We start from the raw sequence: 61,085 nt of genomic DNA on the forward strand, positions 1-61,085 counted from the left end.
CACTAAGTCAAGGTAAGACCGAGCAGATGCGCTGTCAGTTTCGTGCCTAACTTAGCAGCGCGTTCGAGGTACTCTCGCATCAGATAAACTATTTCACGGGATCGCGTGCGTCCATACCAAAATCATCAAGGCATTGGCCACTACGGAAGCAAGCCTGCGGTGAGTCACGAACTGGGCCATTTCGTGGCTATCGCATTTCGCCTTATGCTTTATTTTAATTATTTTTGTTAGCGCAAATATCTACACCTAATTAAAATATCAATTGCGCTGAACAAAACGTAAGTCAGACCGCGGTTTGTACCGGTAGAAAATAAAACTCGTATTGCTAGTATTTTATACGCTAAATTTGATTGCACAATGAAAGAACGCGAAGATCAAAATGCCAATGATTTAATTAAAAAAATAATAGTTTAATGAGCTAACCTCAAAAACAAATTGGGTGCGTAAGTCGTATTTTTTCTAAAAAAATTAATTTGCTTTAGCGTTGACATCAATGGCGGAAAAAAGATTCCCTATCACTGCCTGCTTGGGCATTTACAATTTCACAACGTCAGCTTCGAATATCCAGAAAGAACTAACCACCAGGTTTTGCAAGATGTCAACATTGACATACAACCGTGCCAAAAAGTTGCGTTATGTGGATTGTCTGGAGCAGGTAAATTAGATAGATAAACCATATACAAGTTGCCTTCGTTTCTTGACCAGCTCCCACTAAGCCTGTGCAGCTCATTCGGTAAGTCCCGGTATGTCTGCGTTAATATCAGATCTAGGTGTAAGACTGGGGTCGGCAACCTAGTGTAATTCATCGGGCCCGCCGCCTCTTTGACAAACTATACACGAGTTCATTTCAAATACCTAATGACTATTTTAATTACGTAAGTTCGAAAAATGTTCGCGCTTCGTGCGAATGATCTTACTACGTCCGGTTTGTTAACGTTTTGATGCTGAATTTTGAACTAGATCAGCGCTTCTTTACCGTTGCGCCGTGGAAAGCTGCCAAGTGCGTCGCGGACAAACCGAAAACGTATTCAAAAATATTTAACATATATTTTTTAACATTTTCAGCAATGTAATAAAAAAGAAATTTGAATGGAAATGCCGTTATACCAAAAAAAAATCGCGCTCGCTTCGCTCGCCCGGTGCGCCCAAACTTATAACGGTTATCAAACGCTGAACTAGATTAACTAACTATTAAAGTTGTACCGTGTCTTCGAAGTAGTTTTAGATGTCGCGCTAATCGAAAAACACCCGGGAAAAACGATCTCCATTTAGTATTTGCAGGTGGCGACAGACGTGCTTGTAATTTAGCTTAGTCCCGTACATGGATCTACCAAATCAAATCACACATATTTCACGGTCTTGGTTTAGTTTTTCGCCGGAAGTTAACGATTGCACACTAAGCGGTTTCGCAGCTGGCGCCTGGCAGGATTGTCGATAACGCACGTGTTCGCTTTGCGTCTAAATGTTCGCTTTTGATGGACGTTAATTGGCTGTTTCGGATGATTTTTTTCTTGTTTATGACGTCATTACCATCGCTATTTTATGACGTCATATCCGTCAATATTTTATGAAGTCATTAACATCAGACGAAAAAACAACGGGGAATTCCCTAAGTTGAAAATTCGGAACCCCCCCTTTTTGAATTTCTGGATACGCCCCTGTTACCGGTAATAGTTCGATATTAGGGTAGTATAGTTGTTGTTCGTTACAAAACTAATATAGGTATTTCAGCCATGATTTGCGATCCACTAAAACAATTTTACTGAAAAACAAAATATTTTTATAAATAGTAGCTTAACAAGTGGTAACTAAAATTTTAACGCTAAAGCAATTTTGGGCCTAATAACCTCAAAAAACACCTTAAAAAGGTTCAATTTTATCTATTTTGTCTCGTTAGGCACCGTTGGGCGACATTTACGACATTTTCTGTCCAAAATATTGTTTATCAGTACCATAATGAAATATACAGTATCGGACATCAGTAGTAGTTTAAACTATTACGCACGTGCTATGTTTGTTAAATGGCACAATGCCAAACACGCTTTCAATCGTTGCTGCATTCCATCCCTAGTACCCTGAACTATTTGTATGTTGCTACCTGTTTTCAGGCAAGTCGACATTGGCGAGCATTGTTGAGAGATTCTACGAACCTACGTCAGGTCACGTGACTCTTGATGGTGTCGACTTGAAAGAACTGGATCCATCTTGGCTAAGAGGAACTGTGATCGGATACATTAACCAGGTATCAACTCATGATCTTTTATTTGTCAATGCCGTATAAACAGAAACTTAAACTCGAATTCATCCAATGTTACCTGTTTGTTGGCGTTTTTAAACGTTTGATCATTGTTATCAATATGATTTGCAAATCTTTCTAGTTTCTCGTCATTTTGTTTGCAACTCTTCTATTGCTCAGTAATTAAAAACACGCACTTTGAACTTTAGAGAGCCTTTAACTTTGTCGAAACCGATTTCCAAATCTCTATATTTGTTTTGACCAATCGACAATGGTCCTACAGAAATCCATCATATATAATTGTATTGTGAGAATAACAACGGTAATCGCTCTTTCTTTCTTATAATGCCTTTTTGCCGCAGATAACCAACTGTATGCCGTCAACCCAAAATTGCTCTAATTAGATAGTGATATGTAAATCCATTGTAACGGCGACGGTTGCTGAAATTTCAATCTATAGCTCTATTGTGTCATACCACATTTTCTATTTTAGTATATTGCGTAATTCTGAACATCGTGGGAGTTAAAACCAATAACACAATAAACTATGCCAAAATACATTGTCGCAGGAACCTGTCCTCTTCTCGGGAACGATCGAAGAAAACATTCTCTACGGTTGTCCCAACGCATCCGCTGATGAAGTGAGGAAGGTGGCAAGGCTGGCCAACGCGCATTCCTTTATCGAGCAATTTCCGCGCGGTTACGACACTGTGGTGGGGGAGAGGGGTGCGGCGCTCTCTGGTGGCCAAAAACAAAGGATCGCAATTGCGCGCGCCCTACTTAAGAATCCAAGTAAGAATGTATTTTTATTCTTGCAGACATCCATTACGCAGGTTTTCCAAGTGAATTATAGGTAAAGCTTGCTTCTTATACTACTTATCGGTGTAGCCCATCGTCATGGACACTTAATACATATGTTTTTCGAACGCCTCAGTTGTTTTGCGTTTTAAAAAAGACTTATTATCGGTTAACTAACTAGGTGCTAGACATCCTGACCTAAATGTTATACCGAAAAACATGGAAAAATCATTAACGGAGATTGTTTTCAAGAATTGGGACGTTTATGGGTCTGTGATGAAATGTATTAGTTTTTTAATTTTGTGAAAATGTATGATTTAGTATGTTTATTGGGAAAGTGTTGTTCAAGTGCTACAATAAGCATAAATGTACGATAAAAATAAGAAATCTATGATATGAGTGGAAATCCGATCTAGTGACGTACAAATTCTCTAATACAGGTGTTTTAATCCTGGACGAGGCCACAAGTGCATTAGATGCTGAGTCTGAACGCTTGGTCCAGAATGCCTTGGACCGCGTGATGACCAACCGAACAGTTCTTATTATTGCGCATCGCCTCAGTACAATACGTAATGCCGACGTCATTGCTGTCATGAAGCATGGTTCGGTCGTGGAGGTAACTAGTTTGTGTTGTTACTTGTAATTTGATAAAGGGTAAAAAATAGTAAAGTATCTAAACGTCAAACAAGTGTTTAGAGTTAGAGAATCAGCGTTCGAGAATGTCTCTGTTGTTTTGGAATATAGTTCGCCGCCTTTACACTACCAGTAATTTTGTTTCCAAATACGATTGTTAAATAATAATATTATTGTTCGTTTGTTTGATTTTTATGATAATTTTGTTATTAATTAAATTTTAAAAGATTTCACCTACACTAGTTTTTATTATTAAGCTCTGATGTTTGGATTTAGTGTACATTACCGCAATTCTTACTTTTTGCTGGCTACGTAAACTCTTGCTGCAATGCATAGTAATTAATACGCCAAAACATCGAAGACCCAAAACTGGATCCTACGATTCTATTTGTAGGCCTAAATGTAAACTATATGTTGGAATATTCAGGTGGGAAAACACGAAGAACTTAAAAAGAGAAAAGGATTTTACGCCGACCTCATCAAGCTTCAAGAAAGTGACGCATTTTAAATGATCTCATTCTTATGCATGTTTTACAAATTAATTAGGCAACTTGTATTTTATTCACAACATGTTTTCACGATGCATATGTTATTCTACACTTTTAGCAAAGATATGCAGTTTTATTTATGTTGTTTTTAGTATCGAAAACACAGGGAAAGGTTGTTTTTTTATTGCAATATACTTGATTCCTGTTGTTCGTGTTTTTTTTTAAAAAAACAATGAACACATTTTAGTGGTTGTCACATGCCACAAAATTATTTTTTCCCAAGATATCCCGAATCCTGACAAACACGAAGCCATTAAAAAATAGTGTGAAAATGCTACTTCATGTGAGCTTTTTTTAGCGACTACTAAATAATGTGTTGTGCGATGTACAATTACATGCAACTTTTATGAAACACTTTGCAATTTTCTAAGTGTACAGTACACTTGGTTTCGCGCGCCGTTTTCGCATAATATTTAATAAAATACTAGTATGGTTCAAGGCAGTGTTTTCCAACGTAGGGGGGTGGGGGTTACCGCCCCTCTGTAGGCGTTGAGTATGTGCTTGATTTTATGAGCGGCTAACCAGCATTAGGGACATTGGTGGGATTCAGCCGGTTCGCACCGGTTCTATTGAAACGTCTCACAAAATTTTATAAGATCAGCGAACCAGTTAGCATTACTGGTTACTTTCAATTGATTTTTCGATTTTTTTAATGTGCAATGGTATAGTTCGCACGTAACATTTATACATTGTGGTAATTTTTATAATTCAAGAGACGAAGGCTGCTTTTCAGCGTGGCTGTTAGCAGTGATGGGATTCAGCCGATTCGCACCATTTTTACTATGTTGTACAGGCCAATTTTAATAGTGAAAACCTGATAGTTTCATCATTTATTTTTTGTTGTTCCTATCATTCCCTTGTATGATACAGTGTTAATCTATGCTCGCTGCCCAGTTTATTTGCCTAAAATATGACGTTTGTAACAGAACCGGCTAAAAAATATGATTTTTGTGATAGAACAGCTGACAAAAAATGAATCCCACCACTGATTAGGAGGCGTTTGTAATCTAAAACGCTCTATAAACTATAGTTCTGTTTATAAAGCACCTGTTAGCCTGCAAATATTATTTAAAAAGTACTGTTCAAGCTTGTATATCAGAGTAGTCAACTAGAGACTGAGTGTTTCTCGACACAAATCCGCTAAATGTATGAAAACTCGGCCCAAAACTAGTTTGTTTGTTAACTTTAAATAATTTATTTACGGAAATCTTTTTCATGTTATGTTTTGCCCTTTTAAATGGAATATGTTCAACTTCAATCGCCTTAGTAAAGTTTTAAAGTTTACATGTGTTCAAATGAATATATAGTAACTGTATTCATTTTTACTGTTTTCGCAAGCTGCTATTTAGGTTGGTTTGTATTTTAAGATGCTATACCGAAGTATTTTTTAACCTTTCATCACGACGACCCAAATATTAAGCTTAAATGTAACAGCGAAGCTCCGGCGTCCAATCTAAATCAATTGGCAACTTGTATTTTATGCGCGACATTTGATACATATGCTATTCTAAACTTTTAGCAAAGATAAGCAGTTTTATTTATGTTGTTTTTAGTATCGAAAACACCGAGAAATTTTTTTTATTGATTGTAATAGACGTGATTTCTGTTGTTCGTGTATTTTGCTTCACGCGGCAATGAACAATTTTAGTGCTTGAGGCCATTTTAAAGGGAATATTTTCAAATTAAAACGGCTTAGTAATGTTTTAATGTTTACGTGTGGTCCCACAGAAATGCGATTTCTGCCAAATGACTATGGGTAATGCATTTTTATTATTTTTGCAAATTTATGACGTCCTTGCAACAATACGAGCTGCTAGGTTCGTTTGTATTTTAGTATGCTATACCGCAGTGTTTCTCAACCTTATATCGACGATCCAAATATTAAGCGTAATATACCAGCGAAGCTTTGGCGCCCCAATTCTATGTTTTTGTAAGTAAACAAAACGTACACGCAGTTTTATTTATTAATTTTAAAGAAATCTTACTTTGGACCGATCTCTATAAATCTAACTATTTGAACTACTGCAGTCGGCTAAATTAAACGGCGAACTGTCGGTCGCGACCCATTGGTTAAAAAACACTGCTCTAACGGTAGGTACTAGAGCACTTTTTTAACAAATACACGTTAGCTATTAATATACTCAAAAATATACACAATCTTCTAAAATACAGAACCTTTATTGAAGTGCTTAATGGTAAAAAAAACTACATTAGGTTTAATGTTTATAAATTAGAACGGTAGAACTTATATAATCAAGGAAGGAATAGATACACTTACGAAGGGGCCATGGAGTATTCACACACAAGTGCCAATCGAAAAATTACACTAAAAACGTTGAAGTAATCTTGTCATAAAGCACAGTCGATTGCTCAAGAGTCATGGTATGATGCAAATTTATATACAAAAAATGAATAGTACGATAAAAAGGCACTAGCAACGAGAGTCTGCAAAATATGAAAGGTTGCCCTTTTTATGTGGAAGAAAAACAGTGAAAACAGTTCAGCACGCGTACAGAACACTACATTTGTTGAACAAAAATAAGACTTTCTACTATAACTATTTATTTAAACTTAGTCTTCATGGTCGGTTTGTCCGGGTAAAGACGTCTCAGAGGTGGCTTGCACAAACCCCTCGTTATCATTGCCACCAGGTTCGATGGCGCTAGAGGGTCGATCACCGCTATTTCTACTTCTCTTCGACTGGTCGTCCCTGATGCAAACAATTCAATAGAATATAAAAAAAATTACAATTCTGGTTGAAGGATGGCGTACGCCTAAACAAGGCGTGGTTACTTTTAAAGCAATGTTTTTGTCCGAAATTTGCATTGATATTAACATTACAAGTAACTAGGGAATTGGTGGTTGCCATACTTTTGTCGCACATCGAATAAATTAAAATATTTATTTCGTTCTAAACAATGTGGAGTGCAGTTAGGACAACAGTGCGTCTTTTTTAACATGCAAGCAGTACTAAGGTGTGTTTTATATGTTTATTTCAACTCATTCAAGTTGCTAGATTAGAATATTGTGAAACAATATGTTTATGCTTTTATCTAAAATCATCTTTACATGGCAGGTCATTACATACGCAGCCCATCTAGCTATACCCACCATACGCCGTGAGCTTGCAGTTTTTCGGTCAGCTTGTTGACACGGTTGAGTAGGAACTGCTTGTCTTTGCCTTCCTGCATTGTGCAACAAACATACCAAGGTTTACACAATGACGCTTTTCACGTATTACGCTTATAGAATCGCGAGCAGACGTCAAGCGGTATACTGCCAGTATTACCGCGTGATCGCTGCGCAGATCACTGTGGGCTTTCGACACATACGTGTATGCGCCATACTGGGTCACATTAAAGCTGAATAATAGGAATATTAAGGGACGCATTATGAGGTAATGACTGACTTAACTCGTATAGTACACATGCACATCAAATACCTCGATCTTAACAGATGGTATATCATTACCAAAAATTACACCGCCGTGAACCCAGTACGTAGAAATACAGATATCATCGGTTTAAACAAGGGCAAAAATCGATTTTTTGTTGTGACGTATTTTGGTATACATCCATTTAACGACCTGCAAAGTGAGATTTCCACAGCAATACATTAGCAAAATCAATGCAAAGGCAACTTACAAACAACTAAAAAATAGACATTTGACCTCTAAGACTTACGAGAGTTAGCTGTTCTTTTAGCATGTCAATCATGTTCTTGTGTGCGGTGCTCAGCGCAACGAAGTAGTAAAGAACGAGGCTAAAATACAAGTCAAGATAAATTAGACAATGTTCACCAATGTGCATTGAACCACAAAACGAAATTAAACAAAACCAGTTGCCATGTTGACAAGATACCAATTACAAGATATGCTATCATCAATTGACGAAAATAAATCAACTGAAAGCGCTAATAATAGCCTTGATTCTGAAATTTGTTGTTGGATATACAGCAGGTGCGACACGAGACGCCAAACGGAAGTAAATGATTGATTATTGGTTTGTTACCTTATGGTTGTCAGGCCAACTAATAGCGCTTACAGTAAACAGTTAAAGTACATTGAAGCTACAGCGTGCTCTTGTAAGCATAACACATTTGGAAACTACTATAACCCAACAACTATATAATAATAACATGTGCACGCCCGTATAGAGAATCGGACGAAAATAAAACGTTTTAAATCATAGGCTTTTACCAGAGTATCACTCCAACGATGATCGCAAACCCAGCCGATCCTATAAACCAGAAAATGTCCTGAAGCCACTGAGGGAGGGTCTGAATTGACGATGTCACGGAGTAAAACATCGTGGCCCATCCGCGGAATGGACCACAGTCCTTGCTCGGGGTAATTCTGTGTAAAAATGAACATTGTATGATGTGTGAATCATTTTGGGCAAAACAAGGAAATCGAAGATATGATAAAGGGCGAGTGGGTGAGTTTTTGCGACTTGCCCAACTATAACCCGTTACTGTTTTTGTTTTTTGATAAGTTTGATTCCGGGTTAACCTAATTTTCACGGAAATCAACCGGTTACAAAACCAAAATGTGTATCATAATATCCTGCAAAACTATATATTGTAAGTTAAGACGAACAGCAACAAGGCATATTACTACAACTAAATAAAATAAATGTTAGTTTCGAACGACATCCATAACAAGTGACCTACTGGGCCGGCAATTTTTTAACAAAGAAGAAGAAGGCAAACATTGTTGCTGCGCACCGATCAAGGCGTTTTGAAATTAGTTTGTCAAAAAGTCAGGTTTCATAAGCTAAGTTTAGTTTGTTCGTCGCTACGCTAACATTAAGAGCGCGTAAGGGACATACATTGCGAGGCTGACTCCGACTGGCAGAGCGGCCACGGCGAAACCGAACAGCAGGATAATGAAGAAGAACGCCCCGGACTTGGAGGCTCTGTAAGGCCTCGTGGCCGGCTGGCAGTTGTACATCAGCGTCAGCTTCTTTAGGTAGAAGAAAATGAAGAACTTCAGCACCACGATGACGGGAAGCAGCGGAGCGTAAAATGCTCCGATCCTGCGCGCGCATACGAAGGAAGTGTGTGAGTCAGCATGACAACGCACGAACAGGATATGGCTTATAGGCGGTTACAGTTTAGACAAAATTTATGTGGGACGAATAGTAAATATTAGGATTTGGAAACTGGGTTTAAAACAATATTGTCGTTTACATAAGCTATAACTGTGATAAACAGACTTTTCAGAAGTGATAACAGTGTTAAACGATCGACAATAATATGTAGTTTAAAGTATTAACATAAAAGAATTGCACATTAATAACTGTCCAAATAACCTGTAATAATAATTCGAATATATAAAAAAACATTGTTTGTTATTTTGTTATCTACTTTCATGCTGTTTTTAATCAACAAAGTTTGAAACACAACAAAGTAAGAACAGAAACGTTACAACCATCTATTCTATACAGTGTAGAAATTACAGGCAAAAACCAATTAGAGCACAGAAATCCGCATGCATTTTGTAAGAAATAGGTTATTTACTCCCAAGAGCTACGAATCCAGTATAATCCAAACGTTTAAGACACAGCGCACACTTATGGCTTATGAGGATCAACATACGTGTAGCTAGTTACAAGTAGACTTGGACAACTACAGTTTTCCTGCTTTTCAAAAATTACACCACTTTAAAATATAAGATGCTCAGTTGTCACAAATTGAATAGGAGTTAAATTAAAATGATTTAACTTGCTGAAGCCAAAACCTAAAAACGAAAATTTAATCAGACTTCAAACTTAGCATAACGTATTCTCAATTGTGTCAATTCAAAGTTTAAACGCATGAGTTCATCAATAGTAATGAGAAGAGAAATTGTTTATTTTTATTGATTTCGCTGTTGACGTTCTACAATCTTGATCATTAATGTTGCTTTTACTTTTATAGTAGAATTATCTAGTTGTCCAAGTCTGGTTACGCGGGTTGTTTAAAGTCACGTTGACTTACCAGCAAACAGTCTGCGAGTAAGTGATACTTAGCACGTTGGTCGGCAGATGAAACTCCTGCGGTCCAATCATTTTGAAGATTTTGAAGTTTGTGTGGTCCACTAGTAATCTACGCATGCAGTGGCAATTGTCACTTGCCATAGTGAAACACAAGTGCTTACCCAGCCACGGATTACGAGTGATTTGCTAAAATACTATCGTTCGCTTGTTAAGACTATATGTAAAGAGTTTCGCCAATGTTTGAAATGGTGATATTATGATTGAGCCACACTGGCATTTTTGCATGTTAGCGGTGAAGTTATTAATGCAATAATTGACTGGCAAATTTTGGAATCAGTTTCAGGGAACTGCTCGACATGCTTCATCTATATTAGTTGTAATGTGACCTAAGTTATTCTAAAATTGGTCGATTGATTTCGTGCTCAGATATTATGAAACATGCGGAAATGATATGAGATGAAAGTGAAGGTATATGATCACATTGAAATAAACTTAAAGCTATAAAAACAAGGAAGGAACTTAAATATCATAATAAAACCAAATGATTTGAACTATCTTATAGTGTGTTGCTTATTTAATAACTCTCAAGTTTATTTCAAACAATGACATTTTGTAATTTCAATAAAGAAACCCGTGTATTGTGTTCCAAAAAATGATATTTAGGAAATTGAAAAATGATAAGCAATCAGTGAAAGAAATGTTTGTAGAAGCGAAACTGAACTGCAAACGGCACCCAATAGTCACATGCATAAAAAGGGACACCCAAGCGTGCGGTGAAAATGTCGTGTGTCAAAAAAATTGTTGGATGCGACTTACCACCCTATGGTTTGGGCATAAACAATATCAAGCACGTTCTCTGGGATGGAGAACTCCTGGCGTCCCCACCATTTTGCCAGGCCACAATGGCAGTACTCCACAATCAATCTGAACCCGAGCGAAAAATAACGTACACCGAAAAGTTACGCCTGACACTTTTTCACTCAGAAACGTGGCCATTTAGGTATTACACTAAGGTTAGGCGAATAACGAGGTTAAGATACGCCGCCACGTTACAGTGTCCTTTCGAACATTGAAATATTTAGCAATCTTACTTTTAAAATAGCATGTATCCAGGATTTTAAAAACTATATACAAACACTAAATTGGCCTAAATATCAAATATTAAAAAATAAATCGTCGAACTTATTCAACGGCGTTCACATATATTTACCCGCCTCAGCTGAAATATTTACCAACTTACAATCCTGAAAAGGTTTTTTATTCAAATATTTACTAAGTTTAAATGGTTCAATCTACTTAGACATAGATAAAGACAGGCGTGTATTCTTTACCTTCTAGGAAACTCGATAAACAGAGTGACGGCGATCACAATGAAGAAGTCCAGAATAGTCAGTTTGTACATCTCCTGGCCGAGATAGGTTTCCCAGCACTGAAATGAAGTTCTTTTATCAAAAATCGACAAAACGTACTATTTTTCGATATGAGGTTTTACAATAGTTATATTAAATAGATGAATAATAAATGCTTGGCACACGGAATGCACCGAGAAATGATTGAACACAAGACAATACACAAAAATAGCAGTGCAATTCATTTCAGCAGGGAAAATAAGTAAGCAACAAATATACGTTGGATGGTGAAGCGACTTCTTACCTTCATGCCCACACAGTGATCGCACGTTGTGTCAAACGCATCATCCCTGTTAATGTCGGGGTAGTTTTGGCAGTTGACCTGTATGTACACGACCACGTAGAGAAACATAATTGAGGCCAGGCGGAGAATTACGGTCCTGAGTAAAATAAAAATGTCGACAATTAGTACAAAGGTGTACGGCGGGTAATATAATACTCACTGTTCAATTTAACAAATTTACTTAGCGAAGCGAATTTGTCCAATTCTTGTGTTAAAAAAATACGACTAATTTTTTGGCAAAAATAGTTTACTTTAAACTATTTTAAAATTAAACAGTACTAAGTATGTGCCCAAACAGAAATAGATAAGATTGTATGAAAATTCTGTACCAAAGTTTTGTATAAAGAGGTTTACTTAACTTTCAAATTAAAATTTTCGGTAAATAATCAAACCTATAACAAAGCAAACTAAAACCAAAGAAAAAGCTTGATAAACACTGAAGCCAGCAACTGTGTCTTTATAATATTGTGATGGTTAATAGACAAATCGTAAATGAAACTGATGCAAGCATGTAATAAAGTTGGACGAAATTCACATAAAAAAAACGTAACAATTTTTAAATTGTCGCTATGAGATTTCCTATAACCAGACGTGATTATTTTTAAATATCATTCGAGACAAACACATTTTGGCTATTAACTACCACAAAAATGAATTGTTATCGACGCCCGAGTTGCCAACGGAGGCCAATTGCCCACCAATGCAAATAGAAGCTTTCGGGCAGGGGAATTCAAAGGCCATTTCCTTTAGCTATTTTTAAGACTGCTAAACGTATAATGTTGCGTATAATCCAGCGCGCTTTCAGCATCCACTGTAAGATACAATACAGCAGCTGCTGAGGCCGCTCAAGCGCACCTGATCAGGGTGAACTTGATCGCAAAGCCAGGCGAGTAATCTTCAAGCTTGATGAGCAGCTCGAAAATGACCGGCGCCAGGAAGTTGGCGAATGTGATGACGATCGAAGTTAGGTAAGTGACGATCAGGTCGAGCACAAACTGGTCGTTGAAGGTGTCGACGTTTTGCAGCGCGTACTGGGCAGCGAAGAAGATTCCGGCCATGGACACGCCGAGGATGATCAGCACCAGGCAGTTGATGAAGAAGCGCTTGGTGTAGAGCTTGATTTTTTCGTTGCGAGAACGATTCTGCTGCTGCTGACGGAACAGCTCTTCTTCAAGATCGGTCTGAAAAAATAGCTGTACATTAAAGACCGGATTTATACGACAACAAATGCAAACCTAGCTAACATTTTGGGATGTACGGTACCTAACATTTTATTGTAGTAACGATACCCGATAATTTATTAGACAATAAATATCGCGATGCTATCCGATACCAAACGACGTCATTACTTTGTTCAAAGCCAAACAGATAGAATAAAACGTCCAACGCCAATTTCTTTAGCAGGTTACTAGGCTAAAATTTGCTTTAGCGTTAGAAGTTAAGTTATCTATTGGTTAACCAAATAGATTTTAATAAATTTACATTTTAAGTAGAATTCGCTGTGATAGATCGTAAATCGTGCCTGGAATTCCTATATTAATTTGGTATCGCATCAGTCTCGCCTAATCTAAGTACCGACATCACCACTTGGCATCGGGTATCGGCTACGCTGCAATATTATCGAACAACCTTCTGACATTTATGTTCTGTAGTTAAATACTGAGCTAGTTTATAGGCTGTACGTTTTCAAGGTGCCGTGGAAAAAGCACGGGTATGCAAAGTGTAAATTCTCGAGGTTGGTTTTATTTAATTGTAGCGCTGTAAGATATAGTTATAGATTCGCAGACAACACCAACCCTCCCGAGAGGGTATTGTGTAATTCGTGGGCTGGATTAAAGCACCTGTTCACTGTAGCGCAATAGTTACCAGCCTGGGGGTCGCAAGGAGTTATCAGAGGGGTCGAGTTCCACTATTTGTTAAAATAAATTTGTACAGAACATAAAACAATATTAGCAGACTCTATTCAAAAAAGTCACGTCTGTGAACAAATTGTCTTTTATGACGTCATTATTACGTAGCCGAAACACAAAATCACATTGTATTTTTCGAAGTTGCAGAGATATTAGTCGAGCCAAAACCTGTATTTCCTATGAATTATTCTGGAGTGTAATTGTTTATTATATAAACAAGGTATAGTTTTTAACAATTGGTTTATAGACGTAGTTACTTTATTGCTGTACAATATCGCCTTATTTAATCTATATTTAATCTATATTTCTGTCAATTTACTTAATTTCAGAACTAGCATTAGGAAACGGAGTAAATTAATCACTTATTTCCGGTTCAAGTCACTAAACGGGCACTTAATTTTACTTTGTTCCATAATTTTAGACAATGTTTTTTTCTTTATTGCAAACAAAACGCCGTAAATGACGCTAACGGAGACTTAAACCCGAACTATATTAAGTCCTATATAATCCTGAAATAAATCGTGCGTTTTTGACCAATACCGCAACAAACCATCCAGAAATGTCAAAACTTCTTTTGAATATAAAAAAATAATTATTGACTCTGGTTTATATGTAATACACTAAAAATCAACATAAGGGGTTGCAATAGTTTTTTTTTAACTGGAAAGGGGGTCACGATAACCAAAAAGATTGGGAACCACTGCTGTAGCGAAACGAGTATGTTACATAGACGGCATCATGACAGCGAATACAACCACAGAGGCAAGATAAGTTAGGAAATCCTTGGCTACAGGGTTGTGTCAAATAATGGAAATATTGTTTTGCTCTAATATAGGGTTGTTGCTTTTCGCAGTGTTGAAATTTCGCTGGCGGTGTACGTGCTTACATAAAGTTATATTCTCCACAAGGTTTATACCTGGTGGTGCAAAAATTGCTTTTCGTAGGCCGTGCTAATCGAGCAAAACATTTATCCAGTGGACAATAATTAAAAAATAAGCCGCGACGGCGTGACACATCAAGAAGTAAAAGTAACTACAGTCACTGTGGAGAGTAAGAAAAAACAACACGGAGTCCAGCAATAGCGCTTTGTTACTGTCAGATGTATGTATAAACATTTGGTGTGCGTTTTCTAATATAAAGGAAATAAATTGTTGTTTTTTTACTTGTTTATCTATGCGTCGGTCGTCGGTAAACCACTGATCGACAAGCAGAAACCGGCTGCCAAAGGTTTCGGATTCATAAAGATACAGCCTTTTATATTTTTTATACTACATGCGTTACAGTGATGCTATTTATTGTTTGATAACGCACACTTAAAAGAATAAGTTTTGAGAGTGCCATTTCATCCGGGTAAGTCAAAATTTTGTGGCGTGCTCGCAAACTGGAGGCAAAAAAAATAGCCAGGCTTCCAACTAAAGTTAATATTTGTTCAGGCAGAACATACACGAAATGATACGTAGGGATTTTCCCAATCAATGTGTTGGGGACGATGCTTGTCATTGGGTCAACAGATCAGCAAATTCACTAGCATTAAAAACATGAAAAAAATGCACCTGTAGTTCGTATTTCAGACTGCTGTGCTTTAGTTTAGCGGAGTTTTGATTCGTGATGCAGAAATCCCATCCGGCGAACACCTTGTTGCAGTAAGTGTAAAACCGGTCTTCGTCACTCACCAGAGATTCCTTCAAACCACTTGCGGCTCTAAGTAAAGAACCCACTGATCACAAGACGTGTCAAGTTATAACAAGGATAGTACATGGAATGGCTTTTTTTTGGAAACCGTACAAACTAAGTAGGACACGAGAAACTTTTGTGTATTTTGACATTGCTGTCTAAACTGGCCAAGAGAGTTAGAAACCACAAAAAAATAAAACATGGGCTCTTTAGTTTTTAAAGCAATACTATGATGTTGCCCAAGTAATTAAGGTTGTGCAAACACATGGCCTATAAGTGTATTTTATTCAAGCACGAGTCACTATCTAATGGCTTGCAGAATTACCAACTCTAAGAACACTTTAACGCGGTTGAGCCTGAAAGCATCAACCTACGTAGATCCCTCGGCAACTAGAAAAGCATGTTAACCTACAAAATCTAAAGCTTTTTTTCGGAATTGCAAAAAAAAGATTTGACGACAAGTCCCAGCTGGTGTCCACTTGCAAGCGATTTCACTCGTTAAAGTTCTCTCTTGACTATGGAAGCGTGAAATTCTGTGATGCTTAAGCTGATATCATGACCTCGCTAGACTTGTGAATACACAAGCATGAAATACCCGAGGCTATAACTAAGTGCATTAAACAAAAGAGCGTATGAAAAATTGCAAACGGATTGGAACTCTGCGTTTGTGTTTTAAAAACAGCAGTAAAATAACATTATCAAACCAATGATGAAAATTGTTTTTTTTTTAACTAATAGTTTGATTGTTTGAAGAAAACTTATATAATTTTTCACATTCCTTTAACTGCAACTAAAACAAAAGGAATGGGTTCACGGTGTGGTAAAACATAAGAACAACGGTAAGCGGTAAACCTGGTTTAAAAAACATTAAATTAGCACGCTGTACATCCACATGCTCAATCCAATGTGAGCGACGAATAGTAATTCGGATTAATGGTAAAAGTAGAGTACTTCCAAACCTATTCTAATCAACGGAACGGGAAGGGGAAATCACTTAACAACCGAAAGTTTACCTTCTGACAATTAGCACCAGACTAAGTAGGAAATAGGAGAATGCTACGAGTACAAATGCCAAGGGTATGTTGTAGTAGAATGAAAACCCTTCGATTTGTATGGTCGTGGCAGCGTTATCGTAGTATCCATAAAACAGGAGTGTTTTCTCCATGAAACCCTACAAAGACACAAAAAAACAGCCATAATTAAAAGCTAGATTTTACGGGACCGTTCAAATTAGCTAACAAGCACAATTACAAAGGTTTGACTAAATTAGGTTAAATTTTGAACCAACGGGATCAAATGATTTCTTTGCCGATATATTGATCATATTGAATCCCCGCCGTTCGTTTTTTAAAAATGAAGCAGACTTTTAGAGAGGCTTGTTTAATTCAAGTTTGTTCAAAAAGGAAACAAAGAACAATAGAATAAATAAACATATCGCACTCCAAACAAGAGAAAATTATAGTTAATCACAGTATGCTAACCTGTCCAGTGAACCACCATATAATGTATTGCTGGAATTCGCTCACTGTGTTTGGATCGTACGGATTGTACTCACATCCCGCTGTCACTGTAAACACAGGGCAAAGTGTTTTGAAAGGAAACACAAGTCGATATATACTTACAATTCGGATATTTTGACCTGCACAAAACTCAACACAGGCAAACACGGCGTGAACTTTACGACATTTGGAGACAAAGATGATATAAGAGGCACTATGCTGTATATATAAAAAAAATTCTTCAAATTATTATTTAAAAACACCTTTCAATGAAAAAACTCTACCACGAGCAAAAAAAAAAAGAAAACAAATTAACAGTGTTAGGCTATTTAAAACCATAAAATCTAAACATATGCCAAAAATTGCAAACCAAACACAATTTGGCTTTCGCTAGTTGACAAAATACACGCCGGCGAGGAGATAAAAAATCTGGAACCGTTATTGGTGGAAGTCAGCTGTGAAGATATGTTGACGTTGCTGTTGAGTTTGAGTTGTTCAAAGGTAATGGTTGGTACCACAATAAATACAAAGATAAGAAGAAAGACATAGAAGTTGAGCAGGAACAGCCATCTCAAGAAGGAGAAGTAGGAACGAACCCCGTTGCCAAAACGACCTGTTGTACAATAAATAATAATCATTATAAGCTGGTAAACCAGAAATCATTAAATAAATAAATAAACATATTGTAAGTATACGCAAGTAGTGCTTCATTAGGAGTTTGTAACAAGCCAGAAAGTGTTAGCTTGAAGTCTAGACTTGGGCAGGCCACACAACACTTTTCACTTTTATGGTCTGGAAGTTACAACCGAAGTAGTTTCACTTCAATCGGTATTGAACTTGTTACTGGAGTCAAACAACGTCACACGCTTCACGTTACGACCACTTATATTTCCAGCATAATACTTTTCATTTACCTTATCCTTTCACTTGGCAAACAGCAGCTTTTTTTTCCTAGTTTCCAACGCCTGATTAAATATTAACCTATTTCAGAGTACAGCCTATTTTTCCCTTTTGTCCAACTGTGCGTAAGCATTAATCGGCGAATAAATTTTAACTATTTATACCATAGCTTACCCTCTATTTCATGGACAGAAGATCTCCATAAAGTTGTTTGTCTTTGTATTTCTTTAATACTCTCCTTGAATCTCTTCCATCTCTGTGTTTTGAGAAACGCATTTCAGTGTGAAAGTAAATAACTACCTACTATATTACGATTAAGTGCACAAAAACATTGAAAGAAATTATTATCAAACACACAGGGGGATATTGTAATTTTACCTAATATTTATGCAAAAAACATAAGCAAGTAGTCTCAGCATGCATCCATGTTGGATTTCCTGCACATTTCCACGTACTAAGTAACATATAAGCTTCAATCCATAGAAAAATACCTACCACATTATTTCTGGTAGAGAATCCACTTCCTTTGTGCTGACCATGTCCCTCTATTAGGAGTTGTCTAAAGCACAGATTTGAAATTTCAAAAAGATAATGCAGGTGTGATTTTAGGGCTTGTAAGTTTTATGTAACAAAACCAACATAAAGCATTGGTTATTCAAAATAAGTAAAGTTTTTTAACAAGTAAAACTTTTAACATGTCACTAGCTGGATGAATCACTGCCTACAAAAAAAGCAAGTTTAAACAAGCCTGTTTCGACAATGAAATTCAGCATTCATAAACAAGAAAACATATGAAAATGTTATGGTCAAAGAGATTACCATAGAACTAAAATCACTAGTGGTTTTGTAGTATTGGAACCATTCAGTGTTTGATGCTTTATTAAGTTGTTAGGTTGTAACAATGGAAAGATGTTAATAATAATAAGTTATTTAAGGATATGACGCAAAACAAGACCTTATTGTTATTTCATCACTTGAGGTAATACGTATTGTTGGGTGGGTGGCCCTATTGTTGAAAGTGGTCCCACACGACATTTGTGTTCGACACCGTCTCCAAAGCTAGCTTAAACATAATGGAGTTCTGTCACAGTGTTTGACCTTATTCTTTGTCATGTAAATTGGTGAAAGTAGAACTATACAAACACTACTGGCGCAGAACCTGCCAAAATTACCAAGAGATTCGTGCACAACTTGTATTTACCCATTTTTCCAATTAATTTTATTATATCACTACAACTGTTTTCTTAAGTTTGCAGAAATACCAATGCTCTTTGATGGCTAAATGTAAACCAAACCAAAGTTTACTTGTGAGGCACATTCTATATTTTTTACAGTTGCCACATCTTTAAAAACCTTATGATTTAAAAAAAGTAATTTGTCCATATGTTTTGAGTTATTTCCTAAAAAAACACCAATGTGGACACAGGTCGTGTAATTGGCTGTACAGATCGGTTAGAACAATTTAACCTTGATTAAAAAAGCCAATTCCACTTGAATAAATCTAAAATCACAAAACAGCCACAAACACATTTGCAATGCCAACATGTTTAAATAGTAATGTGACGCATAAAATTGTGATGTCATTATATGTTGTAGAGATGTCTGATGACTAAAGATTTTATTTCAATGCCTATACCTAATATTTTCGCAAAAAGTACAACAATCTAATCTGATACCAAAATAGATAGAAGTGAAACAATCAAAGCTTATTAGGGAAAAAGTGTACTTAGATTCAATAATTCTGATTACCTTCTGTTGTTAATTGAATATCATGTTGATAAATTGGCTTTGAAGGTAGAAATTGCTGTCTTGGACCACAAATTATGACCAAAATTCACATATAAAAATTAAAACCATATGGGCACCTGTATCACTGGAGTAATGGACAATTACCAACGGGTATCTGCTCCATTCTAATATTTTTGACATCCATACCATCTTGTAAAGTTTTGTGAAAAATGACCGACCGTGGCAACTACGTAGTGACATGTTTAGCACACAACAGTAAGTTAAACAGTTTAAAATAGACATGCAGGTCTAGTATGCTTTTGATCTCTGTCATATAGCAACTCAATATTTTTAAATGTTAATAAGAGATATTTGCTCTTAGTCATTGTTACCTTAACTCTTTTTTTCTTTGCATGGGACATGGTAGTTCCTTTAGTGTGTCCATATCTTTGTATGTTAGTTCATCCCCAAACATGTCTGGAACTTTTGAAAAGTTGGTTTGACCTGATGGACCTGGAGCCCCATTCTGCAAATTCACATCCTAAATATATATAAACTTTGTGTGGCTGGATTGTAAATTGCTTTAGATATGTAATTTTTAATGTTAGTGATTTAAACCATATTTGTTTACATTGTGGGCATATTTTTTTTAAAAGGCCATAAAAGAAGTTACAATATTTACAGTAAAACATTTTGTTTTTAATAGCACATTGAATTAGTTTAACATCTCAAAATCTGGAAATGACAATGTTAAATAAAAATATGTAACTTTCAATAAAATTATTCAGTGGGTTTAATAAAACCATTAAATTGTTTTTCTTTCATTTAAGAAAAAAATAAAGCTATGTGTATTGTAATTAGGAACATATTTATTCTAACCTTTAAAAATTCGTAACAAACCCAAAAACAACCAAATTAAACTTTTTTAAACCTGAGCATCCAAAATTGGCACCATATTTATCACTTCATTTGAAGGATTTTGTTTATTTTTTGCAGACTTTCGACTCTCTGCCATTTTTCTTCTAGTTAAAGCTGTACCGCCAACACTGTGGTGTGCTAAAGAACTAAAAAAACACACTTATTAGGACAAGATAAATTCTTAAAGGAAACCGGCTTAGGACATTTTTAAACTTGCCGAATTACCCCCAAACATAGGGTAGTAATATTTTTTTATTTTTAAATCGATGAAGCTTTAATTTAATATACCTGGTTCGTAACATGAATTTTATTAATAAAATTTAATAAATTATTCAAATTTTTAATGTGTTTTTTTTTTCAATGCCATTTTAGAATGACTAAAACCTGTACCTGTGTCTATGTTTAAAAAAGAACATCAGCTTATCTAAATTCGTACAATTAACAAAATCAATTTGCTATTCTTTGAATACTAATATGGTTTAGAAGTGGCGACAATTAGATATCGATTTAAAATCCTGTATCTGTACGCCATCACAGTGCACAATGACATAGTTAAAACATAATATGTAAAACTTGTTCACTAATTATTCTTGTATGACCTTTTTTAAACTCAACTACATCGTTTTGACTATGTTTAATTTGTATATAAAGTGTGACTGTAGAACTTTTTCTTTCCAATGACAATGAAGTTATAATGTTTTTAAATAATTAACATTTTTTTATGCACACTAGACTTTCCTGTTTTTCTATGCAGTTTATTTTGTCGTGAAAATAGCAAAAAATGCAATATTTAATCTTATCACACCTAGAAAATTTATTGGTCATAGATTAGATAGGTGACATATCAATAAAACTATACATTGTTAAAGCAAATACACTATGGGAAATAGAGCATAGCATCAAGGTACAACAAGTCCAAAACAGTGCATATATATTTTCAATTTTTTTTCAAAAATATACATAAAAATAACTAAACTCACAACATATCACAATATATTGTGCAACAAAAAAAAGTTTTGATAAAACAAATTTATCACTAAAAACAAGGTTGCATATAAGCATAAAAGGACATACAACTTGCTCTTTCTTGAATTTTAGTAGAGTTGAGTTATGAAAAATTATGAAACCTAATTATAGTTATGCAGGGCATTAATATTACCTTGGCAGCTGTGAAGTTAGGTTATTTGTGTTATTTCTTGTAGCCGCACCTTGCTCACCATTATGGTCATGATAATCCGCTAAAAATACCATTAAAAGCTGTAATTGTTAGCATGATTTTTGCCAAACAGTAAACTAGTTGTTAGTAAGTTTCCAAACATTTTATATATTTTTCATTTTTTCCACATAAATTTAGTTAAACTGTGCCATTTAAATCAGCTTATTGTGTTAAACCCCAAGGTTAGTATACTTAAAAAAGAAATAGGGAAAATAATTATGTTTATTTAGCACAAAATATGACTTGTGTTTCCTTTTTATCAGGAATTTTTAGGCATGAATTTGAATGAGATATATAGTTCATTATGTTAATAATAAACAACATATAATGTTTGTTAAATCCCTTCGTTAACTTTAGAAAGCATTTTTATCTTGGTATGGTAATTTGAAAAAAAAGTGCTTTCAATAAATGTAAAAACACAAATTTGGATAAGCAATGGCTGTTTGTTTGTTGCCTTTAAAAACAAGGAATAGGTAAAAACATCTATGGGTGTTTATTAGATATATTGATCCCTCATAAAAATCATTTATTTTCACAATTTTATTAGAAAAATACAATGTATTGATGATGATGCTATACTGTTAACAATGATAGTTGCTATTCTCAGTATAAAATTAGACAACAAAAGTGTGAAATAATATCATGCAAACAGATAACAGAGCATTACCTACTGGTAGGTCATCATAGTCTTGCGGACTAGGGCTCCACGACATGTCTCATGCACAGTGAATAACTATACTTGTTAGTAAGTAATGGTAAAATATTTATAATGTGGTTTACATGCTTTGCAAAAGCTAAAATATGTAAATGAAATTATTATATGAAAAAACACTTGAATCAAAACATCAAGAATATTAAATTTTTCTTCTTTTCGGAATGTATTATCGAGAAGTAGCAGTCAGGTTAGATTAGTCATAAGAAACAGTTTAACAACAGCTAAAATGTTTAGACAAATCAAGTAAAAAGTATTATCCTTTGTCAAATCATAAATTTAAAATTTTGTCTTGAGCTCAAAACTGCATTTAATTTTAAATAAAGTAATACTTTTATAGAAATGTTTTAGTATTTTTATTAGTCAGTGACAAAAATTGTTATTGTGAAATTGCATGCTATCTATAGAAGTTTAATAAAAATCTAACATTAGTATAAATGCAGCATGCAAAACAAAAAAATCAACTAAAGTGTTGTAGTTTACAAAATCAATCTAAACACAACCGCTTATGAGTTATAGTACCTGACATAATTTCAGCAATATTCTACCACACAGGTTATCACTTCCAAAATTCTAGGTTAAAGAAATAGGCTAATTTAAGTTAATTGCCTAAAATAGAATAACAACATTGCAGTAAAACTTTCAAAACAATAAACATATAACAATCAGGCCTAGGCTTGTCAATTAAACAGCACACATCAGGTGAAAAGTTTTGCCTGTTCGGGGTATTTACCCTGCACCCAGTAGAACTCTTAGCTATGGCCATAGTCATACGAAAAAAATGTGAAATGTGTTCAGCTGTGAAAAATAGTTAAACAAATGGGTAAAAAGTCACACTTCAAATTTTCGGTAATAATTAAATTACAACCAGGAAATTTTACTAAAAATTAGTTTTAGCGGTTAACTTTAATACAACTGTACAAGTTTCAAACTCTATATACATCTACCCAGCGAACTATTAAAAGTTTCCAATGTGGAACATGCATACCATAATTTGGGACAATTTCGACTATTTTCTATTGTGACACTTTGGGTAAGATATATATGTGATCTTTTGTCAACAACCAGTTTACTATTTAAAAGAGAAAAGTCGCCCAACAACAAAATATTCGAGTAAGAACTTTTTTAAGCAGTGGTTCCCAAACTCATATACACATACAATTATCAGTACACCAATGGTTTCAGAGGTGGTAGAAGAACAGCTTATTAAATTTACACACACAATCATTTAAAATGATCTGCTGGTTACTTAATGTAATAATGCTTTGTATTGTAAATGAGTTCTGTTATGGCATAATAGTGTGGCACAGTTTAAATGTTTGATCAGTTAAAATCTCATATAGTCACTTATTACAACATAACAAATGTGAGACTTTTAATGTGGTATCAGCAAAGTGATTCATTGCAACAACAAAATAATTGAACAAACACTTCATCCATTTAACTAAAAGTGTGTTGTGTTTTTATTATTATTTTTGTTGACTATTTATTCAATGGTAATCATTAAATAGATTGACTTTTATTGTATATTTGTGATTTCTAGAGTTTTCTAAACGTAGAGTGGTTTATGAGAACATATTAGAAAAAAAATGGTTTACGAGTAGATAAAGTTTGAAACCACTGCCTTAAAGTAATGTTGGTACATTACCAAAATGCAAAACAAATAAACAAACAATCTAATGTAAACCTGCACAGAAACATTAGCGTATTAACTAATTTTAAATATTTATTAATATTTTATGTCTAAAACCAAGCTGAAAAAGTTTAACACATGTGAATGAAATAAAAACATACAAGTTCGCTGGTCTAGAATCTTACCACGGAGTTCAAACAATTATTAAATCAACAAACATTAGTTGGGTTAGGGTGCGGGTTAGCGGTTGGGTATGTTGAGCACTATTATTAAAAAATAAATATAGTAGTACTTGACCCACACTCACCCAAACACTAACCCAAATATTGTGGGTTGCTTTAAAATTTGTTTCAACGCTGTGGTATTTGTAGGATTGTAGACCAGCGCCATTTATTCTTATATATTTATGCCTTCCTTGCGATTTCAACTTTGACAACTCGTTTTGTTCCTGTTGAATTAAACGTAGTACGATTCTAGACTAGCGCCATTATTGCTTGGCCAAAAAATTGTTCAAAACTTAACAAACACTAAACAGCCGCTTTCCAGCAAAACACAGGGCAATATTTAAAACGATGGGAAAGCTTATCAATATAATCTCAATTTGTTTTAACGTCGTTATTTTATACTTGTCATTAACATATAATAATACCAGTCTGGCCAAACTGGTCCTTATTTATTCTCCAAGGTGTGCCTAGAGGACCAGAGCCGCCTTGACTTTAGGGAGATTCCCGTAACTACCAACAAATTACTGAATAATTGTACGACGCCATCTCGCGTTCAAAATTTGATGTTTAGCCCAAAAGAAAGAGATTATACATTAAATACATTATTTGGCTCATAGAAAATATATTGCATTAATAGAAAAATACTGTTCAGAAGGCTGATAACGTAGTACCACGAATTTTTACACAATTACATTTTTTCTTGGTTTATTAACTTATGCGATAAACCTCCAGGGAACAGGGGTGACCAGTTTGGAGGCGAGACGTTAATCTTTCCCTTAACCTTCGAGTTGAAAATAATTTCCACGGCGTGATTGGTTACGTTAAAAACCTACCGGTCTTCCCGTGGTACACTTTGTGAGGTATATCCTTTTGGACAGCACCAACTCTCTTGATAAAAACCATGTCACCCTTATGGTAGACGGTGAGGTATTTTTGTCTCTTTAAAAACATTAACCGAGTACCCTCGGCGATAAAGCTCTTTTTAATCGTTTGGTCCGCTGGAAAACGTTAGTTGCTAGTAAGTTAAATTCCGTGTTAGACGTTCACTGACCAAACCCAATGGTCCGGTCCAGAAAATACTAAGCTGTTTGTTCTCAGTGTTTGTCGAGCAGTTTTGGTGAAATTGTTCTGATGTATAAATACAGTACTATTATCTTTCCGTTCTAGATCGTGATATTGGTGCACTATATCACGATCTAGAAAAATATCGTGATATTGGTGAACATTTTGTATGGGGGAATTCGTTATAAATTTTATGAATATTATAAAATTTGTGTTGTTCGATTGAAATTAAATATAAGTGCAATACATTAGTTTTTTCCCAGCGTATGTTTTGCGACAAAACAGCCCCAGTATTATAGGCCTAGACAAAGTTGAAACAAATGACCAATATTTAAGAAAATTGTAAGCGTCACCCTCGACATCTAGCAATATTATCTCGAAATAGCAACTTGTTCAACAAAAAAATACTTCGGTAAATATAAGCTTCAACAAGTTTAGATTACGAAGTGAGTTCTAATATTAATAAACTATAACCCAGACTATAGGTCGTACCCTAAAATATGTTTTACAATAGGCTTTCCATAGGAATTTATTTTAATAGATGTCATGTATTTAGTTAAATCGAACTGAATTTGACTTGATTGCCTACTTTCCTCACTGGCCAGCTAACAATTTGACGTCACAATGACGTAGATTTTTGGTTAAGTTTGGTTAAAAAGACGTTGCAACTTGCAAACCACCGTTAGTGTTAAGTAAAAGTGTCTATCCCAGACGATTTGCGGCGCCGTTTATACGTTAACTTAAACGTAATTTAAACCAGAAATACAACGTCAAAACAACGTTGCCCAAGTACGTTATTTATACGTTAACATGTTGACTCGAGACGACGTAAATGAGACGTTGAAAAAAAAGGTGTTTTAGTGACGTATTTTGTACGTTCACCATGAACATTATTTTTATGTAAGGATGTGATCCGGGCAAAGGCGTAGCAAGGGTATTTTGCGCCCGGGGGCAAACTATAAATTTGGCGCCCCCTCCTCCATGTTTAATCACATTTTTTATTGAATTAACCTAATGTACCGTACCTTATACGGAAAACAGTTAAGAAGCGTTTTGGTTATACAAACTACACGTATGACTCATTAAGTCACTGTCAAACATGAATCATTAACAACTATAGATTATTTTTCGTGATTTCACTGTCGCAAACTGGTCAATCACGTCATCGAAATCTGTTGTTTCCAATACGACCGCTCACAACTTGCAACTGAAACTGCTATTGTTAACAGAATTTGTAGTGAAGATCGCATATTTGGAAATACATCATCATCATAAAACACAATAAAACCAACAAACTCTAAAGGAGTTTCTGGTAGAGCTTCAGTTCGGTTACTAAGCAGCTTTCGGAAATCGCCAGTTTAAAAGATCGTTGCCATTGATGTACGTGTCGTAGAAATTCGCAAAATCTGCACAATTTCGACGCATATTGCATCCTCGTCTGTGTCAAATAGAAGAGTCTTTACGTTCAGCAAATATCCAAATTTATTGTTCGGGTCTTTTAGTCGTGAAAAAACGTGTTGACATCTCATATTGAATCAAATACATTCTTCATAACGCGCACAATTTATTCTTCTGATGAAAGTCCTGCATCTCTTGCCGGTTGTCCAGGCATTCTCTTGTCCAGCTCAATCCCCAGATCGAGTATTTTGTTTTAGCCTGTTTTACAGCAGCTTGGCTTAAACTATCACGAAATGAGTATTGGCTTTTATAGTGATTGTAATGGTTTAGTTTGGTGTACATTCTGTTTTTTATGATGTCCTATACTTTACATTAAAATTACACGTGTCACCATTCTATAACGTCATACTGTCACTGTTTTATGGCGTTATTATTCATTAACGTCAGACGAAAAATAGCGAAATTCCCTAAGTTGAAAATTCAGGACCCCCTTTTTGATTTTCTGGTTACGCCCCTGATTGCCCCCCGCTGGAAAATTTTCTGCGGGTGCCCCTGGACATATGTGACTGTAATTATCTTACACTTGTAATGTCTTACTAAACCTTCTAAACAATCATTTGAAGAATTTAAAAATAAAATAGGCTACTATTGCAGTAAAACAAAGTCGTAAAGAAGAAAATTGGTCTGTGGCCTAGTAAAACGCACGACTTTGCATGTCTGACTCCCGGATTTGTTTTTAAACTGGGTGTTACTTAAATTGCTCTATTGCAATACCGGTAACACTGTCTGAACGACAAATATAAAAAGTTTTGCGTTTTACCGACGACATGTAAAACACTGAATTATAAAGCTGAAAAGTGTAACGGTAATAAACAGTGACATGAAAAAGTGCAGCGGTGTAAATCGAAAATGCCCGCAGTCTTTGGAAGAATATTAAATTGGAATCTGAATGCGTGTGTAATACATGACGTGAGCTGTTGGCACTTTCCCCTTACAATTAAAATCTAAATAGTTAGAACTTTTGGTGCTTTTGATTAATTTACAGTAACATACGTCATTAGTAAAGCGATTATACAAAATGAAACATTTTTTGAGCAAATAATTAAGTAAGCCTATGTATGTGAAGCTTTCTAAAATACACTTGATTCCCCAAAATATATAAGTCAGCTAATAGCCCTGAAGTAGGCATATGTTTATCGTATGAACTGTTTCAAGTGCCAACTTCCAATTGTGACATGTGTCAACTGCCAATTGCCAGATCATTAAACTTTGTGAAGTCAAAGACCGAGGCAAGAAGTAAGATAAGCAGTGTATCGTGAAATTTTTGGTAAACGGCAATCAAAAGAAAAAAATAAACGATGCTATACATTTATAGTTTCTTTAAGAATTAAATGGTAAAAATATTTGCTTGGAAAAAATAGCTGGCAAACTGAGCGCTGGCTTGTTGTCATGTCCTGTCAATGCCACTATAGTATATTCTGTTTTAATATACTATAATGCCACCCGGGTTAAAGTCATCTTGATTGATAAATTGATAGCTCAACAGGGCTGCCAGATTGGCTTTTTTTAGGCCAAATTCTACAAATTTGTCATTTTTTTTAACCTGGTTGGCGTCAGAAAATTCAGTTAGCTTTTTAGCTTTTTTTCTGGCTTTTTTGTAAAAGCTTGCTAGATCTAGTCAAATTACATTAAGGTCTACTTTTCTGTTCTAAAACATTCGTTTTACGATACCGTGATTTAAAAAAAATAATAAATCGTTACCGCAGGTCTCCACTCTCCAGGTTGCAGTGTTTTCAACCCATGATGGGTCGCGAACCCGTTGGATTTTGGGCGCTCTTTCACTATTGTACGTAAAAATTAATAAAAAAAAAACTTTCTTCAACTGACGCATAACACAACGCATATTGTTTGGGTTAGGGTGCGGGTTAGCGTTTGGTTGAGGGTGGGTCAAGTTATTATTAATAATAAACATAATATTACTTGCCCACCCTCACCCAAACGCTACCCCTAACCCAAACAATAGGCGTTGTGGTATGCAGTATTATCATTTTTTTTTTTTTGCATAACTTTTTACGTACAATAGTGAAAGAGCGCCGGATTTTGTTGGTTCGTGTTTTGATTTTTTAAGATTGGCACTGGTTCTACGCAAGATATTTTACACACTTGGGAAATTGCAAGCAATACAAAGAAAGTGACTCATATTTAAATTTGATTTTTTACGTAAAGTATTGGTCGCTTAAACAGTTCAGTGAAGTGAAGAACATGTTATGTTTTATCATGTTGCCATACCACACAAGTTTGAAGCTTAAAGGCCTGTTTACACTACAGCTGCAGTGAGCTGAGCAAAGCGTAATTTGCATTTAATTTCTATTGTGGCGAGCGTTTCAAGCTTTGCTAAACTCAAGCCCTGTGCAGCAGCTGCAGCTAGCTTAAAAAATACGCTTTGGAGCGATTTTCACGCTTTGCAAAACTCAAGCCCAGTGCAGCTATAGAAACACGTTACGTTTGGAGCGATTTTTACGCCCAGCGCAGCTCAGTGCAGCTGTAGTGTAAACGGGCCTTAAAGGATATTTGTTTTCATACAAATCAATTATGCCTTTTATGGGTTTTGAATTTATTTAATTAATGTTTGGCTTTTTCTGGCTTTTTTTCATTTACGGTTTGGCTTATTTTCAAAATTTTAATCTGGCAACACTGTTGCTCAATGGTGTTTCAGTTTTAGTGTATAGTATTTGTTATTATCAACAATCGTTGTAAAGTTAAACTTTAATTGTTGAACTTAAAATCAGTTATATTCCAAATATTTTTTTAGACGTGACCGTTATTATTGTGATAGTACTGATGAAGGTTGCATAATTAAACGCTAAAAAACTAGCTAGGCTAGTGTAGCATAAACTCCTACAATAAAAACGCTAGCCTAATTTGCCCTGGTATGGATGATGTTGTGAGTATAAACCCACCAACAGGCTAGTTTGTTTAGCCTGGCCTTGACTCGCATGAACATTGACTGATTCAGTTAAACTTTTGGTGTAGAGCTGAAATCGCTTGGCAGCACATTTTGTGCCAAAATGTGTCAAAGACTGGATTTAGTTAAAGTATTTAAAATTCCGAAATCTTATGTAAGTTACACATAACCGCAACATATATCCTTATCTATAATGTGTAGTTATTTAAAATGCATATTTTTAATCCATAACATTTTTTTGTTTCATACAGTTGTCATAAAAATAAATGATGTGTTTAAAATGATTGTTCAAATTGATTGATTGCTCATCTGGATAAGTGAAACATTACATTCTAATGCTAAACTTACCATGAAACTCTTTGGACTATTTGTGTTGGGTTTTCTATTTTTGCTTGAAGTTGAGTGTGGAGGAACTTCCAATGGTAAAAGTTAATTTATACCTAGTATCTCGTCTAAAACAGTGGTTCTCAACCTTTTTAGCTAACGGACCGGTAAAGTTTCAAAACAAAACTTTGCTGACCGATGAACCTTTAAAAACTAAAATCACCCCAAAAATGTAATTACTACAAAAGTATGCAACTTAAAAGCAAGGAATGGAAACTTCAATTTAATGAGCCATTTGCTTCTGTCTTTTTGATAACATATGTGGTATTTGTGGTTCAATTAAACTTTTTTAACTCGTCTTATTAAAGTTTTAGACTTACTTTAAAACAGTTGGGCATAACACTTGCAGCCTTGTAATGTACTATACACTCCGAAGTAGACCTTAACTCTATGTTACATCACAATACTGCAAATTACGGAACTGACTAAGTTCTAATTTTGGTGGAACAAAGCCTTTCAACCGCGGACCGGCGGTTGGAACCACTGGTCTTAAAAGTATGGCAGATCACAAAATATTTTGGGTGTACAACCTGAAAATTTATCTGGCCATTAGTAAAATGTGTATCCTGCTTGTTAAACATATGATAAAATCAGGGTGCCTTATTTTTTTTTCAGGGGGGGGTGGTGGTGATGGTTGAATCTGTCTCATGGGTGCAGATGAAAAGCATCAAACCTCTGCATTGGACCACCCAACTAAAATAAACAATTGCAATGATTAAAAATTAGGTTCATTTTCAGAACACTTATTAAGGCTATGCAATAACATACAGCATTTTTTTGGCTTTTAAATTTTTTTCCTCATAATGTCCTTGTAAATGGTTGTTAATCTGGTGACACACCCAGTGATAAAAATAATAATATGATTGCTTAGGGACACAATATAAAGGCACCATATTATTTATTAAAATCGACAAACTTTATTGTATCGCCAATTTCTCATACCCAAACAATTAAGTCACTAGTGACTAGATTAAAATATAATAGTCCATGTTTTCCAAATTGGGTCACTTTGGGGGAGTGTTCAACTTTTAAGCAAAACATCTTGGGTGTTTTACCAAATTTGCGAATGTCATAATCTCGATTGACGTCTAACATTTTAAGGCATCATGCTTTTACTGACCTATACTTTGCTAGAAATGACACACTAAGGCAGTGGTTCTAAACCAGGTTTTGATTGAACCCTTGGGGTTTTACACAGCTGTTTCAAGGGTTCGGCAAAAACGTCCTCTGCAACATAAATGCTGTTATTTCAATTTGAATCTCTTTTATGCGCTAAGGTGTCATGTAACGTTATAAATTGAAAGTTTGTCCAATTTAACCTATATAAATACAAGTTTATAATTTGATTATGCCCAGTTTCAGCTGCTAGGAGGAAGAAACGAATACTGGGGGAAAATTTGGGGTTTAACATTGGCTTTCTTTTTATCCATACATAACTAAATATACCCCTGCCCTTATTTGTGTAGCGCCAAACTGAATCAGTTTTGAAAAATTTTATTGTTGAATCATAATTAATGGTTACAGTTTTATATTAATGAGTTAAACACCCAACTTGGTAAATATAATATCTGCAAATATCTTACTTGAGTTGAATATGGACCAAAATTGTTGTACGACGCCCTTAATATTTTAAAACCTAAAACAAAATCGCAAGTCTGAACATTCAATAACTTTTTTTGTATAGATTAGATCTATGTTAATCATTTAAAACTTTTTAATCTTTTTTCAGGAACGATAATCCGATGTGTTTGTGACAGAGATGAGAATGACCCTGGATTGTGTGATGACGATGGTTATTGTACAACACTAGGAAAATGTTTTTCTTATGTCAATGCTAATGAGCCAGAGTATGTAAAATGTAGTTATTTTTTTACTTAAGTTGGTGTTTACAACTACAAGTATTTACATCTAAAAATCTTATTAACAACTTTTGAAGGCCCTCTGTTTTCTTTCTTTCAGAATTGGAATTAGAAAAGGTTGCATTAAAACTATCAAACGATCCAAGCTTATGTGTACAACGATGGCCAAAGTTGCTGTGTTGTGTTGCATGGAAGATTTGTGCAATGAAAATTTAAATCCAACTTTAGCATTGTCAACAACAAGTAAGAAAAATAGTGCCTTGTTTCTTGTTGCAATAGGTGTAAGACTCTTCATATATTTTGTGACTGTGGTTGGGGTGCATGTTTTGCATATTTTTGTTGGTGCAAAGTATTTTTTGAAATTAAATATTTTATATTAAAGGTGCGGCAGCTGATGGCAAGTCAACAAGTCCAGGGAGCCCGAGCAATGCAGTGCTGATAGCCATTATTGTATCACTATTTTTTACTTTCTGTATTTGTTCTGGCGTGGTAGTGTTTTTTGTCCAACGCTTTCATAACCAAAGAATGCTGGTAAGATATTCCAGTATTTGGAAAATCTATTTGTTTTCAAAAAGCATGCTGTTATTTTTTATTTTGGAGTTTTCACCCTGTGCATTCCACAAGTAGTTGTTTTCTAAACAAATTATAGGAGATTGAAAAACATCGTGAAGCTGGCAGATTGGAAGGTGGCCTGAGAACAACTCATGTAGGAGACAGTACATTGGCGGTTAGTATCTTGTCTATTTTACCATATTGCTTCTGTTTGTACTGCCTTAATATGTATGACAAACTCATTTGCTTATTGTGTAATATGTGAGTATTTTTTTTGCTACATTAATGGTGAACATCCAAGAAGCCTTTTTCAGCTTTTACTTTTCTAAAGAATGTAAACGGTATATAACTAAAAAAACTAATCACCTGCCTTCAATACTTATAATTTGTTTTTAGAAATATTTTTTTTATTTATGGTCTAGGATTGGATGAACTCCGCCACATCAGGAAGTGGATCAGGTTTACCATTTCTTGTGCAGCGAACCATGGCAAGGCAAATTCAGTTAATAAGCTGCATAGGTAAATCCTACTCCATGTCATTTATCACAATTTTAAAATACTGCTCTTGTGTTACATATAACAACCAGACAATTTGTTTTAATTCCTGCCTTTAAACGTTTGTATGTACTTGTTTAGATAGGATACATTGGCTTTGTCCATTTTATATCTTTAAATTTGCATTTAGGCAAAGGAAGATATGGTGAGGTTTGGAAAGGTTGCTGGCATGGTGAGTATGTGGCTGTAAAGGTATTTGCTTCCCGTGATGAGCAGTCATGGGCCCGGGAGACCGAGATCTACAATACTGTGCTGCTTCGCCATTCCAACATACTTGGATATATTGCTTCTGACATGACATCGCGAAATTCTGTAACACAGGTGAATGCTTGCCTTCTGTTTTACTTTTTTGAATCTTGTAATTTTCTATTGGTGATTCAAAACACTAAACAGCAATTGTTGGGCTAGCAGGTATCTTATTAAGCAACACTGGTGTTATTGATATTTCAAAGAAAACTTATAGAAGAATAGTGTCTATGGTCATTTAAAATTTTAATTAAACTTCACCCTTCAGCAAGATTTTGAAGTAAGCTTGCCATCTTCTCTTTAATGTTGTTGAAACGTCTTACGAAAATCTTTGCCCACTTGCATTGTTTCGCACATGGAGTAACATACGTTTCGCTTGATTTGAAAGATATGGCGAAATTGAGAGTGACAGACGTGCGGGCGTCCGAAACCGCCACATTGTTGCTTCCCAGTAATTAAGGCCAGCAATAGCGGCGGACAAGGCAGTGGAGTCGACGCCATCGCTGGCGCCGCGTTGACTCGCTTATCGCTGCTCGAACAAAGGCCAAACGACAGACCGCGACCAAATGTCTCGCCTCCGCTCGCTTTGCACTCGGCCCAACTTTGTAGTGTAACGACAGACTTCAAGTTTTAATGCTCGACACGGTAAAATTTTATATGCCTTGATAAAGCCTTGTCGTGCTTTTACCGGATTTTCCGGCATGTCGGTTTGTTAAATACTTGTATCATAAATCGAGTAAACGTGGCTTTTTGGTAAACAGCAGCATAGTAATAATTAACAACGTTGACTTTTACTTAAAACGGCCATTTTCGTTTAGTCGTATGTTTATGTTCGATATCCATGAAAGCTTTCGCCACTGAAAAATATTCTCATAGGTTTATTAAGGCAAATTAAAAACCGAAAGATGATAACAGACAGTGGCAATATCTCACATATGGTGGAAGCCACAACAAAGGCTGAATGATCCGTCAATAAATCGACATATTTTCGTGTTTCTATTGGTTAACCATGTCTGTTGCCTCCTTTCAGATGTGGCTGGTGTCCTACTACCACAAACAAGGCTCGCTCTACGAGTTTTTGCAGCGCTCCGAGCTCGACAAGGAGCTGATGCTGACCTTGTGCTTGACCGCTGCCAACGGGATCGCCCATCTACACACCGACATCCTCGCCTCATCCGTAAGAGCCCTTAACGCTAAACGACGTTAAAACGTCCGCCGTGTCCCGTGTGTGTACTGGCACAACTAGATAATCCTAGTTAAACTCTAACCAATTAGGGGAAACTGGAATTAATCTAATTTTGATTAAACATACATACACATACTATAGGTGTACACTGTATAACAACTGTGATCTATGTCTTCTTAAGTAAGTCATCTTTTGATTAGCGTTAAAGGTTTACGTGTCGTCCTACGCCGGGAGCATTAATGGACTTACAAAGAACTTTGCTGCAAGCAATGACAGGCTAGCAAAAGTGGCCTGCGATGAGAAAATCCCTAGGCTAATCTTATTTTAGTTTTGTTAAAAAAACAACTTGTATGCTAATAAACATGATTTCTAATTTAAATTCCGAACTCGGAAAATGCTTCATCTGTTTAACGACCTTTATAAGTCTCTTAGTCGCAACGAGTTTTGCCAGCGGATTGTATAGCGTCCAACTTTGTCCCACGAACGTTTAATGTTGTATTTTAGTTTAATTTCTAGCTTTTAATTCAATTTTTTTTTTGTAATTCTGATTGCCTTCTAAAAACAATTAGCCATTGTTGAAATCTTCAATTTCCAAATATTTTTGATTGTTTTACCTTAGTTACACACACTTAATTCAATCCATTACCCCGAAAATATTTGTCAAGCCAATGATTAGCGATTAATATTGAACAGAATGCAACATTAATTAGCGATTAATGTTAAACAGAAGGCAACATTTGACGAGCACTTTTGTTTAAAGTCATTCGTTACTCAAGAACCTAGATTATTTGCACTGGCGCCTTATCGACTTTGTAATGCAGTACGTCGCGTCAAAGTGTCCACGGCATTTGGCATTTGACTTACAACATTGTTTGAAATAGTTCACAATTATTCTATACCACATACCCCATTTCCATTTTCACATGACAACGACATTACATTATTTCCGGTTTGCAGTAGACTAAGAATGGCTATATTGCCCTTGTTTTTTAGGTAAACCGCTTTGTTTGACCTTATTTAATTGACTCTTTAGAGATTATGTTTATAAATTGTAATTTAACGTTGTCAATATCTAGCTTGTCAATATCTTAGCTGGGCTTTCGTATCAAATGTCAGCAGCTTGAGAAACAATGCCACAGTTAGTTGTTAAGACAAATGAATGGTGAACAGAGTAAACTTTGATGTCAAATATCACCACAGTTTAATGTTGACTTCTGAAAGGAAAAATTAGCAAAAGTAAAAAAACATTAGCACAAGCCACAGTATATTTAGATTTGGTTAAGCTTGATATGTCTAAGAGTATTACGATAAATCTTTACTTTTTGCGTTGTTGATTTTAAGTCAAGAGGGAAAATTTGGCTAAAAATGTAAACAGTAACTTTTTTTAATCGGTGACAGTAATTTGTTACATTTACAGGGGAAATCTGCGATAGCACATCGCGACATAAAGAGCAAGAACATTCTTATCAAAGACGATTTAACCTGCTGTATTGCTGATCTCGGTGTGTTACACCAAATATTTGTTTGTTAATCTTTACAGTTAAAACTGTTACCACATTTTTTTATTTGCTATAAAATCGTAAAGTTGAATGTATTGTCGCGATATATATATTTATAACGGGAGATTTGTACTACAATAATATGTTAAGGCAATGTATTAAGAACGTCACACAGTAACTCGTATTTTGAACCCCTATGTCATTTCTGCAGGTCTTGCAGTGACGCACGACCCGTCTGATGATCAAATTGTGATTCCCAAACACAACCACAGGGTCGGAACAAAGCGTTACATGTCGCCAGAGGTAGCATTGGTTTGACATTTTTCATTCAACACGATATTTTGTTTTACTAAAATGCAAAAAGACTGTTTGAACTGCTGGAACATCATAGTTTTTTAATCTGACTAATATTAATTCTCAAGTCTCATAAGTGACTTTTCGACAAAAAGATGGCGACTGGGAAGTTCGGTTTGACTAACAAAACATTTTTTTTTCTCTATTTTATGAATATGGTCGGTAGATCTAAATATTTTTAACGTAAAAAGATATGTCGGTTTATGACAGTATATCTATCAGGTTAAATGTTTGTTCTATTTTTCTGCCCTAATTATTTGTTCCTGTTTTAACGATATAACCCCAATGATCTGGCCGCTGACTCTAAGTTGTTCTGGTTACAAAATTACACATTTCGGGTTAGTTTACATTTGATGACGCTAAAAATAAATGTTATTAAACAAGTAGCACTTCACACCAATAAGCTTGCGAATTTACACGAGGTTTCTTAAATATATATAGTTCCTAACTGCAAATGCCTGATAAAAAAAAATAAATTAGAATCTAATCAGCGCCGAACCACCTTAGTTTCGGACGAGAAGCGAACTACCATTTGGCATCAGTGTCGACAGTTATCCTATAATATCGAACTTCCCCAATCATAACATTGCATTGCTTTATAAAGCTTTTATTCCAAATTTGTTTTAATTTTTTTGTATTATTTTATTGACTCCCGACTGCAACTTTGGTGTATTCAGAAAATTAAGTTCGGAAGCATTTTTCTTTAAGGTTTTGGACGAAACGCTAAACACCTACAGCTTTGAATGCTTCAAGCAGGCCGATGTTTATTCGTTCGCATTGGTGATATGGGAGATTGCAAGACGATGTGTTTCGGGAGGTAAGGGCTTTTTTGGGCTAATGTTATTACTTCAGGATTTGTTTCCCTGTGAAAATGCGTTTAGAATTTAGATGTTGATTTTTTTTTTAGTATAAAGTTTGAAATATTAGCTGCATTGCGCGATATGCAGGGTTACCATACCGTGTCTGTTTCTAAGATTTGTGCTTATTTTTGGTTGCAGTGTCTTAGAAAATACGAACGTGCTTATTTCTAAGAAACGTGCATATTTTTGAGTTGTGAGCTTAGTTTAGAATTTATTAACCTTCAGCCTCACTACTGTTTTTATTGCATGATTTCTTATATTTTTTCCTTTTGTTTAACGATAATTAAGTTAATTAAGTTCGACAAAAATATTATGCCTGGTCCACAAACGTTAACCCTAACAGTTAGTCCAGGGGCGGGCAACATCTCCAGTCGGCGGGACTGATATTGGAAATCAAGTACCAGGCGGGCCGGATTCCTGATTGATATATTAAGTACTGCCATAGCCTATATGTTTTGTCGCATAATGGCGGCTAATATTGTACTCTTTAAACACGGCGACACTTCCATTGCACAACAAGCATACTGCTTTTTTGCCGACTTAAGTGAAAAAATAGGCTATACTTCGGCATCCAATCCTTGTTAAATTTGCAACTTTACTTTACTTGACAAAATCTAAAGGAAAATATTGATTGTAAATTCTTAATCTAATTTGGGAGCACACAATAAGACCTAAAAAGCAATAACACACAAAGCAGAAAATCAATAACACCCTAGTATTAACACCAACGACATAATACACCAAAATACGCAGTTATACCCACGACAGAATAAGAACTTATCGTCTAAATGAGACATACATCTGTCGGAATAAGTCCTAAATTGTTTGGAATCGGGCCTAAATGGCCAAAATAACACACGAAACTGTAGAAAGAGGTTATCGGATGAATAGGGGCCATGGGTCTGGCATCAAACGTTTTGGTGTTGAAATTTGGGCGCCCTAGTTCGAAGGGCGCCGTTATGGTGCCAATGTTTTGGCCTATGATCCTGGCCCTGTTTGGGGTTTATTGGTGGGTAATAGATGGGGTTAGAAAATGGGTTAGGGTTTAAATTATTAGGGGAGTTAGTGATGTACTTAGGGGTGGGGTTTGGGTTTCAGTAAAATGTTTTATAGGCCTGATTCTGGTCATTTATAACTTATTCCGATTTAGGTATTACGACGACTATTAGGTAATAGTCCTAATTTGGTCTTATTTGGACGTTGATGTTGTTCATATTTCGATCTTATGGCTAGAGTCCTCTAATTGCAATAAGCGAGTAGTGGGGGATTACGTCAGACTGTTGCCGCGGGCCACATTATCATGTAACACTGGAAACTGTCTGCGGGCCGCTCAAAATCCCATCGCGGGCCGTATGTTTCCCGCCCCTGAGTTAGCCGGTCCCCGATGGCCAGGCCCTTTATGAAAAGGTTTGGTGAACCCTGGCCGAAGGCGTCACGTCTCATTATGTGGCCCGAAAAAAAAAATTTTTTTTTGGACACATGTTGTTTTTGTCCGAATTATTATGTGGCCCGAAATAAAAAAATTTCTTTTTGGACACATGTTGTTTTTGTCCGAATTATTATGTGGCCCGAAATAAAAAAATTTCTTTTTGGACACATGTTGTTTTTGTCCGAATTATTATGTGGCCCGAAAAAAAAATTTTTTTTTGGACACATGTTGTTTTTATCCGAATTATTTTTTTTTTTTTTTTTTTTTTTTTTTTTTTTTTTTTTTTCAGTCAATTTTTATGGCTCACTTTTGACAAGGAAAAAAACATAGTTGGAACATGAAATTTTCACAACTGTTAAATGCCCTCCCAAAGTTGTTTCTAATATAAAAAAAAATTGCCTAGGTTCTAAGGGGTGGTTTTTAGGGGGGTAAAACTGTCATTTTTTGTTAATTTTGGTTTTCGTCACTTTTCAGAGATGAAAAAATGTAAAAAAATTCTGATATATTTATGGATGATGGATACATGACATATACAATGCTAAGTAACAAAATTTTAAACCTTACCCCTGAAATGTTTATCCGGGGGGTCAAAATGCACAACACTTTAGGAAATTTCAATGATATATTTATACTAGAAGGAAATGACATAAAACTCTGAAAATTTCACAAATGTTAGAGAATAATTTAAAGCTGATGTTAAAATAAACATTTTACCTCTTGAAAATAGGGACAGTATTTTAGGGGGGCACAATTAAAATTCGGTCATTTTTGGGTTTAGAGGTGTCTGAAAAACTAAAGAAAACATTGTTAAATAGTTTTCAATTATAAAGACAAATTATAGGTTGCTTCACAGCAAAATTTTGACCTTCAACTCAAAATAATTAACCCATGGGGGAAAATAATTAACCAAAAATATAGAAATTAAAGTGATTTTTGGATGGAAAAAAAATTGCAAACAAAGTGGTGTACACTGCCTGGCAGATTTTTTATTTAAACTTGCGGCGGTAAAATATGTTGTTTTGTAAGAGCAATAACTTAATTCACTAAGACGAGACACTTTGCACAATGGATGTTGCACGCGCTGGACAAAAAAAGCACAGCAGGGAGCCAGCCGCTTCGCGGCCAGAATAAGGCAAGCGATATGAACAAATTCTGTATTGAAGGTTTTATGCCGCTAGATTAGAGTAGATAGCTGTAAAGAACTAAATCGAACACATCACACTATTGATTTTTGTCCCCAATTAGAGGCGTATAGGGGTGCAAGAAAAAATTGTCAAATATTTTTCAATTATAAAGACAAGTTATAGGTTTGCTTCGCAGCCAAATTTAGATTAAGACCACTGGCAATCAATCTTGTAAAAGTGCACCATGTCCAACCTATAACACGCAACTTCGGGCCACATCCGCTTTTGCCTGCTAAAGCACCGAAACTGGAAGCACAACATTGGGAGTATATGGACACTGACAAATAAGACCCGTTGAAAGAATATAGAATAACCAAGGAATAACACCCTGGTAAAGTATAGTGGAACTGCGCTATACCCCCCCTGGTATAATATAATAGAACCGCGCTATAACCCCCTAGCAAAATATACAAAAACCGCACACCCTGTCTAGTTTTTTTTTTTTTTTTTTTTTTCAGTCAATTTTTATGGCTCACTTTTGACAAGGAAAAAAACATAGTTGGAACATGAAATTTTCACAACTGTTAAATACCCTCCCAAAGTTGTTTCTAATATAAAAAAAAATTGCCTAGGTTCTAAGGGGTGGTTTTTAGGGGGGTAAAACTGTCATTTTTTGTTAATTTTGGTTTTCGGCACTTTTCAGAGATGAAAAAATGTAAAAAAAATCTGATATATTTACGGATGATGGATACATGACATATACAATGCTAAGTAACAAAATTTTAAACATTAGCCTTGAACTGTTTATCCGGGGGGTCAAAATGCACAACACTTTAGGAAATTTCAATGATATATTTAAACTAGAAGGAAATGACATAAAAATCTGAAAATTTCACAAATGTTAGAGAACCATTTAAAGCTGATGTTAAAATAAACATTTTACCTCTTGAAAATAGGGGAGTATTTTAGGGGGGCAAAATTAAAATTCGGCCATTTTTGTGTTTAGAGGTGTCTAAAAAACTAAAGAAAACATTGTTAAATAGTTTTCAATTATAAAGACAAATTATAGGTTGCTTCACAGCAAAATTTTGACCTTCAACTCAAAATAATTAACCCATGGGGGAAAATAATTAACCAAAAATATAGAAATTAAAGTGATTTTTTGATGGAAAAAAAATTGCAAACAAAGTGGTGTACACTGCCTGGCAGATTTTTTATTTAGACTTGCGGCGGTAAAATATGTTGTTTTGTAAGAGCAATAAGTTAATTCACTAAGACGAGACACTTTGCACAATGGATGTTGCACGCGCTGGACAAAAAAAGCACAGCAGGGAGCCAGCCGCTTCGCGGCCAGAATAAGGCAAGCGATATGAACAAATTCTGTATTGAAGGTTTTCTGCCGCTAGATTAGAGTAGATAGCTGTAAAGAACTAAATCGAACACATCACACTATTGATTTTTGTCCCCAATTAGAGGCGTATAGGGGTGCAAGAAAAAATTGTCAAATATTTTTCAATTATAAAGACAAGTTATAGGTTTGCTTCGCAGCCAAATTTATATTAAGACCACTGGCAATCAATCTTGTAAAAGTGCACCATGTCCAACCTATAACACGCAACTTCGGGCCACATCCGCTTTTGCCTGCTAAAGCACCGAAACTGGAAGCACAACATTGGGAGTATATGGACACTGACAAATAAGACCCGTTTAAAGAATATAGAATAACTAAGGAATAACACCCTGGTAAAGTATAGTAGAACCGCGCTATAACCCCTTAGCAAAATATACAAAAACCGCACACCCTGTCTAGTTTAAAGTTAAAATTTTCGCCAATTCAACCAAATAACACACATTTTTTCTTGCGCATTTGGCGCCGAAGACAACAAGTGTTTTTGGATTATTGGTATTTGAATGCCTTTCCCTCTAAAACAATTCTGTATCCGCCTCGAGTAATCAGTAGCGTGCCTATTTTTTGGTGTTAGTAGATGGTAACCCTGGTAATATGTTATAAAACTATAGCCTATCATATAGAAACTGCTAGGGTCCCCCTCAATCATTCTTTAAATTTGGTTTTAATTTTTTTTTTTAATCTTCGTCCAAAACAGTGTTGGATTGTCCCAACTCACGCTTGTTCTATGGCCAATATCAACGAAATAAAAATTCAATTCCACGATCGAAATCATTTGCTCGTCGGGCGGAATTTCAATTTCCAACACAATACTCATCGGCTTAACTGTATGAGAATTGAGAAGATATACTAATACCTCAAAAATCGGCCAATTTTACAATTCTGCAACCGCTTGTGTACTTTACAACCAGGGATTGTCGAGGAAGCAAAGCCACCCTTTTACGACGCTGTCAACTACGACCCAAGTTTCGAGGAAATGCGCAAAGTGGTTTCTGTGGATGGATACCGCCCAATCATACCCAACCGGTGGAGCTCCGATCCGGTTTGTGTTACAGTTTATACATATTAGCCATCTTTGAAAATGTTTGTTTAGTCTTTTTTCTTAGGCGGGTGTGCTAATTGTTTTGCGTTATTGAATTTTGTAAATCTTATTCATTAGTATCATTCAACTATCGAAGCAACCTAGAATGTATTTTCACCACCTTTAAAGAAAATTTGTAAACAGACGAATTTGTTGTTTGTTTAGTCCTTATCGATTGTGTCGAAGATAATGAAAGAATCGTGGCGCCGCCAACCACACGCAAGACTTACAATTCACAGAATCCGCAAAGATCTTTTAAAAGCATTGGATCAGGTGATGAAATACTATGAATGAACTTATAGTTTAAATCATTTTTGTAAATAATACAGCCTACAATACCAATTTAAAATCTATTTGTTTAACATGTCCTGCAATAAAGTCTTGCAGTGAAATGTAAATGAAAGACTAAACTATAAAATTATATGACGTTTTGTTAGACTTCAAAACCAGAAAAGTTTTAGGTTTACAGGAATACTAATATCAGACATACATTTTCAGTTGGCCCCAGAATCGACCATGGGTTGTGCACCGCTCGACAAGAAAAATGTTGAGAAGAACCCACTTTTAGTTCTCGCCCCGAAGACCGATGACAGCGCATACGCCAACAATTTGCTTTAATCATCATGTTTTTTTACTTCTGTGTTATTTAAAAGAAATCGATTTTTGCTAAAAGTTTTCATAATTTAAAATTTTAATAAAATGGTGCCAAATGTGTTAATATTGACTTGCGTGCGGCATCTAGTAAGAAAACAATTAAAACATTTTTAGTGGATTTTTATAAAAATGAAAACCTACGTTTGTTTCTGTTTTCACGTCCGTTGAGTTTATTGTCTAGTATTTTTGTAAATGTCATATGTTTTTCTCATACCATGTTAGCGTGTTTAATTCATGTTTTAGTTTAGACTTACAACGCCACAACACGTCATTTCATATTTCATTTGCATTTGCATCATAGGTGCCTCGCTTTTATTCTGTACCGAGTCTCATATAGGCGGCATACTTTACTTCCGTAATGCATTGTGTCTGGTGCTGCCGTTTTGATATATTTTATAAACATATGAATAAACTGTCTTTTCTATGCTATTTCTTAGCTTTTATTTTTTGAATTATTATTGTTGTTTATATCGAAATCAAAATAATACCTAGGCATGTTGCCCTAATTGTTAGGTTGCGACTGTTAAATTGTTAATCAGTCATTGCGCTATTCTTTGTGATACTACAATAATCTTTTTTCCTTTTTTTTCATCACGTTGGTCCATCATGCGTTACTGTTTGCTTTATTTTCTTGCGTTTTTTGTGCCTTCTCAGTATGCGTGCAAAATTGTTAATATTTAGTGTGTTAAACTATTATTTCGTTAAAAGGTTTGCTCAAAAATGTTTTATTGCCCTTTCTATTAATGTTGAGTGTTTTTAAAAGCTACACTTTTTCATGGTTATTTCGTCACAGCTTATAAAGGCGTTTCGTGTATAAAATATATTGCGAAATGTCAAAATATTGCATCGTCGAATAAAATCGCTTTTCATTCTTCTGGTCGATGTGCTGTCTTTGTTTTTAATTAAGTTTTACCTTCACCTATAAAAAGCTCTACAATTTGGCGACCCATACCAGAAATCTTCCAAACAAAATTTGTTAATTGTATAGTCGAAATGTATTTCAAAATTTAAATCGCTGAATATTGATTATTGACGTCACCATCTAGAGGTGACCACCTACAAGTTATGATATTTGTTTCATTTATGCCTTCTACCGACGGATACTGAATATTTTTGTGTTTGACGGGCGTAAAAAAATTTCAGCGATGACGTTGTTACTTCAAAAGTTACATAAAAACAAGTGGTTCGCCGCATAAAGTTGAATGTTTTGCATGCTTGGGTATGCGGTGGTAAGGCTGGCAGCAAAAACTTTTGTTGTGCAGTTAGCTTCCAGGTTATAACGAATTCCTAGTGTTTGAGTTTAAAGTTGTCAACAAGAAGGCTATTTTCGCAGTAAGTTTTTGTAGTGTTTAATTTGAGTGTCTGTATCTTCGCAGGAACGCTTTTTGTAGTAAAGTAATACTTTTTATTTTGTGACTGCACTATTGTGCGTTATGTCACCATGTAGAGTTTAATAACCATTCTCTCCCAATCCTAAGAATAAAACGCTAAACCCCGATTATAAAGTGGTTTATTTAACAAAGAAAACTTACAAGCAAAAAGGTCACATTTCGTTCAGTTTGTTAATCATTCCCACTTTTATTATTTTGTTGATTATATAACATATAGATTTTATTTTATAATTGTTTTGAGGAAGAAATAGCGCAGAAAAACAGGGCCTTCAAAAGTTAATTTGAATCATTTCGTAGATGAATGATAAGAAACATAGCGAGAACGAAACAAAATACCCACAGCAACGCCACGTAGATATCTTCGTATGTTGGTGTATCTGCATAACAATAAAACATTGACAAATGCAGCTGCGGACGTACCAAGTGTTAAGAAATCAGTTGTGCGGTCATTTTGTCATCATCAAGTATTTAAGAATTATAAACTTATAATCTGGCTTGTGTATAACGAAAAAATCATACTTTATTAACCTTCCTGAACATCTGAGCAACTTGAGCCGTCAGACTGTAGTTCTCGACCATACGAACACGAACACACCGCTATGTTGTCCGAAATTTCACAAATATCCTCGCAACCTCCGTTATCCTAAAAACGCATGACATTTTTAACCTTTAATAGTGTTAAGAAAATATACATCTGAGTGACTCAATTAGTATTTGTCGTAGACGCCACTATGTTTTTTCATTGTTTAGGAACACACATCAAGACCTAAAAATCAACAAAACCTATACGTAAAGCAGAAAAATCTATAAAAAACATAGTTTGAAGTACAACGACATATTAAAGCCAAATACGCAGTATATCCAGTACAGAATAAGTTTGAAATCCTCTGAATAAGACTTAAATGTGCCAGAATACGTACTAAATTCAGCGTAAAAAGGCCTAAATGGCCATAATAACGCCTGAAACTATAGGGAGAGGGTATGGAACGATCGGGGCCATGATCTGGCATTGGCGGTTTTGGTGTCGACGTTTTGACGCCCTAGTTTTATTTTGGTACCAAATTTTCGGCCCTGTTTGGGGTTATTGGTCGGTAATGGGTGGGCTTGGAAATGCTATGTAATTAGAGGTGAGGTTTGGGTAAGGAAAAGTGTTGTTTAAGCCTGATTCTGACCATTTAGGTCTTATTCCTAAAGGTCTAGGTACAGGGATGTCCAACATTTTATTATAGTGGGCCGCATTGACACTTGAAATAATTTAATGGGCCGCAGAACCTATTAAGTTTCAAAATTAAGTATTGGCCTTTAGAGTTATAACGGGTATTGGCCTAGTATTGGCCTTTAGAGTTATTACTACTTGGGAGTGAAAATGACTAGCGGGCCGCACAAAAATTTCTCTCCAAAGTTTTTACACACGTGGAGCAAATTCTGGACTGCCTCTGTATTCAACAGTACTTACAATTAGGCAATCCGATGGTAAAACAAAATTAATTTGGTCAGAGGTAAGGATTTGGTATTTACTTTGTCGATCATCATCCAGTGTAAAATCGACATCTCTTCGGCGTTTGTTTGGACAGGTCTAAAAACAAACAAATTTTTCGTCTGAGTCTGATAAATAAAAAAGCAAACCGTTTCATGCAGCCAAGTACTGTTAAAAAGCTTAGAGTAACATGTCACGGAAAAAAATTACAATTATTATTAAATACGCTTATGAAACACCAAATCTACAGGTCGGCATATATTGCAAACATGTATTTTCATATAGGTTATCCTACCATAGTGCAGTTCTCCGCAAGAGAATCGCACACTTCTATGACGCAGTGGGTAAATATGGGGCCTGGGTTTTGAAGGGAGTCTGACCACACAAACGCGCGGAATTTTAGGTGGACTTCGTTTGACTGTGAATTGTTAAGTACTTCCACAGCCGGCGCTCCATCGTACATCTCGTTTGTTGGGCATCTAGAAGTTTAAGAAGAATTACCACAAAAGTAAAGAAAAATGTGGATCATCTCGGTGTTAGCTTAAACCAGGGGTCGGCAACCTTTCGTACGCAGTGTACCAGTTTATGAATAATGTCGAAATATCAACCACTCGCGTGCCAAACATTTTTCTATGTTTGGTTTTGCACTGTCAACCAGCGCTCCGAAGTCAGATACAAACAGCCCGAGTCTGATTCCGCCCAAAAATTGAACCAGAGTGAGACCCCCGAGTCCCACTCCAGTCAAATGTGCAATTTATCTAGCTCCGAGTCCGGCTCAGACTCCACAGCTTGTATTTCACCGACTTGTAACCCAAATAAGATGGATATTCAGCAATCCGCTCATAGAGGTCATGGAATTATGCCATTATATGCTCTTCGACCTTTACAATTTACGGTTTGCTTCTCAGTTTCGAATTTTGGTACTTCGCATGTGCACACGTCGAACTCGGGTAGTTTTACGTGGTCTTACTCGAGTTCCGAGTCTCCGCAGCCCTGCTGTGATCTAACATCTAATTTACGAATTATCTGACATCTAATTTACGTATCTTGAGGGGCGCCGTTAAACCTAATTTAAAGATACCTAACTCAGCTGAAAAACCGAACTGTAACGAACACAATACCGTGCCGGTTATTTTGGAATATACTTCGACGCTTTTCAGCCGATACCTGGAAGTGTTAACTGCAGTATCAGTTTCGCTTTTAGCTTGGTTTCTCAGTCGCACAAAAACACACGAGCTTACCCCCAGGTCCATGAAAACCTTAATCCGGTCCTGTCTATGGTTCCTAGCGTTTTGTTAATCTTTTGTTTTCATTTTAAATCTTTGGCAAAAACATTCTTGTTTGGTCAAGAAATGGTGGTAATGTGGTGGTAATATAAGAAAGCCTAATGCGGTGTAGAATGCATTGTAAACATTAAGCTATTTTTAGGCCATTGTGGCGTAATACGAACGGTTAGTCGCAAAAAGTTTTAACGCCCACCAAAAATAATGTTAAATACAACAAAAATACACTAATTTGGGACATGAACTGGAAATATGTGCAATCATTTAGTTAGCGCTAATGCTAATAACGTTAATGATGTGATAGTGATGTAATGGTTGCACTTTCTTATTAAAGTAATATAACGTGCGCGTTAAATCATTTGGCGTGCCTTGAAAAATCATCTCGCGTGCCAAAAGTATAGCACGCTTGCCAGGGGTTGCCGACCCATGGCTTAAACTCTTCTTATGGGTCCTAAGACGGCATTTGCGAGTTAATTAAGTTTTATGCGGTCCTGCTTAACAATAGTCATGTTGCAGCAAATATAGTATAACAAACATTTTGGAAAACATCGATATACCTTCTCCCGTACCAAAAATACTGATTCGTCATATCAATAAAACTTTCATTACATTCCCTAGTGCGCTACAAAATAAATTTACCCAGTGTTGATGATGTCGTATCTGGGAGGGTCTCCAGTGTTGTCGGTTGATGCCCAGCATTCCACAGCCTTTTAATAACAATATATAGAACAAAATCTGCCTATAAGATACACTTTATATCGCACTTAAACCAAAGTATTAGATATAAACAAGCTAAATAAATCTAAGTAAGGTATTTTATCAAATTCTGCTAAAAAACAGGTTTCTTAGGCTTAAATTTTACGTTTTATAAAAACCGACACAACATTTATTGAAGGCTCTTGACAATATTCCCAATTCCAAAAAAGTTATTACATATTTCTATCGTAATAACCAAAGTATTTTACTGTTTATCTAACTCTAATATTAAATTACAACAGCATTAAAATATTCAAATGGTAATATTTATATGAATGTCGTTATTATTTTTATAATATTGTTTTGTCTAGATTTTTTTCACGTCGTTGACGTCCATCGTCTAATTCAGGGGTTCCCAACCTTTTTTGCTGCTCGTACTCCTTTGACAGACCAGAGCATTCTTCGTACCCCCAAAAAGTTCTAATGGAATTTTTCAGATATATATTGCTAAATTACATTTCTTTTATATCTCAATTAAAGGTTAAACCGGTATTTTCGCACAAAAATCGCAAAAAGAAATTAAACGTCAATTATTTTGTTGGCCATATCTCAGTGAGATATTTGTTGCTGCTTCATTGATAAAATTCGCTAAAACGATGGTTAGATTTTACTCAAGGAAAATTAAGATAGCATATTTGAGAGGTTTTTCATGTCTATTCTTGTTTCGTAAATTGTTCGGTCAATAACTCCTGAGGCACAGCAGATTTCTGTGACTCAAATACTGTATTTTACACTCTAGTTCTAGATGTGGATAGTAGACTGTTTGTAGCAGATTTACAGCGAGACTACATTGAATGCCCCCTATATCTGTGCATTTTCTTCCAAACTTTGTGCTTTGTTGTTGATTGTTGGCAGCAAGTAAATTCATACTCAGTTCTCAAATCTCAATGTCTTAAAGTAGGACAGCGCAGTTAAAAAACGCATTGTTATGAGACAATGAGATTTCTTACTAAAAAACAACAATTATTTGTAGATAATTGTTTGTTTTTTCAAAGCAAAGGTAATGGCATAATATCATTAACAATTCCAAAATAAAACTGTACTGTAAAGCTGTTTGAAAAGCTGCTCTGTGACCCAAGGATCTTCGTACCCCTTGATGTCCAATCTCGTACCCCCAAGGGGTTGGGAAACCCTGGTCTAATTGGTAGCAATGACAGTCAAGAAAACAGTATCTTATAATAAATCCCCATTTTAAGACACATATAAAAACAAGATTTTTCTGACCTGTAGTATTAAAACTTCTGTAACATCACCTTCAAATTTCACTCGGACATGAACGAAATCTGGAACAACAATGGTGGCACCAGGACTTAGCGCTGTTGTAAAGGTGCTGTCAGTAATCTCCATCACAAGTGGAAAAACTCCTGTTTCGTTAATCGGTCCGAAAGTCAGTTTTCTGTAAAAGGTTTATTTAATTTGGTCCGTGTCCAGTCAAACTGCTTTCGTCCTTTCTATAGCCTACTATCGCAAGGCATAGGTTAGGGCAGTGGTTCTCAACCTTTTATGGTTCGTGGCCCCCTTTGAAAGGACATCGACCCTGGTGGCCCCGCCTGCTTATGAAAAATACTTAGCGTTGTGTTTAAATGTTTTTACTTGTTTTACTACTTTCTTAACCTTAATAACAAATATGGCTATTAATCAACAAATAAATGTACTCAGTTTCTAAAGATTTCTAAAAATTCAACAAAATCAATAATTTTCTAAAAAATAACAAATCAGTCATTTGAATTTAAATTAACATAGTAGTCATTACAAAGCTTTATCTTACAAAGCAATTTTTATACATTCGGCTCTGTTTTGTACTGAGCCAAGCGAACGTTATTAGATTCGTCGAGATGATTTCTGAATTTCCGTTTTATAAATGCGTTACTATTACTTGAGAAATGCGTTGTGCATAACCTCGCTAAATATTAGTCCAGTGGTTCTCAACCTTTTATGCTTCTTGGCCCCCTTTGATATGCTCTTAACTATCGTGGCCCCCCTGCTCTTAAAAATGCCTAGCATTGTATTTAACGTGTTTTCACTTTTACTTCTCGTTTTACAATGGAATGCTTGTTTTGCAACTTAACGCCTTTTAAGGAAATATCTGTACCTGGCATTACACGTTAGTTGCTTGCCTAATTGCATTTGACGAACACCTTATGATTAGGCGAAGGTTATCGGCCAGTAATTAGTCGCTGAAAAAAAAAACGCTACGCCGCATATATGGCTGCATTTGAAGCACAGTGATTGTTTCTCCACAGCGATGAGCTGCGTTAATCCAAATTTTCCGCAATAAAACGAATAAATTATATCGTTTTCAATTACCCGACATAAACAGAAGAACTTTTGTAATACCATGACCTAGGTTGAGAGTTATGCCCGTGGTCCCCCAATCACCGCTCCATGGCCCCCCAGGGGGGCCGAGGGCCACGGTTGAGAAACCCTGTATTAGTCTAAAAGCGACCTTTAGTAACCCTGCACCATACTTGCGTTTTACGAGTTTCTTTTGCAAGTTAATGCCCTTTAAGAAAATTGCGAATTTCTGCAACTGGCATTAGGCTACACCAGTGTTCGGCAATTTTTGTTTTGTGGTGGCCTAAAGTACGCTTTACAGAGTCCCACTAAATACAACTACGAAAACAATGGATACGTGACGCATATGAAAAGGATTCCAAAAAAAATCATTTATAGTATAAATTAATAGAAATTTAACTGTACAGTTATAAATCTCACGACTTACCCGGCGCCTTGATATCGAAAACATCGGCAAGCCATAATGACAATATAAAACTAAGAAAACAGGTTACGCGCGAAGCGCGCCAACATTTTTGCGTTTACATATAAGTTGGCAAAAAATATAGCTTGACCGGCACTCTCAGAGCCACATTTGGCACGCAGGCCTAAACCACGCTGAGACAATATCAAAATTCTTAGCCACACCAACTTTTGAAATACACTGCAACAAATTTAGGGCTACCACACGGCCAACAACTTCATAATAACACTAATCAATTCAAAATAACTCGGGACCCATCAAATATGACTCTGCGGCCCACAGTTTGGCTACCACTGGGCTACACGTCAGTTGCTTGCCCAACAGCATTCGACGCACACTTTATGATTAGGCGTCAAAAAAATTTGTTACGAACGTTACAAGAAAGTTTTACAGTCATAATAAAAATGGCACTTTTAAGTTAACTTGCGAATTTCGAGTATAGTGATGCTTTGGTTTTGCAATACCTATATACCTACAGTTACAAAGTTATGCCCGTGGCCCCCCAATGACCGCTCCGTGGCCCCCCCAAGGGGGCCGAGGGTCACGGTTGAGAAGCCCTGGGTTAGGGGCTTGCCTCAGCAAAACCCATTACCTCAAGGGCAGCCTTGATTGGGTAATACGTTTTATCTTTCTTTCATATAATAAACATGACAGGCCTATGCGCGAGAATAAACAGTTGAGCCCTGCTGTATTCATAATAGCGTGTAAATTAAAAAAAATCAACAGCCATGATCGTGATACTATTTTTGTAATAAAAAAACCTTGGTAAACTTAACAGTTATGAAAACATTGAAAATAAGCTTTGATTATTCTTTCCACTGTACAGTATGACGACTAGCCAGTAACACATTTTTGGCAGTATATCTGAAAACAAAATAAGATAGGCTAATGTTTGTATATTACAGTTCTTAAAGGCTAGGCCAGTAGTTCTCAACCTTTTATGCTTCGTGGCCCCCTTTGAAAGGCTCTCAACCCTCGTGCCCCCCCTGCTTATAAACATACCAAGCCTTGTGTTTAAAGTATTTTCTTGTGTTTTACTTCTTTACGTTAATAACAAATACAGCCATGTCCGCGACGCAGTTGGCAGCCTTCCACGACGCAACGGTAAAGAAACGTTGATCTTGTTCAAAAGACAGCATCCAAACGTAAACTTTTTCGCACTTACATAGTGAAAATAGTCAAAAAGTATGTGAAATGGACTCGTGTCTAGTTTGTCAAAGAGGCGGCGGGCCGAACAATTTTCATTGGCGGCCCGCGGGCCGTACGTTGCCGACCCCCGGATTAGGCCAAGGGTATCGCCAAGTAATAATTGGCCGCCCGAAAAAAACGCTGACGCCGAACTGCATGGCTACGTGGCACAGTAATTGTTTCGCCACAGCGACAGGTCTTTAACCAAACTTGTCACTCGTGAACGACCAATTAGGCGTAACTTTCCGCGATGAAACGAATAAAAAGGATTCAATATTCTACTTTAAACATCCATACTTACTAGTCAAAGCAGGTGTCAGAAAAATGTGTTTTAAATCGTTGCAAGAAAGGTTTGCAGTCATAATAAAAACACAAAATCAAGTCAACTGGTAAATTTTGAAAATAGTGACACTTTGGTGTTCGCAATATCTAGCTGGAGAGTTATGCCCGTGGCCCCCTAATGACCGCTCCGTGGCCCCCCAGGGGGGGCCGGGGCCACGGTTGAGAAACCCTGGGCTAGGCTATCAATGATAGCTTTTGGCTGTAAAAAAGTGTTGTTCGATTGCTTAAGACACAAGTTTTTCTCATTTCAGAAAGAGCTTTTTTTACTCCAATTCGATACATTAGGTAGCCCAGATTTTATCAAATATTTTGAGCACTCAATAGAGTGAAGGCTGAATAAACCTAAATTTCTTACTCGATTTTGGGTGATATAAACTCCGAACTAAGGAGGCTATCCTTCTCAAAAGCGCACTGGACCGTTATACAACCGTCTTCAAAACGCTGGACAATTTCATCACGAAGATAAACCACTTTTTGAATGTAGTATTTGATGAGAATATGGGTGTTGTTCATCTGTTTCAAACAAACAATCAAAGCTGTTTAGCAAAGTTGTTATAACGTCAGGCAATAGGGTAAAAGGATGGACGAGGGTTACTATAACTTGATGTGCGTCGTACGATTTTACCTTGTTTTGGCTAACATAAGTACACTAAATAAAATATGTGTGTTCATCCTAACATGCGAGAAATTGCAAGTACAATAGACCAAAAATCCATTAAGGACGTTGTTTGTTTAAAAAAATAATTTTGAGAAAGTGTCGCATGCGGCTTGCTGGACGATGGATTGTCCACCTGCCATAGCAACAAGGCTCAATATAATATGAAACAAAACAAACTTATGTAAAATCACATTAAAAAAAAACATGACAAAAAATAAAAATGGGATTTGCGCAATATAGCAAAATGTTAATCCCATTAATCCAATTCAACAGTTTGGTGAATAAAACTTATTTTACAATTATTTTTTTTTTAACTTCAAACCTTTTTATATATAACCTATATAGAAATTAACTGTATACCAATACAAAACGCTTTATTTTCAGTTACCGAACTTTCGGGCCGACATTGGTTCAGGTTAAAGCTGAATTCACCAGGACTGAATGATCGACAACTTTGTGGCACGTCTGAGGTAGCTGATACGCTCTCATTCCACACTACAAGACGATCACCATCCCGAAAACCAACGTTAAACCGATTCTTTCTACCGATTCTGAAAATAAAATAATGGTTAAGGAGAAATTGCCCTTACAGCATCAGTTTTAGTGTTAAAATGTTTGAAATCATATCTAACAAGCCTACACATAATATGTGTGTCAGTCCCTGACGAAGGCTTGCCGTATAGTAAGCCGAAACGTTGGTTGAAGAAATATATGCCAGAATAACTTATTTTAAATATACTATGCCTGGTAGCAACAGCATATTTATCATTATAAGGTGTTTGCTACTACATAACCTAAAACAAAACATCCTTTCAGATGCAAGAAACTTTGAAATTATGGGCGACGATAGCCTACTTGCTGTTTCAGTTTTATTATCATAGGAAAAAGTTAAGCGAAAGCAAGCTGAAATCTTTGGACGTATAATTGTCCTGAGCAACATTTGACACATAGCAGGCGCGACTTTAAAATATCTTGGTGTTAGTGCTGCAAAAAAATCAGGTCAATGTGTGATAAACGACTAACAATGGATGGAAAACAATTCAGGTTTAATATCGCACAAATGTTTATTCAAGTTACAATTAAAAATAAAATTCCAATCTTGCCTGATTTGAACGCCACTTGAATCACAAACGATCTGTGTTGGCATCGGTGGGTCTAAAAAAATGATGGCAGGAAAACAAAATATATTAATTATATTGTAATACAAAGGGAAAGTTACTTTTAACGCAACGGGGTAATTAATTTCTTTATTGCGAAAGCATTTGCTTTTAATTTGTAAAGGTGAAAAAATAAATATCACTGTATTGTAAAGCTCTATTTATTTTTTGTGATGTGCAATGAGTTGTTGGGGTATTCTTCCACGCGACGCCACAGGTTTAAAAACATCGACTTACTTCATTAGGGTTCATCAGGAAATTTTTAGATGAAGCTTGAGCATATCAATAACATTTTTAAATAGGCCTTACACCAGTACTAAATTAGATATCATATGTTAGGGTGTATCCAAAACCATCGGCGGCAGGTTTACGTTACAAGAACTGATGATGTCGCCATATATTTTCCTTTTTAACAAAACGTCGTCTGATCCTGTTTTTACTCATGTTTTTAACTATGAGTTTTACTTGTTAATATAGATGTCATATGTTTAAATGTTTGCAAATGTTCCAGATTTAAAATTGTTGGTGTCCTCCATTGTTTCAAGAAGCAAAAAGGGCCACTCAGGTAAAGAAGTTGAAAAAAAAATGAGTTTTTTTAGTAGGCCAATTTTATTACAGTTGAGGTATTTTGCCCAACCTGAAACAAAAATGCTGGTAGTGTTATCGGCGGCGAGGTTGTCGGACACTTACTAGAAAACTCTAAAGCAAAAGCAGTCTGTCTGGCAACCCTTTTAATCGGTGAAGCATCACGCATGAGAGACGACAAACGAGTCGGCCAACAAGTGGTACAATCTAAAAGCTGCGACGGTTCAAACGTGTTGGAGAAACGTTCTGAACAGTTGCAAGTTCTAGAAAAAATAAGAATTGCATTGAACGTATAGGCTCGGTTGATAAAACGAAAAAAAATTATTATCAAGGGGACGTGAAAAATTAACGAATGGATAGCGTCTATCAATAAATTTTCGCATAAATATCAGCATGACCTTTTGATACAGATCGGATATTTTTTTTAAATTACAAAAAAGTTCCGCCTCACATTTATCAATAACTGTCCCTGGGCCCCTGACACACTTGTCTCATTCGGACACAGTCGTTGGATATCGCATAATGTCGTTTATCGTATTGTTGCGAACCCTTTATTTGTTTTCCTTTTTTGTCATACATTGTACATAGGGGTTTCGGTGTCATTCACCCTCAAGAAGGTCTCCTGTGGGACGTCGAAAACGTTGGATAACAAACATAATAACCAAAACAGATATGTTGATAAGTAATTAATATGCATGGTAGGACTGGTAGGTCTTCACAGTCGAAGCCGACCCGCTGACCCGCGGGACTCGATGGAGTCGGTTTATTTGACTGGGGTCGGACTGGGGCTCCACTAAAGCTACTCGTGTCCTGAGTTCAACGTGCGCTTTTGCAAAATAGCAATTTCGGAACCGATAATGGCCGCACACTATATGTCATATAGGGTAGACAATTTTTCACCTCACATTCTGACACCCCTATCATTTTGAGTAGAACTCGGGATCACACCCAACTTTATTTTGTCGGTTTCGCAAAATTTGTAGGTTTTAGATTTAAGCGCCTCTTTGCGCTATCTATGCGATGTTTCTATTTATATTTAAACACTGCCCGGATAATGCTGATCATTTTGGCCTTGAGGCTTAATTATTATTTACATAGGAGGGCGTTAATTAGAAACAGTTTTTACAGCAATAAACCAGGATGTTTAAATTAACACACCCTTGCCCATGTCGCTGGACACAGCACCAGGTTAAGTTCTAGATGCGATAAACTGACACGCAACTGAGTTAGAAATACTTTAAATTTATAAGTTAAAGTCTGACCAGATCTCTAGAGGGTCACATGGTGATGAAATGTGGCCAATACAAGCATTTGGCTTGTTATCTATTACGCATCTCACCCATCGCATTTTCCTTCCACCGACATAAACTGGACGACCGACTCGAAATCTTCGAATGTGCGATCTGCCATATCTTCGATGGTGACCATCGCTGCTACGTCTTGAGAATACTCTGTTGTATTGATTTCCGGGCATTCCAAGCTGTCCATTGACACTCCTTGTATTTAAAGACATTAATGACATGTTATAGCCTGGATATATTGATGCATTTCATTAGCGAACTTTTCTTCCCGTATTGTTTGTTTGTACCGTTCACTGATTTTGTTTGACCGATGGAGCAGGTTGGACCCCCATATATTAAGTAATTTAGTTATACAGGTTAAATTACGTTTGATAAAAACACTTAAAAAATGTAAGTTCTTTAAAACATTTTTTATTTAATATATGCATCGCGTCAAAAAATGGTATTTTCCACGTTGGTATTTATATACCAGCGTAACAATTTTACAGCTTGCAACTTTTGCTTGTACAAATACGAAACATATATTGCTGACATTATTGAATATTACTATTTAGAGTATTCTGTATTTAGGTATCTTACCAAGCCTTTTAACTTTCTGTTTAACTGACCTTGGTCAAATGTTTCCCTCTTCCGTCGAGCTGAAATTTTAAGAAACAAAATTAATCATCAGTTCATCGCATTGCATCAATTTTACATTCATGTTTACTAGTGTTTATACTAAACTGAAACTAATACACAATAAAAACTATATTTTTTCCCTTAGTTATTTAGCCAAGTGTCAACCGTACTCGTTTGCTTCTTTAATTCATATTTATAATTACATAATTCAGGCTGCTCATTGTGTTTTGCATCAAGCGTTCTTTGTTTTTGTTACCCATAAAATCAATATTACTTACAAACAGGTTATAGGTTTATTCTTACTCTGGCGTTTGCTCACTAACTCTTCGTTAAGCCTAACCGACAACGATTTGGCACTCGATTAAATAAATGCCGTTCCACTGGGCTATATTCTCATATATATATAGTTAATTTTATTGTGTGAAAGAATTTGGTTAACTAACCGATATCAGGCACAATTACAGCATATAGGGATGGCCATACATTTGCTGTTGTACCATAAGCTACATCCGAACACCACGAAAGCAAAAACATTTGACCGATGTAGATATACTTTTCTTTGGTTTGTATTTAACCGTACTTTTAACATAGCTTGTTTAATCTAATGACAGGTCTACTTATTATGTATAAATTAGGCAGGATTACCGCGGGACATGATTTATCCTGCAATATACTTGTCTGGACCAGAGAACAACTTTTCACTTTCAAGTAATTCGACATACTATCGGGTTCCTTGTAATGTAGCACACATATTTATAAAAGAAGTGGCAGCACGTGGCGTGTTTTCATGAAGAACAATAACGCTATGTCATGACTAGGGCAAGTCTTTTTGGACACTGTCCTATAAAATTAAATTTTGACAAATTTTGATCTTACACAATTATTTTTACAAAATTTTGACACATTAGAAATACATTGATTTATAAACGCATTGCTGTTTAAGGTACTGTATTAGTTCCTTGACGTCGCCAGGTATTTGTTTTTTATGTTTTACTGTCGACCGGTGAAATATGAAACAATATTTTTTTCTGGTTTAAACATAACTATGCTTGATATTTCTGGAATATAAAATACAACAAATATAAAAAAAGCCAAAGTTAAAAGGCGAATCACCATCAAAAAATTACAACGAATACTTTTTAATAAACTTGGCTTACTCTATTTGGGACTATGCTGTTAAGTTTAAAAGTTCGAACAATTTTATATGTATTGAATCTGTAAAAAGAACACGTTAGTCATGTGCCGTGCAAAGGTCACCCGAAAGAAATTGCACATGTATAATATTTACCTGTTGGACAAACCGTTGCTCCAGTTTTAGATATGTAGTAATCGCAGACACATTCCCTTGCTACTGAGAGGTCGCTGCTGGTACTTGAAATAAGAAATCCCATAACGTCCGTCCAGCATATCGTTTGTTCTGTGTTGTTTCCGCTAAGGGCATATATAACGCCATTGCGAATAAAGCAAATCATCCATGAATAAAATATTGTCTAACAATTGTAATGGCTAGAATTTACGAAAGGCCTATATTATAATCTTTAAATATAGTCGTTTTAACTTTAGAAAAGTAATGTTTTCGAATATTCCAAAACAACCTGTCTGTTAAAGTAATTGGAAGTTTAAGTATCTGAGAATATTAGAGGTAAACACTCCATGTGTCGCTGCATTAACATTTATATCGTCCACTATCGACCCATACCGTTTATTTTGCTACTGATGGTACTTACATGTTGCAATCGCCATTACCATTATCGTAGTACCAAGAAGAGTGAAATATGATGTTATCAACAACACTCTCCCACGTGAAGATGTGACTGGACTTTGTACGCATACAATCGACAAAAAAGTTGTTGAGTTCAAGATCTGTTTCACGTCTTTTTCGCAGGCCTCGGCAAGCTAATAAAGCAAAAAATGCAGATTAAAAAAATGAGACACCGGATAAAAAAATGACAGGCCTGATACTTTGAAATGCAAAAGTTTTACAGACATTTTTAGCGACAACAAATAGCAAACCATTTTCAGTTTAAAAGGCCTATTTTTTAATTGAATTAAAAAGTTTCAAGTCGTTGTTTAATGAAATCGAATTAAGTCGATTTGATCAAGACTTAAGTCATTCCAACATGTGACTGTGCAGTGTGCACCTATGACAGGTACAACAGCAATGTTATACTAAGCCGGAAATATTCGAGATTGTTGTCAGTCGTTTGACAGTGCTTTTTTCGTTGGGAAACGAATTGATAAAAAATTAACTCAGTTTAGTTTATAAGGTACAGGTTACCTATAACAATCAAACAAAACTAAAATACTACTACTGTTCTGGCCGTGAAACAATTTTGATAACGGGGCTATACTGACGAGGTTTTCAAGGCATCTGCACAACCAATTTTTATTTGGAAATGCAGCTGACTTTCCGACACACATATCAACTGATTGCTGTTGCTGATTTGTAGAATACTATAAACACGCCATTTTTTCTACGAGTACTGTAGTTTGCGCTGTATCAAATAATGTATAGAAACAATTTACTTAGGTTTTTAAAAATTGAAACTAATGTATTGGAAATAATTTATTAAGGGACGCTGTTGCATTAGTAGGCTATATATATATATTTTTTTAAGAGATAAAGTTATTTACACAGTCAAGTAAACAAAGTCATTTGACCTTGCTTGGAAAGTTAGAATTAGTAATCGTTTTTTAATTTCTGTATTATGACTAATAAAAAAGAAATATCGGCCACCCTGCTATCAGTTTCACTTTATAACAAAAACTTAAGCTACACGAACATTTGCTCATAAAATAAACATAAAGTAAAAATATACCTTTTGAAGAATTTATCAGCAATCCCAAAAGACAAATCGCAAATGCGATTTTCATCATGCCGATAAAAATATACCTTCTTAAATCCCGTAATCGTCTTGCAATATATGGTGTTATCTGAAAAATATTTAATGAAAATATTTAGTTCACTGCTGCCTCACGACCATTTGTTTTTCAATAGAGCTAAACACTTTCAACCGATGTACTTAGGTCTTGCACGGTGCAACTAACTTTACAATTATTACGGAAAACTCGTGCATAAAGTATATATTCAACATATATATTCAATACAGTCCGCGTTGATACAACTGACGTGCGAGCGAACAAATATACAGTACAATAAGAAACGGAAATGCGTTGGATGATTCATGCAACCCTACAACCAATTATTATCGAGGCGTAGGGATTAAAACTCCGCTGGACGGGGTGCATTATTGTTTGCGGCTAGATTACAAGGCACATTGGGGCTCAAAAACTATGCTGTTTTTCTAAAAAGGCTAATAAATTGCACAAATTACTTACAGCACTAGTGGTACGCGACGGTTTACAAGGTGGTACGCGAGTATCTTTCGTTTTTTTTTCACAAAAACTGGATTCACAACTTTATATTTTGTTGAACTGCTTTTTTTACAACAAAAAAAAAATAAAGCCTATTTCATTGTTACGTACCATTACGATCTTCAAAAGACTGATCATATCAATTGTCGACAAGGAGCACAGTTGCTTTGCAAAGCGTACAACGCTGTTGAACAGTGGGCGTTAATTATGTCAAATGATTGCTCTTGATAGATATCATCTACTACTGATTTATAGCTTAATTTTTAAATAATGCTAGTTGTAAGCTAAAAATAGGCAAAAATAGGATTCGATCAAAATAGTTGTTCTACAACAGTGGTTCTTAACTGGGGGTGCCGAGCAATTCTTGGGGGGGGGGCGCAAGCTCTATTCCAATATTTAACATTTTATAATGTTTTATCAGTTCCATGTTGCTTTAGTTACTAAATCTGCTTGTATGCTGTCTTATGCATTACATCAAAATTACACATGTTTACTAAGAAAAGTACCCGAAGAAACACAATCATAATTATTCAGAACAGTATGATATGGTTGAAAAACATCTAAGTTGTACAGCATGCCACCCTCTCTCCACATACTGTGTTTTGCCAATTTTAACAACAAAACTACAAATTTTTTTGCGCTTTGCGCAAACTACGAACAACATTTTTGCTGATCACTAATTGGGGGGAACTCCAATTGTGTGCCATCACCCCTTTTAAAACACGATTAACGCAATGTTACAATTTTTACAACATGTTTGTCAAAATTAGCTCGATGAAAACCAATATACCGAGCAGCTTTTGTGTGTCTTATTATTGTTGTTTAATATCTCAGGGGAGCGCAAGGCACAAAACAATGACCAAAGTGTGTGGGGGTGGGGGGGAGGTAGAAAAAAGGTGAAGAACTACTGTTATACAAAGAGTGGTACGCGTGGCTTTAGAAAACGTCCAAGTGGTACGGGATTGGAAAAAGGTTGGGAACCCCTGGTGTATACTGTATGGAGTGTATGCAGGGCCGGATTAACCAATAGGCTAATAAGGCCCAGCCTTAGGCCCTGGAAAAATTCGGCCCTCATTTTTTAAGGTTACATTTTTGTAAGGCTCATAGTGATACAGATCCAGTACCGGTACAGTACAGGCGCCGCTGTTTTTGCATTGGAATTTTGGCCCTGTTTGGGATTACTCGTAGGGTTTAAAAATGGGTAAGGGTGAAAATTATTAAGAGAGTTAGTGATGTACTTATGGGTGAGGTTTGAGGTTAGGTAAAGTGTTTTCTAGGCCT

General features: G+C 35.8%; 4 protein-coding genes across 8 annotated transcripts in view; 2 read left to right on the forward strand and 2 right to left on the reverse strand.

The window, feature by feature from the left end:
- The window catches only part of LOC146132897 (mitochondrial potassium channel ATP-binding subunit-like), an 8,035-nt gene extending 3,427 nt beyond the window's left edge, over positions 1–4,608 (forward strand). Inside the window, exons 8-13 of the mRNA XM_083396488.1 lie at positions 1–12; positions 483–655; positions 2,109–2,242; positions 2,806–3,028; positions 3,475–3,650; positions 4,095–4,608. The exon at positions 1–12 is cut by the window's left edge and continues 124 nt beyond it. Of these exons, the coding sequence (XP_083252614.1) occupies positions 1–12; positions 483–655; positions 2,109–2,242; positions 2,806–3,028; positions 3,475–3,650; positions 4,095–4,175 (799 nt within the window). The 3' untranslated portion in view covers positions 4,176–4,608. The remainder of the gene's footprint in view (positions 13–482; positions 656–2,108; positions 2,243–2,805; positions 3,029–3,474; positions 3,651–4,094) is intronic.
- A 1,772-nt stretch (positions 4,609–6,380) lies between these two features.
- Positions 6,381–24,755, reverse strand: LOC146132898 (transmembrane channel-like protein 7). 5 transcript variants are annotated; one of them, XM_083396501.1, is made up of 19 exons: positions 22,965–24,755; positions 21,674–21,752; positions 20,528–20,660; positions 19,989–20,137; positions 18,364–18,427; positions 18,043–18,124; positions 17,405–17,581; positions 16,951–17,036; positions 16,483–16,640; positions 15,349–15,496; positions 12,741–13,066; positions 11,847–11,982; positions 11,525–11,622; positions 10,195–10,302; positions 9,045–9,251; positions 8,414–8,569; positions 7,899–7,977; positions 7,327–7,400; positions 6,381–6,925 (listed from the first exon to the last, which is right to left on the reverse strand). In XM_083396501.1, exons 1-19 carry the CDS (start codon positions 22,969–22,971, stop codon positions 6,787–6,789), a joined length of 2,406 nt encoding a protein of 801 aa, XP_083252627.1. In that variant the 5' UTR covers positions 22,972–24,755; the 3' UTR covers positions 6,381–6,786. The 5 variants fall into 5 exon arrangements, with proteins under 5 accessions (XP_083252627.1, XP_083252626.1, XP_083252624.1 ...); XM_083396500.1 differs by having other exon boundaries at positions 19,989–20,122; positions 22,398–24,755; XM_083396498.1 differs by having other exon boundaries at positions 22,398–24,755.
- Positions 24,756–29,979: 5,224 nt separating this feature from the next.
- On the forward strand, positions 29,980–43,789 carry LOC146132899 (activin receptor type-1-like). Its single transcript, XM_083397561.1, has 14 exons — positions 29,980–30,146; positions 31,838–31,955; positions 32,068–32,210; positions 32,350–32,498; positions 32,617–32,694; positions 32,942–33,038; positions 33,205–33,395; positions 34,351–34,497; positions 35,924–36,008; positions 36,217–36,308; positions 37,068–37,176; positions 42,092–42,222; positions 42,427–42,534; positions 42,760–43,789. The coding sequence occupies exons 1-14, from the start codon at positions 30,074–30,076 to the stop codon at positions 42,877–42,879; spliced, it is 1,641 nt and encodes a 546-aa protein (XP_083253687.1). The 5' UTR covers positions 29,980–30,073; the 3' UTR covers positions 42,880–43,789.
- Positions 43,790–46,069: 2,280 nt separating this feature from the next.
- Positions 46,070–55,998, reverse strand: LOC146132900 (uromodulin-like). Its single transcript, XM_083397593.1, has 6 exons — positions 55,850–55,998; positions 53,157–53,319; positions 52,466–52,623; positions 49,047–49,218; positions 47,706–47,773; positions 46,070–46,262 (listed from the first exon to the last, which is right to left on the reverse strand). The coding sequence occupies exons 1-6, from the start codon at positions 55,996–55,998 to the stop codon at positions 46,070–46,072; spliced, it is 903 nt and encodes a 300-aa protein (XP_083253719.1).
- Between the last annotated feature and the right edge of the window lie 5,087 nt (positions 55,999–61,085).

Source organism: Ascidiella aspersa, chromosome 9, assembly GCF_963924565.1.
Source record: "Ascidiella aspersa chromosome 9, kaAscAspe10.2, whole genome shotgun sequence".
In the NCBI taxonomy this organism is placed as follows: Eukaryota; Metazoa; Chordata; class Ascidiacea; order Phlebobranchia; family Ascidiidae; genus Ascidiella; species Ascidiella aspersa.

Coding starts and splice junctions, on each gene's coding strand:
- LOC146132898 (XM_083396498.1), bottom strand. CDS start 22,443: ATGTCGTGGAGCCCTAGTCCGCAAGACTATGATGACCTACCAGTAG. Junction 20,661..21,673: donor CTAACTTCACAGCTGCCAAG/GTAATATTAATG, acceptor GTGTTTTTTTAG/TTCTTTAGCACACCACAGTG. Junction 9,252..10,194: donor TACTCGCAGACTGTTTGCTG/GTAAGTCAACGT, acceptor ATGCGCGCGCAG/GATCGGAGCATTTTACGCTC.
- LOC146132899 (XM_083397561.1), top strand. CDS start 30,074: ATGAAACTCTTTGGACTATTTGTGTTGGGTTTTCTATTTTTGCTTGAA. Junction 33,396..34,350: donor CGCGAAATTCTGTAACACAG/GTGAATGCTTGC, acceptor GCCTCCTTTCAG/ATGTGGCTGGTGTCCTACTA. Junction 37,177..42,091: donor AAGACGATGTGTTTCGGGAG/GTAAGGGCTTTT, acceptor CTTTACAACCAG/GGATTGTCGAGGAAGCAAAG.
- LOC146132900 (XM_083397593.1), bottom strand. CDS start 55,998: ATGGACAGCTTGGAATGCCCGGAAATCAATACAACAGAGTATTCTCAA. Junction 47,774..49,046: donor CAGAAGTTTTAATACTACAG/GTCAGAAAAATC, acceptor TGTTATTAAAAG/GCTGTGGAATGCTGGGCATC. Junction 46,263..47,705: donor TACGACATCATCAACACTGG/GTAAATTTATTT, acceptor TTAAACTTCTAG/ATGCCCAACAAACGAGATGT.